The following is a 72089-nucleotide window of genomic DNA, read 5'->3' as shown; positions in this document are numbered from 1 at the left end:
TAGCTGTGTGACCTGGACAAGTCACTTAACCCCAATTGCCTCGGGGGGTGGGGTGAGGGTTTCCTGACATTGAGACTGAGTTTATTATCTCTGCACTATTTACTGATTTTGTCCTGGCACATAGTAGGCATATATACACACATATATGTTCACATACATATATGTACACTCACATAGCATATCCACATGCACACATACACAATATGTATGTTTTTATATGCACGCATGTGTGTGTATATATAGGTAAATACATACATGTACACATGTGGAATTGATTCAAATATGTGAGAATAAGAGCCATTCCCTGGTAGATAAATAGTATATGAACAAACAGTTTTTAAAGGAAGAAATCCAAGCTATTAATATTCATATGAAAAAACTTTTGAATCAGTGATAATTGGAGAAGTGAAAATTAAATCAGCTCTGAGTTATCAGCAAATAACTTATCTTTCTTCCTCCTCAATACCCTTCAGATGAGGATCATATACACATATGTCTTCTCTAAGAGAAAACATGCTGAGTTCTTTGAATTTGTCCTCAGATGCCACAAACTTGAGATCCTTAATCATCCTAGGCAAGTGGGTAGTGAAGTGGATAAAGGGTAGGATTTGGGAGGTAGAAGAATATGGACTCAAATCTTATTCATTAGCTGTGTGACCTTGGCAAAATCACATAATCTTTTAGCTTCCGGTTTCTTCATCTGTAAAATGACAATAATGAAAACACCTATTTCATAAGGTTGTTTTGAGAATCAAATGAGATAATAGTTAATGGGCTTTGCAAATCTTAAAGTACTATATAAATGCAAATTATAAATATAATTATTATCCTGTTGGCCATTTCTCCTTTTTTGGTTATCTTTGTCAATCTGATGGATGTGAGGTGGTAACTCAGAGTTGGTTTAATTTGCATTTAATCATCACTGATTTGGAACTTTTTTTCCATATGATTATTAATAACTTTGATTTCTTCCTTTAAAGCTGCTTGTTCATATTCTTAGACTATTGATCTATTGGAGAACGGCTCTTGTTCTGAATCAACTCACACCCACACCCATACATACATATGTATGTATGTATATATGGAGAGAGAGAGAGACTTATTGGAGAAACTTGATGCACTTTATTGGAGAAACTTGATGCAATGATTCAAATCCCTTTCACCCATTATCTATTTCCCTTTTGAATTTTATATGATCATAACTGTCCATTTTATCTTCTGTGATTCTCTCTCTCCCTTGTTTATCAAGAAGGCTTCCTCCTTCCATAATTGTGAAAGACATTTTTCTTCCTTGGTTTCCTAATTTGTTTATAATGTGACTTTCTATATTGAAATCCTTATCCACTTGGAACTTTTTTTAAAAAATAATAGCTTCACCACTCCCCCCATCCCCTAATACATGCAAAGATAGTTTTCAACATTCATCCTTGCAAAACTTTTTGAAATTTTCTACCCCCCTTTTCCCCACCCCCTTCCCTACAGCAAGTAATCCAATACATATTAAACATGTGCAATTCTTCTATACATATTCATTTAGAATTTATCTTGATACATGGTGTGAGATGTTGGTCTATAGCTAGTTTCTGACATTGCTTTCCAATGTGCTCAACTGTTTTTGTTGAATAATGAGCCCATATTTTGGAGCTGAAGTCCTTGGACTTATCAAACACCATGGTATTACTATCTATGTTTATTTGTTTCTCTCTGCTGTGTGCCTAATCTCTTCTACTTTTTGAACTCTCTCTATTTTAACAAGTGATTGTAAGGATTGCCGCTTTGTAGCATAGGTTGAGATCTGGTACTATTACATCCCCTTCCTTCCCATTTTTTTGACTCATTATTTTTCTTTGAGATCTTTGACCTTTTGTTCTTCCCGATGAATTTCATTATTATTGTTTCCAGCTCTATAAATATATTTTAATAATATATTAAATTTTTCCATCTCCACATATAAATTCTTTGGCAGTTTGATTGATTTAACACTAAGTGAATAAATTAATTTACTTAAGATTATCATTTTTATTACACTGGCACAGTTTATGAACATTAATAGTTTTAATTACTTGTCTGTTTTCATTTTTTATGTAGTGTTTTTGTAGTTATATTCATAGAGTTCCTGTGTGTCTGACTCCCAAATATTTTTATATATTCTATAATTATTTTGAATGGAATCTTTCTTCCAGATCTGCTGGAATTAAAAAAAAAAAAAAAACCATAATGCAGAAATGCTGGTAGATTTACTTTCTATGCTACAATTTTGTTGGCCATTATTTCAATTAATTTTTAATTGACTAGTTTGAATTCTCTAGATGGACCATTATATTATCTGCTAAAAGTAAGTTTTGTTCTCTATTTGTCTATGCTTGTTTCCTCAGTTCCTTTCTTTCTTTTTTGGTCATATTGCTATCCCTAGCATTTCTAGAATTATATCAGAAAACATAGTTGTAAGAATGGAAGTTTTGCCCCAATGTAGGATACTTAGAAGGAGGTACCTAAAGGGCACAGCAGGCTGTTTAAAGAGGAAAGCTGCATAGATTAGTGGAAGAAGTCCCCAAATGATGGTTGAAAACTTAAATTCAAGTCCCAATTCCTTCATAATATATCAATTCATTCAGTAAACATTTATGAAGTGCCTACTATTTGCTAAGCGCTGTGCTAAATGTTGAGGATACAAAGAGAGGCAAAAGACAATATCTGCCTTTAAGGAACTTACAAGCTAATATATAAAGTCAATCAAATCTCATAACTTCATTGGGCCTTTATAAAATGGGGGTGTGGGAAAGGGTCAAATTAGGTGGTATCTGAAGTAATAGCTAGGCAGTGCAGTAGATAGAGCATTGGGCTTGAAGTATAGGAGACTGGATTTGAATCCTGCCTCAGACAGATTGAGAAAATCACCTCTCTGTGCATGTAGGCATTTAACAAATTCTAGATTTACAGGTGAGCTTACATTCTAATTGGGGAGATAACATGTAAATATCTATGTACAGCCAAAGTACATACAGAATAAATAATAAATATTATATAATATAAATATTATAATACCATATGACATAATATTATATACTATATAAACATTATAATATCATATAATATTATACAACATGAGTATTATATCATATAACATATATTATAAAATATTAACATTATATTATATAATATATTATATCACATGTTATATATTATATAACTATTATATCATCTATCACCTAATATAATATATATAGTATAATATTCTGTAATATATAATGATTATATAACATATTACAATAAATAAATAAATGTATATATGTATGTGTATGTGTGTATATATATATATATATATATAAAACAAATAATAAAATATATGTAAATGGAAGATGAGCTAGACCTTCCTCAGAGAGATGAGACTAGCTTTTGAAGCAATTAGGAAAAACTTTCTGTAATTGGAATTGAACCATGAAAGAAGACTGAGAATCCAGCAAGTGAGACAAGGGGGATAGCCTGGGCAAAGGTATGGAGTTGAGAGATAGGGTGTTGTATGTGAAGAGAAGCAAAAAAAAGCCATTATAGTTTAATTGTACACTGGAAGCGGGATCAAGGGGAATAAGACCAGAAAAGTAAAAAGAGTCTTTAAGGAGTTTTAAATGACTAAAAAAGAAGTTTGCATGTTATTGCTTATTAACATTATGTCTTTAAAAAAAATCATTTGACCCAGATTGAGCAAGTTTCAGATAACCAGCAAGATTCAGAAGAAAGAACCAGTATATTTGAGATGACTTTTCTTTTTCAAATGACATTAGAAGGAGAGAAGGGTTTGATTTGGAAAGGAGACAAGATCAATGGACAATCTGATAATGGTTGATGTGGCTAAGGCCAAACAAAGTACCCAAGCAGGTTTCCTTCTGTCATCATAGACAGTATATTGGTGGGTCATCAGGCATGGGACCTCCTTCTCCCATGAGGATCACAGTTGTTGAAACTAAGCATCTCGTTAGACAACATAGCACTCCTGCCACCAGCCTGGCGGCCGGCCGCTGTTTGCCTCCCTCAGAACAAATATTGTGAGGCCGGAGCTCCAAATGAATGAACATGGAGCCAATTCACAATCTGAAGAAAATGTGATGGGCCTGGGGCCAGAAAATATTCTTAGCCTGGATATTTGTGTCGGGCCTAAATTTAACCTGCTGGAACTCTTTCAAAAGTACCAGACTAGGGAAATTTTTGCAATGAAGAGTTGGCCATTCAATGAGATTTCTGTCATTGAGTTAGAATGTTATGTCCTTGGACATGTCTCTTAAGAAACAGATATTTTGACCCTGTATAGACACAAAGTGCAAAGAATACAAAATGTAATGAATGAATAGGAGGCATATTTACATATGGCCCAATAATCATCATCCTCATCCTCATCATTGCTAATGCTTCTATGATGCTTTGTGGTACAAAATTATTTTATTGGTGTTTAACTATAATCCTGTGTGAGAGCTAGATACTCAATCATCCCATTTTTATAGGGGTAACACTCTCCCTCATTAGATTGTAAGCTCCTGGAAGAGCTAGAGTAGTCTCTTTACCAAAAACAAAACCAAACAAAAACAAACAAAAAACCAAATCAAGTAGGATTATAAAGACTCAAACGTGACTTGAAATGATTGAACAGCATGTATCAGGCACTGTGCTCAGCAATTTTCCAAATATCTCATTTGAGTCTCACAACAACTTTGGGAGTCAGGTACTATTATTATCAGTACAACTGAGGAACTTGAAGGAAAGTTAATGACTTGCCCAGGATCACACAGCTAGTGTCTGAGACTGGATGTAAAGTCAAACCTTCGTAATTACAGGCTAGTCCTCTGCATTATCCGCCACCTCAGATCAAATCAATGGATCTGAGTAAAATGGAAGAAACGACACTTGGATTGTGAAGAATGGGCTTTCTGGACCATAGCATGGTCTCAAAAGGTAAGATATTTGTGTTATGTGACTTACAGTGTGGAAAAAAATTGGGAAAAGCTATGGAATTGGGCATCAGGAACACTCCACTTTCACTTTGGGTGGACTTCCATTTTCTCATGTGTAAAATGAAGAATTTGGACCACACAGTCTCTGAGGTCCCCTCCATTTCTAGAGCTGTGGGCTTTCCTGGGCCTCAGTTTCCTTCTCTGTTAAATTAGGAGGTTGAACTAAATGGACTCTGATGTCCTTCTGGAGTCATCATTAAATTGTTATTAAATTGCTTTTTATGTGCCAGGTATTATATTAAGTACTGAGGATACGCAGAAAAGCAAAAGGCAATCCCTGATCCCATGGAGTCCATGGTGTAAAGGGAACACAGTAGGGAAACAACTATGTATGAGCAAGCTACATACAAGATAAATTGGGGATATTTTCAGAAAGATGTTCCTGGCATGAAGGGGAATCAGGAAAGGCTTCCTACAGAGCTTAAGATTCAGATGGAAGCCCAGACTCAGAGATCCTATAATTATATGTATGCTAGCTATTACTAGTAATAAAGGACAGAAGACACAACCCAATATATTACAAGAAATTGAAGTATTTGTGGGTTATTTAGAGCTAGGAGCCTGTGATCCTAAACCATACTTTCAGTAAGTTTCATAATATTTGGACTTCAGAACTACATTTTCTGATCCCAATTCTGTTACCCAGACTACTCTCTCAGGTCATCTCTGAGCAAGGACACAAGCGTCTCTTCTAAGCTGCCTTTGGAACAATCTTGGGACTAAGCGAACAGAACAGGTTCAGGATGGACCAAACCCAACCAGCAACAGGGTGAACAGGATTATCCATGATGCAGTAATGGAAAACCACAGCTCAACACCTCAAATATTGATGCAAAGCCCACATTGCACAATTGGCAACGTGCAGGCTCCCTCCATGAAACGTGATTTGCAGAAACCGAAGCGTGCCTGGTTTCCACTCATAAGAAAGCTTTAATAAACAAAGGAAGCTCTGGGGAACTCCACATGTAATTCCAGGTGTTGAAGACAATCTATGAAATGTTACTCTGAGATGGGGGCGAATTGAAGTCACTCCCTTCTACGGGCCAGGAGTCAGACAGGGACACTGGCTTGGAAGAAGATGGAAAAGGTTTGGCAATGTCTAAGAAAGCTTGAAATGAAAAATAAGATAGGAGACGCCTGCTTTAACTATCTGGCTGACTATGAAAGATTTCAAGCATCCCAGACTCTAGAGAGGTTCTGGCTTCTGTGTTTATCTGATTCATAAATGGAATCCTATTGGGTTACCTGAGGAAGAGGTGTTTGTTTTTTTTTTTTTTTTTTTTTTTAATTCATCAGCTAGCATTTCTTGAGGGTCTATTAAGGGATAAGTTCTGGGTTTGGTGCTTTAGGGGCATAAAGGCATTTCTGATCTCAAATGAATTTATAACAAGTTTTGATGACTTGGATGATATCTTACTGATTGTATCACCAGTTGCTTTGCACCCAGTGGGAGCTTAATAAATGCTTATTAAGTTGAATTTGTTGAAGTGGGAAGGTATAATTTATATATATGAAATGAGATTGAAAAGATATTTTTTAACACTGCAAAAGATTGGTAATTTAATCAGTGTGGATATGGCTTGTACTATTGTAGACCACAATTTCTTCATGCCAGAGAGGATGGTCTTCCCAAATTTCTGTGGTCAGTATAATTTAAACCAAACCCATCCCACCTCATCCAAGCCGATCCAATCCAACCTAAACAAATCCTACTTCATCCCATCTCAGTCAATTCCATCAGAGACAAGCTCGTTTCAGCCAACCCAATCCAATCTAAAATAATCCTACTTCAGACCAGCCCAGTCCAGCCAGTTAAATCTCAGCCAAACTAATTCAATCCAACTGGATTCATCCTTATCCCATTCCATCTTATTCCTATCCCACTGTAACTCGACTCTAACATAGTGGTATTATTTTGGTCCTCTTTGAAAATGAGGAACAACAACCAACCCATGCTATCCCATTCAAACCAATCCAATTCAGCCCCACCCAATCCCATCTAAAGCAACCTGATCCAATTTAGTACAACAAAAACATTAAGTATTTCAACCTTCTTCTTATCTTTTTTTTTCTGCCTGCTGTTACACTCTTTGGACCGCTAGATCTTAGCTCTCCACTGCCTATCCTTGGACCTGGGCTTTCTTAATTTTTTTTTTAATTTTTATTTAATAATTACTTTATGTTGACACTCGTTTCTGTTCCAATTTTTTTTCCCTCCCTCCCTCCACCCCCTCCCCTAGATGGCAAGCAGTCCTTTATATGTTGGATATGTTGCAGTATATCCTAGATACAATATATGTTTGCAGAACCGAACAGTTCTCTTGTTGCATAGGGAGAATTGGATTCAGAAGGTAGAAATAACCCGGGAAGAAAAACAAAAATGCAGATAGTTCACATTCGTTTCCCAGTGTTCTTTCTTTGGGTGTAGCTGCTTTTGTCCGTCATTTATCAATTGAAACTCAGGTCTCTTTGTCAAAGAAATCCACTTCCATCAAAATATGTCCTCAATACAATATCGTTGTTGAAGTGTATAATGATCTCCTAGTTCTGCTCATTTCACTTAGCATCAGTTCATGTAAGTCTCTCCAATCCTCTCTGTATTCATCCTGCTGGTCATTTCTTACAGAACAATAATATTCCATAACATTCATATACCACAATTTACCCAGCCATTCTCCAATTGATGGGCATCCATTCATTTTCCAGTTTCTAGCCACTACAAACAGGGCTGCTACAAACATTTTGACACATACAGGTCCCTTTCCCTTCTTTAGTATTTCTTTGGGATATAAGCCCAATAGAAACACTGCTGGATCAAAGGGTATGCACAATTTGATAATTTTTTGGGCATAATTCCAGATTGCTCTCCAGAATGGTTGGATTCGTTCACAACTCCACCAACAATGCATCAGTGTCCCAGTTTTCCCGCATCCCCTCCAACATTCATCATTATTTTTTCCTGTCATCTTAGCCAATCTGACAGGTGTGTAGTGGTATCTCAGAGTTGTCTTAATTTGCATTTCTCTGATCAATAATGATTTGGAACACTCTTTCATATGAGTGGTAATAGTTTCAATCTCATCCTCTGAAAATTGTCTGTTCATATCCTTTGACCATTTATCAATTGGAGAATGGCTTGATTTCTTATAAATTTGAGTCAGTTCTCTATATATTTTGGAAATGAGGCCTTTATCAGAACCTTTAACTGTGAAAATGTTTTCCCAGTTTGTTGCTTCCCTTCTAATCTTGTTTGCATTAGTTTTATTTGTACAAAGGCTTTTTAATTTGATGTAATCGAAATTTTCTATTTTGTGATCAGTAATGGTCTCTAGTTCATCTTTGGTCACAAATTTCTTTCTCCTCCACAAGTCTGAGAGATAAACTATTCTATGTTCCTCTAATTTATTTATAATCTCGTTCTTTATGCCTAGGTCATAGACCCATTTTGATCTTATCTTGGTATATGGTGTTAAGTGTGGGTCCATCTAGGCTTTCTTAATTGATGAGGGTGGCCCATGATCTACTATATCTAGCCAGACCCAGCCATGCTTCAAGTATACTCTGGTCACCTTCTGGATCTATTCTGTCTTCTAGCCCTGCCTTCTCCGAACTCTGTTTTCCAGCTCTGCAACTATAATCAAATCAGTACTATGTTTGCTACCAGAAAATTCATATCAGTCAACTTTCCCACTTAACACCCTTGTGAATTCTCAAATCAAAACACCCCTCCCTAGGTATCACGTCTTTATACATGTTATTTAGAATATAAGCTTCTTAAGAATGGACCTTCGTATTTTGTAACTTTATCCCTTACATAAAATTCCTGGTACATAATAAACACAATGTTTTCTTATGTATTCATTCACCTGCTATAAGCAAGACATTGGGCTAGGTATGAAGTTATAAAGGGGGAAAGAGGAAGTCGCTACCCTCAGGGAATCATAGAAGCACAGATTTAGAGTTGAGAAGGAGAATTGGAAGCTACAAAGACCAACTTCCCATTTAACAGATGGGGAAATTGAGACAGAAAGTGGTTAAGTTGACTTGCCCAAAGTCACACAATAAGTTTATGAAGTATCTGAACCCATTCCTTCTCGCTTTCAAACCAGGGCTCACTTCAATTATAGCATTCTGCTTCTCAATAGTAATAATGCCTGCCATTTCTATAACTATTTAGTATTAAGCTTTTCACATATTCTTTCCTTTGATCTTTATAACAATCCTGTATTGTTGGTGCTATTATCCCAGTTTTTTACAGTTAAGAGAATGAAGCCCAGAGAGTCAAATCAAGTCAATAAGCATATATTAAGTACCTAATGATGAGTGACTTGTCTAGGTTTTGGACTGTGAGGGACAGGAGTCTTTACTCTGAGTCCAGCACTCTATTTTCTATAAATTATACTGGAGGTAGGATGGAGATGGTACCATCTCTAAATAGGTAAGTGAATACATTATAGTATAAGGGGTAGATGGCACTGACAATTACCTAAATTTATCAGCTGGTGACCAGGTTTCAGATGAAAAGCCCATTCCAACATTAACCAGGTAGGTCCTTGGGTGATGGGTTCAACTGAACCCAACTGAAAACTTTCCATTGGCTGGCTTATGGAATTTAACCTCTACTAGTACAGGACTACCTCCATACCATGATGGGGACTTGGAGAAAGACTTTCATATTCTATAGTAGGACAAGAGACAACCAGGTGGAAAATGTACTAGCCAGAGGAAATAAAGCTCTTGGAAAAAAAATTAAAGACTTCAGATAAAAAGTAAAAATTCTGAAGTGGACCTTAAACATGCTCTAGTCAACAATGACTCAAATAAAAAGCACCAATTAAACACCTACTATGTGCCAAACACTGACATAAGACAAAAATGTAACAGTCCCTATCTTCAAAGAGTATTTTGGTAGGGCAGAGATTCCTTGCCCGAGAGGTCTATTAACTTATTTTCTTTTAAAATGTGATCACTTTATTTCCAATAGACTTGTCATGGAAAGTGCCATCCACATCCAGAAAGAGAACTATGGAGACTGAATGTGGATCAAAGCATAGTATTTTCACTTTTGTTGTTGGTGGTGGTTTGTTTGTTTACTGGCTTTTTCTTTCTCATGATTTTCTCCTTTTTGGTCTGATTTTTCTTGCACAACATGACAACTATGGAAATATGTTTAAAAGGATTGTACATATTTAATCTATATTAGATTGTATGTTGTCTTGGGGATGGGAGAGTAAGGGAGAGAGATAGAAAAATGTGGAACACAAAGTTTTACAAAAATCAATGTACAAAAAACAACCTTTACATATATTTGGAAAAATAAGATACTATTATGAAAAAAATAAATTATGATCAATATAACTGATCTCCTTTGTAATCTACCATAATTTATTTTATGCATTTAACAACATGACTCTAAAAAGATTTAAGCTTCAGGAGCCTGGTGAAAGAGGTTATGTTTTTCTCCTGAGCTGTGGGGCAAGGACAGATCCAAAGATAAGTAAATACACAAGAAATTCAAAGTAATTTCAGGAAGGAGTGGGAGGCAATCGAGCAGCGAGGGGAAAGCAAAAGAGTGTGCCTCTTCAAGGACAAGCACGATATTGTTTTTGAAATTTTAATTTATTTTAATAGTTTTTATTTTTCCAAATACATGCAAAGATAGTTTTCAACATTCACCTTTGCAAAAGCTTGTGTTCCATTTGTTCATCCTTGAAAAAGAAAAATGATTAAGAAGAACTGGGCTGAAGGCACAGTAAGCAAAGGCAGGGAGAGAAAGTTAAATGGTTAGACTCTAAGTTGAATGAGTTGGTAAGGGAAGAAGATGATGGGAGGCAGCTGGGTGGTGCAGTGGATAGAAGCTTGACCTGGAGTCAGGAAGTAGTGAGTTCAAATTCAACCTCAGATACAAAACACTTAACCTGTCTGGATCTAAGTTTCCTCATTTAGGAAAAAAATGAGATGGTTGAGCTCAGTGATTGAATCTATGATCCTTTACCATTTTCCCAGGGACCATGATGTCACTGATCTGTTTACTTTCTCCACTGCTGAGTATTACAACCCTTGTATGCCTTAGCAGATGGCCTTTTAGGGGTTGCTATGGATAACAAAAATTCATCACCTTGAAGATAATTTGGTCATGTGGCTACATATACCAATCAGTCCACCAGTGCCTATCCATCCATTATGAGTAGTGGTTTCAGCCTCAGTTATTCCTTGCTCACTTCCTGCTTTTGGACCCACCATAGCCCCACCTGAGTTTCCTCCTCTCGTCTTGCCCTTAAATATTTGCTATTCTGAACTAGAGCCAGAACTCAGAGGAAGTTAATAGGTTTTGCTCAAGGGGATAGCAATTTAGAGGATGCTGACAGCTTAGGCATCCCTTCAACAGGTAGAAACAGCTCAGGTCATCACCTAGTTAGCAAGAATTATTAGTTAGTACATGAAGCTATGGTATGCTTTTTTCCCTTCAGGTAGATCCTAAGTTAAGTTCCTCGTGACCCTGGCCCAGCTCTGCCCCCTTTCCTGTTGGCGGCTTCCCAGTGACCCAGGGCAGGAATGCCAGAATCTCTGTCTCCTCGTGTTCTAAACTTTCTTTGGGGAAGTGTGCTGAGGTATCTCTCCTTTCAGGACCCTGTTTTTCTGAGGTTTAAGCTCCCCTCAGCCCTCATATAAATTTGTTTTATTGTTTCTAGTGCCAGAATAACGACTTGGAGCTTTTCAAAGGACCATTTTTGGCTTGATATAGAATGGGTTTTGTTTAGTTTCTCAGGTGTCAACTCAGACCAAACCCTCTTCTCTCTTTTTGAATCATCCCTTACTATGGTCCTTAACTGTCAATATATATATGCTTACCTTCCCTTCTTCCTAAAGCATCTGACACCTGAGATTTATGATGGACTCTTTTCTCTAACTTTCCCACCCTTTCTGTTAGCCAACTCAAATATTTTTTCCATTAGCAGTTTCCTCATTCCTTTTCTTCTCTTCAGTCTTCTAGGTTCCCCATTATCCTGGTTATTAGAAAGACTCATGATTGAACATCTGCATTTAAAGGTCATCTTTGTCATTTAGAATTCATTTTCCCAGGTTCACAGTCAAAGTGTCATCCTTGATTCCACCCTTTCCTTCATCTCCTGGTCCTCCTCACTGATCTAGAAGTAGAGGGGGTGACCTAGAAGTAGGACTGTAATCCAGTCTTCTCATTTTATATAATTCATCATCTCCTACCTCTATATCTTTGTACTTGCTGACCACCAGGCCTGGAATGCCCTCTTTTTTTATTTTACAGGTTGGGGGGCAGGAGGGGTGTTATGGGAATCTAATCCCCTCTCATAAATTCAACATTTCTTGTTACATTGCCTCTGTGAAAGCTGATTAACTGTCACAATACATATGTAACGTTTTATTCATTATTAAAATTTGTAATAATAAATATATAAATGTCTATGTTAGTACATGTACATACACACATGTGTGTGTGGGAGCTAGGTGGCTCAGTGGATAAAGTGCTAAACAGAGAGTTAGGAAGGCCTGAGTTCAAATTCAGCCTGATATTTACTAGTTGTGTGACTGTGAACAAGTCACTTAATCCTGTTTGCCTCTGTTTTCTTTTTTAGGAAAGGTGTCTTTAGGGGAAACCAAAGTCAAGTTCTCTTTCAGGGGGAAGGAACATATCTAGGGACATGGTAAGAAATAGCATTCACAGAATATTTTACCCATATATCATGAACATTTTATTCATTTAAAAAGTTAGAAGATTATATAAAGGGCACACATAAATAATATTGCCTTAACAGAAAAGAAATAATTTATCATTACCGTGGAAGTCATCATATCCAATCAAATGCAAAAAATATCACAAAGGTCAAAAATTAACAATAAATTGGAAGGAATTAGAAGGAAGATTCTAAAAGAAAAATATGTAAAGATATTATATACATTTAAAATTGTTCTAACCCACCCTAATCAATCAAGTTGTGAATTCTAAGAAATGGGAAACTGATAAGAATAAAGATCTTGATTCGATCGTCTCTGTTTCTTATAGAATCAATGTAAAGCAGTTGCGACAATAAGAAGGCAAGGGAGAGCCCATATATTCCTTCAGTTCAAAAACGTTGTTTTTATAAAACATTTTAAGATTTACATCTTATTTTCTCATTTTACCTTCACAACAATCTTGGGAGATAGATGTTATTAATATCACTATTTTTTCAGGTGAGGAAACCGAGGTGAGCCACTCAGACAGTAGTGCCTGAGTCAGATTTTGGATTCAAATGTTCCTGACTTTGGGTCCAGTATTTTAGTCATTATGCACCTAGCTACTAACATAAGGATGTTACATGGGACCATGGCAGAAAATAGTCATGTGACATAGTAGAAGTCCACTGGCCTTGGAGCCTCAAAAGACCTGAGTTCAGATACTGGCTCCAAACTTAATAGTTGTATGGTTTCAGGCAAGCTCTGACCTCTCTAGGATATAACAGGTTAAAAGAATTAGATTATCTGTTTCCTAATTTGTGAAATGGGCAGAGTAATACTTATAATCCCTGGTTCATAGGGGTATGGGAGGAGAATTAGTCTAAAGATGGGGCAAAAGCATGGCTTCTTATTTTTATCGTTCAGTTATTTCAGTCCACATCTCTCCCTTGATTCTCCTCTCTCTCATTCCTACTCTTCATCCCCTACAAGCACTACAGGCATTCTGTGTAATACTCTATAGAATTATTTGACAACATTGTCATAACCTCCTAATAAATCTTCCTGTCGTGTTTCTGATGAAGGTCTCTTTTCTAAAATTATAGAGAACTGAGTCAAATTTATAAGAATATAAGCCATTCTCTAATTGATAAATGATCAAAGGACATGGACAGGAAGTTTACAGGTGAAAAAATTAAAACTATAGTCTCATGAACAATTTCTCTAAATCACTATTGATTAGAGAAAGGAAGATTAAAACAACTTTAAGAAATTACTTCAAAACTCTGAGATTGACTAATATGATAGAAAAGGAAAATGATAAATTTTGGAGAGGATATGGGAAATTTGGAACACTAATACATTACTGGTGGAATTGTGAATTTATCCACCCATTTTCTGGAAAGTTGATTGGGAAATATGCCCAAAGGGTTATAAAACTGTGAATACCCTTGGATCCAGCAATACTACTCCTAAGTCTGTATACCAAAGTGACCATAAAAAGGGAAAAGGACCCACATGTACAAAAATGTTTATGGCAGCTCTCTTTTTGTGGTGGCAAAAGTTGGAAATTGAGAGGTTGCCAATCAATTGGGGAATGGTTGAACAATGTATATTGTATATGATATACGATGTAATGGAACGCTATTGTTCTATAGAAAATGATGAGCAGAAGGATTTCAGAAAAACCTGGAAAGACCTATATGAACTGATGCTGAGGGAAATGAGCAGAACCATGAGAACATTGTATACAATAAGGGCAAAATTATGTGACTGTCCAATATGATAGATTTAGCTCTTCTTAGCAATACAATGATCTAAGACAGTCCAAAAGATTCATGATGGAAAATGTTATCCACATGCAGAGAAAGAACTATGGAATCTGAATGCAGATCAAAGCATATTATTTTCACTCTTTTTCTTTCTTGTGGTTTTTCCTCTTTGTTCTTATTCTTCTTTCTCAACATGACTAATGTGGAACTGTATTTAATGTGATTGCACATCTATAACCCATATAAGATTCCTTGCCATCTTAGGGAGAGAGGAAGAAGGGAGAAAAAACTGGAAATCAAAATCTTATCAAAGTAAATGTTGAAGACTATTTTTACATGTACTTGGAAAAATAAGTAGATAAGTGAGGGGGGGAAATAATTCTCCCTGCTCTCCACATCTTTCCTCTTCAATCCTTCCTCGACATAAGTGCCAAATAGATATTCTTAAGGCTTGGGTCTGATCAAATCACTCCCCAGCTCAGGAAGCTTCAGTGGCTCCCTCTCACCACTTTCATTAAAGACAAATTCTCTGTTTAGTATTTGAAGCCCCTTCCCAACCTTTGTGTAATGATGCATTACTTCCCCTAACACACTCTATCTTGGTTTATTTGCTGTCACCTATATGTCCTATACCCCTGCTTCTCAAACTGTTCTTTGCAATCCCATATGGGGTCTCATAACTGAATGTGAGGATCATGAAATTATGATGTATTACCAGTAAATGCTTGATTTATATGCCTATTTTATATATAATATAAATATAAATATATTTTACATAATTAGGGTCACATAAAAATTTCTCAGGAGAAAAGGCATAGTAACTGGAAAACATTTAAGGAGTGCTGTCCTGTTCTCATGAGTAAGCTGATCCTCATGCCTTGAATTTTCTTTCTCTTTGCCTCATAGAAAACCTCACTTCCTTTAAAATACAGCTTGGTTACCACCTCCTACAAAGTTGTTGGTACTTCGTCCTCCAATTATATTTATTTGGTATATAATTCTATATACTTAGCTGTGTAATATCGGATTACCCTGGGAGAACGTAAACCCTCTGAGGGCAGACATAATTTCACATTTTTCTTTTTATCCCAGGCACATAGTAGGTGATTAATAAATACTTCTGGGATTGAATTAAATTTGTGTATCATCCCCTTACTAGACTGTAAGCATCAGGAGGGCAGGGACCTTGTGTTGTTGAAATTTTCTATCGTCTCAATCTTATGTACAAAGTAGCCACTCGATCAAATGTGTTAAATGAACTCAGAAACTTTGACATCAGGCCTATCATTCCTTTTATTACTCTTTGTTTTCTGCTCACTACCCTAGATCTTTCACATGATGTGATTTTTTTTTTTTTTTTTTTACTGCTTCTTAGCTGTCCCTAATAGAGGCTGCCAAATTTTAACCAGGGTAAAGTCATTCTGGAGGTTTATGGAAAGTCATCAATGGCAGATTGTTTTAAACTCCCAGGCAGCAGTAGGAACGCCACCCTGGAAAAGCATTTAAGCCGTGGAGGCTCTAAGTCTCCTTCCAGACTTGGCAGGCCCTGCTTGCCAGCCTCAGAGTGCTTAAAGGCACAAGGGAGAAGGGTTCTATCCTTGGCATGGAGGCTTTTATGCCCCAAATTTTCCAACTGTGAAACGTTCAGAACTTCTCATTCAAGACTATAGGATTCTAGCTCTAGAGTTGGAAATGAACTTATCTGCTCAATATTTTCATTTTACAGATGAAGAAACTGAGACCCAGAGCGATTAAGTAATTTGCCTAAGAGTAGTTTAATATCAGGAACAAGATTTTTAACTGGGATCCTCTAACACCAAAAAATTACTCCTTCCCTCTTATAAGAGGGGACATAGGTTGTAAACTTGGTAATTTGGAGAGGAGGGAGGTAGCACTAATGAGGGATACCATTAGTATAGGTTTGTTGACTGACAGACATCAGGAAAGGATGTTCACATATTGTTGTCCATCCTTCATCCTCGAAGAGGACCAATGACATCAGGAAGGTGATGTCTTGACTTGCAAGTGAATTGGATTTAAGTATGGCAGAGTTGTATAAACACTCATTCTCTTCTCCAGAGTTACCATGTCCAATGGCAAGACATAGGTAAGAGCAACTGGTGATGATCTCAGAAGCAATGAGAGACTTTGGCCTTTTTAAGCTAAAGTCTTTACCAGGACTCAGTTTATCTGAGGCAACACCCACTCAGTAGTTAAAAGCCAAATAAAAGTGGCTCATAGGTGGAGCCTTGAAAAAAATAAAGAACTCAAAGAAGCAGAGATGGGGGTAAGGATGGGATAAAGCATTCTAGGTATGTGCAAAAGTGGGACGGGGGAGATTAAAGTGTGAGAAACAGCCTGTATGGCTATTTTGGCTGTAATATAGAGTATGTGAGGGGGAGTAATATAAAATCAGGTTGGAAAGATTGGGAAGGGCTTTAAATGACAAACAGAGGAATTTATATTTTATTATCAGAGGAAGAGGAAGACCTGAAAGTTTTTTGAGCAGGGGAGTGACTCGATTCACTCAATAGAATGTTGTGCTTGGAATGAGGAAGATTTGAATTCAAATACAGCCTCAGACACTTACTAGTTATGTGACCCTGGGCATTTCACTTCATTCTGTGTTTGCCTCAGTTTCTACATCTGAAAAACGAGCTGGAGAAGGAAATGGCAAAACACTCCAATATCTTTGCCAAGAAAACTTCAAATAATGCCATCAACAATTGGACATGACTGAACAACTAAATAACCACAAAAAGCTATTCTTGGAAAGAATGAATCATTATTTGCCCTGTGATTCCACTTGCTGACCATTTAATTTCTCTATTGAAACCATTCCTTCCTGTCTAAGACTTCCTTATATCTACTTTCCCTCATTAGAATATAAGACTCCATGGAGCAGAGGGGAGGGAGATGATTTGGAATTTAAAATTTTTATTTAAAAATTAATGTCAAAAAATAGCAAATAATAAATTCATTTAAAAAGAAGGTAAGCTTTTCCTATTTTCAGTGGGGGGAAAGAAGGAAAAAAAAAGGATTAGCAATAATGATACCTTAAACACAAAGGCCATTGGGAAAAAAAACATTTAGATATGTAGTAGAGAACAGAAAAAAATTTAGAAAATTTTAAAAGTGATTTTTAGAATTGATTTTGCACTTTAAAAACTAGATTTCACAATTTCACATACAATCTTTTTTGTTCTGTGACATGTGAATGGAAATGCTCTTTTTTCATATTTAAGTTCAGAATAAAAACATTTTTTCCAGAATAAAAAATTTTAAAAGAATGTAAGCTCCTTGCAAGTGGGAATGTCTTGTTCTCTTATGCTTCCTATAGAACCTAGCATACAGTAAGCATTTAATAAATGCTTTTTCATTCATTCACCACCAAAAGTTAGTTCTGGTTGGGATTTTGGAGATCATCTAATTCAATCTTCCCCTTCTATGGTTGAAGGACTGAGGCCCATAGAGCAGAAAAGATTTACCCATGAAGTAAGGGGAAGAACTGAAATTTAGTCCAGAATCAAGTTTGATGCTTAATGGCAATGAACAAATAATGAACATTAACAAAGTTAGAGATGGATATCTTTAGTTCATCTATTCCAACCTACTTCTGTGGCAGGACTTTTCCTCTCTGTAGTTTTCCTAACAAGTGCTCATAAAGCCTTTTCTTGAATATTTTCATTCTCAAAGACCTCACTATTACTGAGACAATACATTTCATCCATCCCTTTTTAATTCACATTTAATTCACATCCCTTTTTTTCTGTTTTTCTTTTTTATTAGTTAACTATTCCCTTTATCAAAGAATTTCATTAAAAATTAGGAAAAACATTTTAGTAGAATCCATATTGTAGGAAATTTCCTCCCATCATAATCCTCCTCTGCAAAGAGGGGAAAGAGGTACATTTTCTCATCTCTCTAGTGGCCAAACTTGGTGCTTATTGTTATATAGACTTCAGTTCCCCTTCTCCCCTGCTCCCCCGCTTCCCACCCCTCCCTATTTAGAGCATTGTATTTAATGTTTTCTCAGTTCTGCTTACTTCACTCTGCATCAGTTCATGCAAGTCTTCTGATGCTTCTCTGAATTTTTTATGTTCATCATTTCTTAAAACACATCACTTCTATTTAGGCATCACGATTTGTGCAGCCTTCCCCAATCAACGAGCATTTACTTTGTTTTTTGTTCTTTGCTTCTACCAAAGTATAACTATTTTGTGCCATCAATTCTTGGACAATTCTAATTATGAAGGAATCCTTCCTGGGTCAGGGATACATGGGCCAGTTGTCCTGGGAGAGAGAGAAAGTGAGAATTCACACCTTACTGTAGACCTTGTGGAACCCAGCTGCCATCCTCATCCTCAGCTCCATTCTTTCAACCGATTAATCAACCACTAAGCATATATTAAGTGTCTTCTGTATACCAGGCACTGTTTTGGGCACCAGAGATGGAGAGAAAAAAGTGAGACAGCTCTTGAAATATGTGATAAGGATGAGAAAGCAGATTGGGGCCAGGTCCCAAAGAGCTCTAAATACCATACATATTTATTCCAAAGGCTTGGCTGGCTCGGGTAGTCTTTAAAAGACTGGGGTTGGGGGTTTCCGGATCTGAGATTCTACAAAATCACAGCCTCCTCCTCAGGCCCTAGGATTAGGCTAAATTGGTTTCCAGCCAACCTGCTCCTTTACAGTTTTTCAGGTTTGGGAGGTGGAGGTGGAGTTGGAGACCATAATAGCTACCAGATGGTTTACTTAAAACGGAGCCCACTTAATGTCATGTGGATTTAAATGGGGTGAGCTTTTAAGTAGGCCAATCTGCCGAGTAAAACCCCAAGCAGCAGGATATGGGTTTGGATGGGGGGGGGCTTGCTCCAGGATCACCGGGGTCGAGTCCAGGTTCTAGAAGGAGCCAGGTTTTCTGTTGCCTCTCACTGTGCTCTTTGCCACACTCCCTGGATTATTAAAAAGTACATTCCTAGGACAACTGCTCCCCGTGTCAAATAGTAATCCTGGGGTTGCTTAGTAAATGGTGACCCTGATACCTGTAAAGCAACATCTCCATCTCTTTCCCTCTACCTTTCTCTTCCCTTGTCTCTGTAGCTGTCTGTCTCAGTCCCTCCTGCTCTCTGTCCATCTTCCTGTCCATTCTCTTTATCTCTGTTTTGTTTTATCTCTTTATCTCTGTCTTCATCTCTCAGTCCCTGTCTCTCTGTGTCTTTTTGTATCCCTGTTCATTTATGTTTCTTCCCTCTCTCTTTGTCTGTATCCTTTCTCTTTATCTCTGTCTCTCTGTTCCTATCTCTTTAACGCCTTCCTTCTGTCTGTCTCTATATTTATCTCTGGCTTTTCTCTCCAAGTTCCTGTTTCTCTCTGACTGTTTTCCTGTGTGTGTGTTTTTTTTTTTTATCTCTTTTTGATCTATCTCAATTCCTCCATTTGTCTATTTCTCTGTCTCCTCTCTCCCTTCTCCCTCTGTCTCTATCTGTTGGTCTCTGTATGTTTCTGTCTCTCTGTGTCTCTGTCTGTCTCTGTATGTATGTGTGTATTTCTATCTGTCACTGTCTGTCTCTGTCTCCTCTCTCCCTTTTCCCTATTTCTGTCTGTTTCATATTTGCCTATTTGCCTGTCTCTCTGTCTCATCCATCTCTCTGTTCATCTCTCTATCTCCTCTCTCCTTCTCCTTTTCCCTCACCCTCCCTCTGTCCCTATCTTTCTTTCTCTGTGTCTGTCTCTCTCTGTCTCACTGTTTCACTGTCTTTTCCTTCCTTCCTTCCTTCCTTCCTTCCTTCCTTCCTTCCTTCCTTCCTTCCTTCCTTCCTTCCTTCCTTCCTTCCTTCCTTCCTTCCTTCCTCTCTCTCTTTTTCTTTCTTTCTTTTTCTCTCTCTTTCTCTCTTTTTGTCTTTATCTATCTCTTCTTTCTCTGTCTATCTTTGCCTCTATTCTCTTTTCAAGCAGGGTTTTTCAGATCCCAAAAGGCAACAAGGGTTTACTAATTATATTACCTTTCCTTTTCCTGAAAAAAGAAAGAACACACTTTCAAAAATCCAACTCAGAATTCCCCCCCTTCCCTCCCAGACTTCCTGTTCCTTAACTGAAGCCATCTCCCTAAAATTAGCAAAATGTTCTTTTTTTTTTTTTTTCCTCTGCAAAACAACAGTCCCTCTGAAAATGTCTATTTCCCTTTTGGACCAAGATTCGTGTAAGAGTATCAGGCAGAGGGGAAATTGACGGGTTCCAACTTCAGCCACTGATTATCCCTGGGTCCAATCTCTGCATGTTATCCAGCTTCTTCCTGACTAGCTGACACTTCAGTATGGACCATCAGATGTTGGGGATGGCAGAAACCAGACTCCCTGAAATTCAGGCCTGAAGAAAGGGCTCCTGGAAAGAATTGGCCAGAGATCTTGAGCTTTGGCAACTGTTTCCTTCAGTGGGGAAGGAGAAACTGTTTCTTCAAGATTTAATTTACAAGGGGGATGGAGGAGGGAGTTGTTGGCACAGGTGGTTTGGGCTTCAACTTTTGGCTCAGGAGAATGCTGTTCCATCCCATCTTCTCTCTAAGGGCAGTTCACCTTTCCATCATACTTGAAAGTTTCCCAAGCATTTTCCTCATAATTCTGTGGGGTTGGATAGTGTCAGTCAGTCAGCAAACATTTATTAAGTGTCTACTATCCATCAAGCATTGGGCTAGATTTAAGTGATTATCGTCTCCGGTTTTTTTTGTGTAGCCCAAAGTTCAGGATTTATATGATCATATAAGCCTGGATTCCATATTTGTATTTCTTTGGTCTACTCCCCCACATTCCCCAACCCTAATCCAGAATTTCTTCTGGGCACCTTAAGTACGCCACAGATTGTGGATAAAAAAAACCCCCCAAAACTTCAGTTCCCATGAAAGCACTCAAGGGAACAATGTATATCAGACACGGGATAGATTTTATTTTCCCCTCTCCCCCCAAAATCTCAATTGCACATACATAAAAACTAAATTACATAAATACATATACTCAGTAGCATATCAAAGCAGAAGATATAGTTATATGATCTTTCTCATGAGTCCCAACTTCCCCAGGGACTTGTAGAGTCCTTCAGGCTCATAATCCTAGTCTAGGCTTTGGAATCCTTCCGAACCATTCCTGCTCCACTGGATCTGCTGTCTATCTAAACTGGCCGCTAACTTTATAGTACTATTCTAGGAATTTGGATTGCCTTTTTAAGACAAATGCACTTGAGGTTGCTAGAAAGACAGCCAGCCCTCTTTTCAATAAAGTTACATTGTGTACATAACCCAGATCCCAGGGCCAATTTCAGGTTTTTGTTTTTCATTTTCTCTGCATTGTAGTTTTGTACCTTGGCGCTCCACCAGATCTGAGATGACATGCAGAGTTCTTGGTCTACTCTCTCTCCCATGCCCTCTCTCCCTTTCCTTCTCTCTCTCTCTTTCTCCCTGTCTTGCCCTTTCTCCCACCCCCTCTCCCTCGCTCCCTTTCCTTCTCGCTCCCTCTTTCCTCCTGTCTTTCCCCTTCTTATCCTCTCTCTCTCTTCCCTTCTCCCCCTTTTCCCCTCTCTCCCTTTCTCCCTCTTGTTCGTTCCCACTCTCTCACTCTCCCTTCCTTCTCTTTCTCCCTTTCCCTCTCTCCCTTTCCTTCTCTGTCCCTCTTTCTCCCTCTATTCTCCATTCCTTTTCTCTCCCTCCCCCTTTTCCTTTCATCCTTTCCCCCTTTCCCACTCTCCCCTTCTCTCTGTCTCTCCCTCTCCCCCTCTCTCTTTCCTTCTCTGTCCTTCTTTCTCCCTCTATTCTCCATTCCCTTTCTCCCCCTCCCCCTTTTCCTTTCATCCTTTCCCCCTTTCCCACTCTCCCCTTCTCTCTCTCTCCCTCTCCCTCTCTTTCCTCTGTCTCCTGGCTGAGGCACTCCTCGCTGCCTCCAAAATCAAGATCAGGAACTTGGGGGCTCAGAATTTCTCACCACTCCTGTCAAGCACTCGAGGTAACCATGTCTATCTCATAAAGAACAGTCTTTTTTACATCACAGAAAATACAAAATGATCTAGAGGACTGTCTCTGGTTGCTATTACTTCTTGTGCTTAAGAGGCTTTGGTGTTGCCTCTCTGAAGCAGTCTTCTAGGAGACTAAGGAAGTATAGTTGAGTTCCAATTGTTTAGTGGTGAAGAGAGCCATCTACAACCAGAGAGAAGACTGTGGGAACTGAGTGTGGACTACTTTTTTTCACTTTTTATTGCTATTTGCTTGCATTTTGTTTTGTTTCTCTTTTTTTTTTTTTTCCTGGTTTGATTAGATTTTTCTTGTGCAGCAAGATAATTGTATAAAGATGTATGCATATATTGGATTTAACATATATTTCTACCATGTTTAACATTAAAAAACATAGCAAGTTTCTCTGATCAATGTCTTAATTCTCAATTATATAAAGAACTAAGTCAAATTTATAAGAATATGAGTCGTTCACAAATTCGAAAAATCAAGGGATATAATCAAGTAGTTTTCAGAAGAAGAAATCAAAGTTATCTATAGTCATTTGAAAAAAAGTATTCTAAATCACTATTGATTAGAGAAATACACTTAAAACAACTCTGAGGTTCCACATCATACCTAACAGACCGGTTAATATGACAGATAAAGAAAAGATAGATGGTGGATAGAATATGGAAAAGTTGAGCTACTAATATACTGTTAATAGGACTGTGAAGTGATTCAACATTCTAGGCAGCAATTTGGAAGTATGTTCAAAGAGCTATAAAAACTGTGAATATACTTTAACCTGAGAATACTACTTTGAGGTCTGTATTTTGAAATATCAAATAAAAACAATATACATATACACACACACATATATGTGTATGTGTGTGTGTATATATATATATATAAAAGAAATATGAGTTGGTTTGGGTGAGGGTGGGCATCTGTGATGATACACTAGCTTCACCTCCAGTGATTTTTCCCAGGTCTCTGTTTTCTGTCTCATGCTTCTGCATTTGTATTGTATTTTATAGAGAATCTCTGAAATTCTGAGCAGGTTTTTTCTATGGGAACTGTGTATTAGGAACATTAATCTGGCAGTGGTAGCCATACATCTGTTAGTCTCCCATAATGAAGTCAAGGAAAGCATATTTTCCTCCTTCGATGAACACTTATGAAATAAAAGACACAGATGCTTCTTCAGATGGCTTTCCTGTCAAATGCCAGCCATAATTTATGCAAATAAAACCCAAACTCCATTAGGGCCATTTCTCATATTGTTTAATTCGGTCCAGTTTAGCACTAGGCAAAGCCCATAGTGCTGATTGAGCCCTCCCCTGCTTGAGGGGTCAGGAAAAGGATAAGAGAAAAGGGAAATCCCTTCAGTGGCAGAAATCAGGGACTGCCCTTACCCAGCCAGTATCAAGAATCAACCAGACAAATCAACCTGGGCAAAAGACCAAAAATGAGAGTGTGTTCAAACTAGAAATTCCCAGTGAGGTCCAAGGTGGACTCTCCCTTCCCTTTCCAGGTAAGGTCCAATATTCAGACTAAAAAGTTTTGGTCTAGGCTAACTGGGGGGGTTCATGGATGAATTGAATGATAAGCAGAGTCATGAAATGACAGAATTAGAGCTTCTTTTATGGAAGCTGTCTCAGAGGTAATCTAGTCTAACAGAGGAGGAAGCCTGAAAATGTTAATTGTCTGCTGACCATCATGCAGGCTGAAAGCAGAAGAACTTAAGTTCTAGGTCTTCTAAATCCAGATATAGCCTGATCTCTTCTATCTTTCAGCTGGATCCTATTCCCCGTTCCACCATTAGTTAGCTATAGGATTTGGAGCCAGTCACTTAATTTCTCTAAGTTTCATTTAACTTAATTTAATTTTAACCAATCAAGAAGCTAAACCCTGTGCTCGATGAGTCATGCCTGTCCTTGAGAAGTTTCCATTCTCTCACAAGTGACAAATACATATATAATGTATGTGTATGAAGAAAATAAAGAGACAATGCCAAATATATTATATATAAGAAATTAAACCAGATCCTGGGGATATAAAGACAGAAAAAGATACTGAGTTGCAGACAAATCTAATCTTGCCACCTAATTGGATGGAAAGTCAAGAGCAAAAATCACTAATACAAGGAAAGAAAGATGAGTGTAAAAAACAGGGACAGGTAAAGAGTAATGAGAAATTTGAGCAGGAAGAGATCATTTTCTGGGGAAAAGATGCTTCATGAATTAGTGGCATATGAGTTGGGCATTGAAGGAAGGAAATGATTTTCATTGACAGAGGTGAGTATAGAGAAATATTTTTGGTGATGGGGAAGAGTGTGGGCAAAGAGGAAAAGAGCACAGCATCCCACAGTTATGTGGGTTGGAGAACGCCCAGTTTGGCTGGAATATAATTACCCAAGGGAAGTAACATGCAATAGGGCTGATCAGGTATGGTTTTAGAGGGTCTTGAATGCCAGGATCAGCAATTATTCTTTCATAGAAAATTTTTGATTGAAGAAAGAATCATCATTAGAGCAACACTTAGGAATGAATTGTAGTGGGATTGGACTAGACACAGAATAAGCAGATAAGGTTCTTATAGTCAAGATGAGGGTCTGATTTAGGGAGATTCCAAGAAGAATGAAGAAGATGCGTAGGATACAAGAGATATAGCAGAGGAAGAAATTATAGAATTTGACATTTGTTGATAATATTGATAAAATTACATAATAAATATTATTTTATAATAAATATATAAACAACAAAATAAAATAATAAAATATTATTAATAATAATAGTAGTACTATTTATATAGTATTTTACAATTTGTGAAGTATTTTCTGTGCTATCTTATTTGATCCTCATAATAACCTGATGATTTTGACAGATGAGGAAACTGAGGAAGACAGAAATCAAGTGATCTGCCTAAAGTCATACAGTAAGTGACTGAGCTAGTATTTCAATGTAGGTCTTTCTGACTCAGAATTCAGTCCTGTATTCTCAATGTCCCTGGCTATCTCCCTAATGAATCACAAATTGAAGGCATTGAGGAGAGAGAAGAATCAAAGATAATATTGAAGCTACAAGACTTAGAGACCTGGCTGAAAGACTGACATGAAAAGAAATGGAACTGAGGGGCAGGTTTTTGGGAGAAGGTTATGAGTTTGGGTTTGGTGATATTGAGGCAAATCCAGGTGAAGACTCACAACAGAAAAGTGGAAGGATCATTTCTTCAAAGGATGCCCCTCTAGGCTGTGGGTTTTGGGGTTTATGGTAGCTTCTCCTAAGAAGTATAAGGGTCTGTCTTAACAGATCCCAAAGACCCTTTCCATTGACCTAAAGACTTTTGTTTTGGGTTCTATGCTAATTTAAACTCAATAAACACTTTTTAAGGACCTACTGTGTGCCAGGTCCTGTGGTGACCTGTGCCTACTATGTGCTCCTGTGCTGGGCATACATAACAATAAGGGCAAGATCTATGATTTCATAGGTTTAGGGAATTCCGGGTGGAAACTTCCTCCATCAATGCAAATTGACACTTGCAATTTACCATCTTGGAGATGGACACTGGACACTAGAAAGTAGCCAGGGCTTGAACCCAGATTTTCCTGTTTCCAAAGCCAGCTCTCTCTATATTAAGCCACACCATGCTCTTTTAGACCTGTGATTTTAAAAAAAGACAAAAAAAAAAAAAAAAAAACTTGTCTCCAAATAATTTCCTTTTACTTAAGTGATCTTGGGATGTCAAGCCCCCTTAACTTCTTGGTCACTTGGCATATGCTTGACTTCTTCCCTTTAGTAATGAGAAACAACAAGAAGAATAATACTGGTGTCAAAGGATGGGTCAAATGTGCTCTCTCTCTCTCTCTCTCTTTCTCTCTCTCTCTACTAGATGTGATTTAGAAAAGTCATTCAATATTTCTATCATCTGTAAAATAAGGGGGCTAGCCTAAATGAGGTTATATATGTAGATCAGAGACTTAGAGTTAACAGGGATATCAGAGGTCATGTAATTAAACCACTTTATTTTATAGTTGAGGAAACTGAGGCATAAATGAGAAAAGAGAGATCATAGATCTACAGGTGGAAGAAATTTCAGAGGTCATCTATTTCAACCACCTTTTCCTCCCCCTCCCTCCTTCTGCTAGAGCCTGCTGTACTGATGAAATTATAGATTGTATCAGCAATGACAACAAAAAGACTGACATTTCTTTCATGCTTTATATATGTCGCTTCCCTCCTTCCTTTTCTTTCTTCCTTCTTCCCTCCTTTTCTTTCTTCTTCCCTCCTTCCCTCCTTCCTTCCTTCCTTCTTTCCCTCCCTCCCCCTTTCTCCATTTCTCTCTCTTGTTCTCTTTCTTTCCAAGGCAGAGAAGAGTAAATGACTTGCCTAGGATCACGTATCTGGGACCAGATTTGAACTTAGTCCCGCCTGGGCGTGCGCCAGTTCATTTGAACCTCATAATGCTCTTTGGGCTATCAATGTCATCAAATGTCCTGACAGTTTTATCTAATTTTAGTCATCTAGCAATTCAGCAAAGAAGCCATCTTATCTGTCATTGTGTGATTTGGAGATTGTCATTTAATTTTTCTGGGCTTTAGATTCCCAAGTCATTGATAAAAATGTAGCAAGCATAAAGCCATAGAAATTTCCTTGAGGCTTTCCATTAAAATTAACATCAATGTTTTAGTGATTATTCTTTCTTTGAGTTTGGACATTTTCACAGTCACACAGCTAGTATCACGAATGAGACTTAAACTTAGGTTGTCCTTTAGACACCGAGCACAATACTATACTTTCCCCTTCCTTGACTTCAGCCAATAAAAAGATAATTCAGTCTGATGTCCCAAGCAGCTTACCTTTAAAATTCACTTTTATAAAAACCAACTCCCCATTTCCCCTCCTTTTCCCATACATCAAATGAGGGGCTTAGAGTAAATGATCTTTAGATTCCAAGACTCCTAAGGTCCTTCCAGATCTAAGGCTCTGATGTCTCACTGCCTGGAGTCAGTTCATGGAAGGCTGCCAGGGTCAAACAGAGAATGCCCGTAGGATTAGGAGGCAAGGTCAGAAAATGTCATCCCTTCAATTGAGGCTAAATAAATGCATGAGGATTTCTAGCAGAAGAACTAACCCACCCTAACAGATGGCATGCGAGTGGGCTGCCAGTGAAACTAGGCTATCTTCCACATACAATAAAGAGACCCAAGCATCTCTTAAATTATTAGAACCCCAGGCTTTGTCTCAAATCATTGAGGGAATAGGGTGTCTCTGAAAATCCCCCCCGAGGACACATCAATCTACAACCTAACTAATGTAAGAAAAATTGTGAGCTAATTTATTTTTAAAACACCAAAGCAACAAAACCTCACATTTCTATCATAAGAGAGGAGGATCATGTTGTGAATAGAATATATGAAATAAACATTTATTAAGTGCCTACTATGAGCCGGGAACACTTAGTCTACTTAGTGCCAGAGCATTAAACTCTTTACAAATAATAACTCATGATATTTGATCCTCACAACAACCCTAGATGGTAGGTGCTATTATTATTTCTATTTTGTAGCTGTGGAAACTGAAGCAGAGAGTGAGTTGTACAGGATCACATACCTAGTAAGATAAAAAAATTAATATAATAAACTATTAATTTTATATATTATGTACAATATATACTATTATTATAAAATAAATTTTATTTCTTTAATTAAAAAATTGAACTCTTGTCTTTGTAACTCTAGATCCAACTCTCATCTACAGTATCATCTTGCTGCTTATAAAGCAGGGTTTCTTAAAGTTTTTCCATTCACTACTCCTTTTGTTCAAGAAATTGTTATGCAATCCCAGGCATATAAAATAGGGATACAAATCAAACATCTACCGATAATAAATTATACTTCATAACCCCCGTGTTCAGTTTTGTGATCCCATTTGGGATTTAAAAAGTGAAGCTCTAGACACCCAGTCCTGAATCTGACACATAACTGTCATTTGGATAATTCACATAACTTCTCAGCACTCCAGGCAAGTTTGTAAGATTCTACTAAGTTAAGTAGAATATTTGAGTTTCTCACCTCCAGGAGTTCCCTATGCCAAGAAAATCACAAGTTGTCTAACCCCTCCCCCCCATGCCTTATAATAGTCCCTGTAAATGGGTAACACAAATATAATTATTCTCCATTTAACACATGGAGAAACTGAGAATTGGTGAGTTGGAATGCTTTGGCCATCATCACACAGGTAAAATTCAAAACTAGGTCCCTTTCACCCCAGATTGTATCTCATTGTCTCTGCTAGTTGATGTTATAAGATAAGGGTACCCTTTGGCAGTCTAGTAAAATCTATGTATGGGTCCCTTCTTGGAACAACCATTTTTGGAAAGATATTTAATAGCACTTTATTTTTCTAAATACATGCAAAAATAATTTTCAGCACTCAATTTGCAAAACCTGTATTTCAAACTTTTCTCCCTCTTTCCCTCCCTGCTCCTTCCCCAAGACAGCAAGCAATCAGATTTAGATTAAACACATGCAATTCTTCTAAATATTCATCATGCTGCATAAGAAAAATCAGATCAAAAGAGAAAAAAAAAGGAAATCAAAAACCAAGCACAAAAAGTGAAAACAATATGCTTTAATCCACATTTAGTCTCCATAGTTTCACTCTGGATGCTATCACAAGTCTTGAATCACCTCGTTGCTGAAAAGAGCCAAGGCTATCACAGTTGATCACATAATCTTGTTGTTACTGTATACAGTGCTCTCCTGGTTCTGCTCACTTTACTGAGCATCAGTTCATATAAGTCTTTTGAAATCAGCCTACTCATCATTTCTTATAGAACAATAATATTCTACCACATTCATATACCATATTTTTTTAGTCATCCCCCAACAGATGGGCATCCACTCAAGAAGAACAACATTTTTATTGACATCCCTAAAACTAAAAAGGAAATTAATTATATTGAAATGCAATTATCAACATTTAAAAAGAAGTTCGTGGACACCAAGGATAAGAAAACTTATCATAAGAGAGTCTAGAGAGAAAGCCAAAGACCAGGATGCATCAGAGTCTCCTACATTTTCCCTGGGCAGGTACTGGAGTCTGGAAGACCCCAAATATCATCTTTATATTTACCAACTATGGGACCATAAACAACTCACTTAATTTCTCTGATCAGACAAAAAAAATTCTGTTTGACTTAATAAATCAATGCCTGTGGAGTAGATGTACATGTCATGCATGAACATAATCATATGCTTTCCAAAATGTGATACTCACAACTGAACATGGTATCACAGTTGCAATGTAACAATGCTAGGATATAGTATGTCTTCCTTCATTCTTGAGACTATCTATAGTTCATTTAATGAAGCCTCAGATCCTGTTATTTTTTAATTGTGCCATACTATTGACATGTTTAGCTTACTGTCAACTAAAACCTACAGACGCAATTTTATACAAACTGTTTTCTCATCATACCTTACCTTATGACATTAATTATTTGAACCCGGTTAAGATTTTACATTTATCTTCATTAAATTTTGTCATATTAAGTTAAACTTTTGTCCACTATTTCCTAGATTTTTTTTGGATCCTGACATTTTTATCTAATTTTAGTCATCTAGCAATTTGACAAAGAAGCCATCTTATCCATCATTGTGTGATTTGGAGATTGTCATTTAATTTTTCTGGGCTTTAGATTCCCAAGTCATTGATAAAAATATTGAGCAGCAAGCATAAAGCCATGGAAATTTCCTTGAGGCATTCCATTAAAATTAACACCAATTTATTAATGATTATTCTTTCTCTGAGTTTGGACATTTGATCAATTCTATATCCATTGCACTGTGTATGTCTTACTATATGTCCATAAGGATAGGATGAAAGATATAGTCAAATTGAATCATATGACTATTTATTTGTAGCTGGAAGTGATACTTTGTTGAAAGTCAAATATGCAACAAATGTATGGTTTTTATGATTTTTTTTAGTTTATTTATTTTTAATACATTGTTTTATGAATTGTGTTGGGAGAGAAAAATCAGAGCAAAAAAGAAAAACCATGGGAGAGAGGAAAAAACACACCAGAAAAAAGAAGTGAACATAGCATGTGTTGATTTACATTCAGTCTCCCTAGTTCTTTTTTAGGATGTAGACGACATTTTCTGTCCAGAGTCTATAGGAATTGCTTTGGATCACCGAACTACTGCAAGTTTTTCATAGTTGATCATCACACATTCTTGCTGTTACTGTATACAATGTATTCCTGGTTCTGCTTGTTTCACTCAGCATCAGTTCATGTAAATCTTTCCAGGCCTTTCTATAATCAGCTTATTCATCATTTTTTATAGAACAATAATATTCCATTACCTTCATGTACCACAACTTATTTAGCCATTCCCCAATTGTTGGGCATCTACTCCTTTTCCAACATTTTTGCACACGTGGGTCCTGTTCCTTCATTTGTGATTTTCTTGGGATACAGACCCAGTAATGACACTGTTGGGTCAAAGGGCATGCACATTTGATAGCCCTTTGGGCATATTCCAGATTGCTCTCTAGAATGGTTGAATCATTTCACAACTCCACCAACAATACATTAGTGTCCCAGTTTTCCCACATCTCCTCCAACATTCATCATTATTTTTTCCTGTCGTTTTCGCCAATCTGAAAAGTGGGAAGTATACTTCAGAGTTGTTTTAATTTGCATTTCTCAAGTATATGGTTTTGTGACTCTTTGAGTTACCTTACTAAAGTAAATGTCTAGTTACTGTAAAAAAAATAAAAATATTTCTTGAATAATAACTGTCATAAAAGAAAATAAAGTAGTCTTACAAGGTGAATTCATATTGAATTTTAATAATCACTGCTTTATTTTCTAAATGCTAGCAAACCAACCCTTTAATCATATTTTTTTGAAGTTTGCCAAGAATCAATGTCAAGGATACATAGACATAGATCAGTTGCTGAGCAGAGATTACAGTTGAATAGTTGAGTATATGTCAAATATAGTAAAATGTCAAATCCCTGAGGGTAGTGTTTTTGCTTTTTATTTATATTGAAGAACCTGGTACATGCCCGGCACATGGGGTAGTTAGGTGATACCATAGTACATAGAGTGCCAGACTTGGAGTCAGGAAGACTCATTTTCCTCTGAGTTCAAATATGGCCCCAACACTTACTTAGCTGTGTGACTCTGGGCAAGTCACTTAACCCTGTTTGCCTGTTTCCTCATCATTAAAACAAACTGAAGAAGGAAACTGCTCCCGTATCTCTGCCAAGAAAACTCCAAATGGGATCATGGAGAGTCACACATAACTAAAAATGACTGTACAATAACAATAACCTGGAACATAGAAATGTGTGTTGATTGATTGATGTCTGGATCTCAGCTCCTCTAATCCCTTATTCATTTCCAACTAGTAGTTAATACTCTATACCAGGATCACTCACTCAGCTCACACAGTCTCCTCCTTTTTCTACTTCTCCTCCCATCTCCCATCCCAGCCCCAAACACTTAAGAGTCAAAGAACAGACTTGCCTTCTGCATCTTCAAGGCAAGGTGCCATTTCCTTTCCTGAAGTCTTGTACATGTAACTGATAAATTTTATCTCCTGCTGACCCACTGAAGAGGCAGTTCAAGTACTTGGCCAGGTTTCTGCGAAGGCTGGCTGTCATCAGCTGATATGTTAGTCCCATGCCCAGAAGACACACTCTGAGAAAGAAGCAAAGAGCTTAGATCAGATATCTAGATCTGATGAAAGATGGTTCTGCACAACTGGGTCTATTAAAATTCCAGTCTCAAAAGGAAGGAACCTGCCTCTCTCTCCACTGGTTCCCTCTGATCTGGCCTGTTACCTCCCCATCATTCTGTCCCATAAACTGTTATCACCTCTGTGTTAATGGAAGTTGCCGAGTTCCCTGTGGTTTTCACAGAAATCCTAGGGCCAAGTAAACAGAGCTGGAGGAAGGTGGGGAATTTGAAACCAACATCTGAAAGAATTAAAGAAGAATTAAAAAAGGAAAAAAATGCATATCTTTTCCTCACTCTGTTGAATAGAGGAAAAAAATACTCAATTATCAGAAAAAGTTTTGGATTATAAGGCCTGATTCTGAATTTGTGCTGTAGATGGGTTGTTCTGAGGTGAAGAATCCCAACTATCCTCTCCTTTCTCTTATAAATAAAGGCTAACAAGTCTTTTAAAGGGAAAGAACCAACTTTCATCAAGATATATACAAGGCGGTTGGTTGTCTTTCCTTCCTGAAGGGGACCATGACATCAGGAAGTTGAAGCCATGACTTGCAAGTGAATTAGATTTAAATGAGAGTGGGATTTTCAAAGTAAAGTCTGGGAAAAGGTTTGGCCGAAATGCTCTTGGCTCTACTAACTATAGTCTGAACTATAAAATCATAGAAGATTATGATTAGATAATTTTATTCAGCCTGCTTATTTTATTGGGTAGAGGTAGGAAAGGAGCTTAGAGATATAAAATGACCAGCCCTAAGGTCAAGCAACCCTATAGAGGCTATCCCCAAATATCTGAACTCCTCGTTTAGTGCTTCCTCCAAGAAAGCAGTATTTACCCACCCAAACTGCTATAGATAAAGTATCCATTGGTGACATGGGGACAAACACCAGGAATCACAGAGATTGAAGAGAAATTGAGTCCAGTCCAGGGAGAATTCATATCACATAATCAAAGATTTAGATATGGAAGGACACTTCGAAGGCCATTTTTATAGTTGGAAAAAAAAAAAAAACCTCAATGCTATTTAAAAATTGTTTATTAAGTATCTAGGGACACAAGGAAAATGAATAGTCTCTGCCCTCAAGGAGATTATATTGTAGTGAATGAATGCAATATGAATAAGCATAGGAGGAAAAGAAGGAAGGTATCATTTCCCCCCAAGTTTGCAAGTTTTTTTTTTTTAAAGCAAGACTTTTGATTTGAATAAATGAATGTAAAAGCATTTATTAAGTACATAATATGTGCCAAGCACTGTGCTGAGTCCTGAGGATATAACTTGGGAAAAAAAAAAAAAAAAGACAGTCCTTGTACTTAAAGAGGTCATTTTAGGAGATTTTCCTTTATTTTTATTTTTTAGAAAATTTATTTAGTATTTTTCCCCAATTACATATAAAAATACTATTAATGTACTTTTTTTTTTAGTATTTCATTTTCCCAATTGCACATCAAAACAATTTTTTAACTTTCTTTTTTTAAGTTCCAAATTCTCTCCCTTCTTATCTCTCCACTACCCTCATTGAGAAAACAAACAATTCAATATAGGTTATACATGTGTAGTCAAGCAAAATGTATTTCCACACACAGTAGTCATGTGGAAAAGAATAGCCCAAAATCACCCTCAAGAAAAATAAAATTTAGAAAGTATGGTCCAATCTGTATTCAGACACTGTTAGTTCTTTTTCTGGGGATGGATAGAGTTCTTCATCATAAGTCCTTCAGAGTTATTTTGGATCACTGTATTGCTGAGAATAGCCAAGTCATTCACAGCTGATCATCCCACAGTATTGCTGTTACTTTGTACATAATACATTTCATTTTGCATCACTTCATGGAAGTCTTGCCAGGTTTTTCTATTTATCATTTCTTATATAGTACAATATAGTTTTCCATCACAACCACATTTAGCCGTTCTTCAATTGATGAGCATCTCCTCAATTTCCAATTTCCTGCCACCAGAAAAGAGTTACTATAAATATTTCTGTGTATACACACACACACACACACACACACACAAGTCCTTTTCCCCTTTGTTTTTTTTTTTTTTTTCTTTTTGGATCAGACCTAGTAGTGGCCTTGTAAAGTTGCAAATTGCTCTAAAGAATAGCTATATCAGTTCATAATTCACAAGAGTGGTTAAATCAGTTCACAATTCCACCAAAGTACGTTAATGTTTCCCATATCTCCACCAACATTTGTCATTCTTCTTTTCTGTCCTATTAATCAATGTGATAGATATGAGGTATACTTCAGAATTGTTTCAATTTGCCTTTCTCCAGTCACTTTCTCATATAGCTATAGATAGCTTTGATTATTTCACCTGAAAACTGTTCCTATCTCTAGATCATTTATCAGTTGGGGAATGGTTCCTATTTTTATACATTTGACTTAGTTCTCCATATATTTGAAAAATGAGGCTTTTATCAGAGAAACTTGCTTTAATTTTTTTTCCCCACTTAAGATGGCTAAATGTATTTCCCTATGTCCTATTCCCACTTCACCCCCATTTATTTTTCTCTCTTTTCACCCTGTCTCTCCTCAAAAGTGTTTTGCTTCTGACTACTTCCAGTCTGCCCTCTCTTCTATTACCCTCCCCTCTTCTCTATCCCCCTCTCCGCCTAGTTTTCTGTAGAGTAAGATAGATTTCTTTTCCCAAATAAGCGTGTATGTTATTTGCTCTTTGAGCCAATTCTAATGAGAGTAAGATTCTTTCCTCCCTCCCCCCACCTCCCCCCCATCTCCCCCTCCATTGTAAAAGTTTTTTCTTTTTTTCTCTTCTTTTATGTGAGATAATTTACGCCATTGTACCCCTCCCTTTTCCTTTCTCCCAGTGCATTGGAGGTCATGTTCTGACTGAGGTGCAGGGCAGTTGGCAAGGTCCGGGAGTCCTTAGGACCTTTGGTAATTAAAGTTTTGTGGGTCTGGAAACATCTGTTGAGGACTGATGTCATTCTCTGAATGGATGGCTGGAGAATGCCGTGATTCTTTCTGCTGCCTTTTTGACATCCAACCATTCATTCTCAGCCAATTGACAATGAGAGTAGAGCAAAAGACTGGGGAAATCATCTCACTCATTCAACACCAAACCAACTGTGAATTCTGTATTATTTAACTTTCAAATGAACTCTTATACTCTAGGTAATTTAATGTGGATTTGGGATCTGAAATATTCAGCAACTGAATCATGTAAAATCAATTCAATAAAGATATATTTTCAAGCACCAAAGCCAGCCAGGCAGTAGGAGACATTGTAGAATAATGTTAAAAGGATTGGTATTGGAATCAGGAAGATCAAGGTTCAAAGCCCCCACTGGATCCTGGCTATTTGATCCTGGAAAAGTCACTTGTCAATGTTCCAGGCAATTGATATATTTGACAGAAGGTGTCAGCCTATGTTGATAAAGAGTTTCTTCATCTGGAAGTTTTCTATCTCAAAGAAATTACAGGTTATGCTCACATCAATCCCAAATGTGACAAGCAAAGAAATATATGAACAAAAATATAAAAGAATTCTTCTAGGAGGTCATATTCCCAAGAACACATACACTAGTGTCACAGACCAAGAGCTAGACAGAACTTTAAAAATTATCTAGTACAATTCTCTTATCTTACACGAGACAACCAAACCCCAGGGAGGTTAAGAGATTTGCCAGTGATTATACAGGTAGAGCTGGGATTGGAACTCAGGACTTGGGGCTCCAAATTCATAATTTTCCCCACTGTCCCATATAAGAAAATGTAAATTATTTATAATATTTACATAATTATAAGAAGGAGAGAAGACAACAACTGGAGGTGAGGATTAGGAAAGACTTCATGGAAAAGGTAGCATCTGCCACTGTATTGATGGAAACCAGAAATTCTAAAAGGCAGACACGAGAAGGGCTTGGATAGGGACAACAGTGAAAAGTCAAGGATGCCCCCTCCAACTCTTAATCTTTTCTGTCACCCAGGTCATTATTCACTGTCTGCCTAACAAAATGGATCTTTAACTCTCCTGAGGAGCTAAACATTCGTTAAACAGATGAGTGAGCGAATGGAAATCGGATAGTGGTCATCGGATGAGGGTTATTTGTGAATCTCAGTGTTAGCATCACAGCCATGTTCTGGCTCATAGCTCAGGAAATGGAGCTGAGCAGTTAGGTTTCCATTGTAAGGGGGTCCCCTCCTTTCAAGAGTTCATTTCCCCCCTCCTGGGACACAGAGGTATTGGGCTGAGTCTACAGGTCACTGGGCACAGATGTTCCCCGGCCTTTGAAGCCCTGAATGCTTTTAGGGTTGAAAGGATGGGCATCCTACTAGGCAACAGGTCAGTGAAAAGTTCATATTGCTGACCACTTGAGAACTCCCCACTCCTGTGCTCCCATGTGAAAAAAGATTAGACTCAGTTCAGCTCTAGCCATGCTTCAGAATTGTGATTCATAGCTTGCCTTCCCCAAATGATGGATAGCGTCAATGGGCCCATTATAGGAAGGGATGGGAGGACAAAGCAAGATAGAACTTCAAAAGCTCTTAGAAGGCTTGACTGGACAAGAGTAACCAGCAGGCTCTGTAGCTGCTAAAATTCTCACCTTCAATTTATTTTTGTAAATTATCATTTTACAATTACAATGTGATTACAATGACATTAGAATCTAGATATTAAATGAGATTCCTCACTCTCTTCCCAAATACCTTAAGACCTCCTGATGGTAAGTATCCTACCCATAGTGCCCAAAGGCAAGGAGATAAAAAGAATAAGACCTCCTTTCAGGAATATCAGTTCTTGATTTCTATTTCTGGATTCAAACTCTGCACTGGAGAGGGGATTATGTTTCTGGATTCTAATAATTGATTTTATGGGGGTATAGTTCCTCTAATTAAGTTTCTGTCACTAACACTTATAATACAAACCACTTAACTGCCTCAGGTTTTTTCAGCTATAAAATGAGAAAATTAGAAGAGATAGTCTCTGAGATGCCATCTAACTCTCCATCTAAGAGTTATTCTTTTTTATATTAATAAGGCAACTGGCCAATAAAGACCCGGTCTTTAGATCACATGGAAGCTTGATGAGCTTGTTTCTGGGATTGTGTGATGGATAGAGGGACCTCTTCCATCTCTGCTTTGGAGCAGATGTAGGTTATTTGCTGACTAATTCTTATTTGCTTACTATGTGGTAACAAAAAGTTTTCAATTGATTGTTGAGTAAGAACTGAATGTGAATGAATACAAAAGATTTTAACAGAAAACTGAGGCAAGCATTGCTCTAAGTCTAGTGGGAGACAGAGGTAACAGCAGGGGAAGAGCTAGCAGCCTATTGCTAGGCTACCTCATCTCCTCACTCAGCCACCACATGGCTATGAATGCATGGTGCTGATTCTTTTCATGTATCTTTTATCTTAGATGAATGAGTATCAGAGAGGGGACAGACCATGTTATGATAATATGAATTTCAAAAGAGCCATTAGAAGATGAGCAAATATAGTCTGTAAAAAAAAAAAAATCTAGCAAAAGTAACAGGAAATTGAAGTCCAGATAGACTAAGTTACTTGGGTTAACTGAGGAGTTAAATCTGAGCATCTAGCTCAATAGTTAACTGATACAATATCAAATACATGGTGTCCAGAGAAAGAATGGAAAAGGAAGAAGAGGAGGAAGAGGGGGAGATATAGATATAGAAATATATATGTATATATATATCTATCTTTATGTGTGGGGAGAGAGAGAGAAAGGGAAGTGAGATGATCTCCATGTAAATATGTCAATCTACAAAGGAAGAGCGATGAAGTAATTGTTGCATGCTTCTAAAACCTGGATAGTATACCAGTAATATGCCAGGAAATGGAATTGCTTCCATCTGCATTGTCTAAGGAAGATTCTGAAGATCACATGGCAGGATAGATCTCAGACACTGAGGTCCTTTCTTGAACTAAACTGCCAAGTATTCCAACTCTACTGCAGAGAGCATATCTCCACTGGGCTGGTTACATTGATCAAATGCCAAATGTACTCTTGTTAAAAAGATTATTTCATGGAGAACTCACATAGGGCAAGTGCTCACAAGGTGGGCAGAAAAAGCAATACAGGGACACTATCAAGTTTTCTCTTAAGAACTTGAGAATAGGTTGTATGACATGGGAGACATTGCCACATGATTACTCAGCATGGCGTGCCCTCATCAGAGAAGGTACCATGCTCTAGGAGCAAAGCAGAATTGAATTAGCTTTGAAGATGCAAAGTAAGAGAATCTACCCCAAATGCTGATAGGGACAATTTGTGTCCGATCTGTGGCAGAGCACTCCGAGCTCATATTGGTCTGATCAGCCACAGTTGGACACCCTGCAACTTGACTACCATAATCATATCATTTTTGTCTTCTTTGAGAACAAAGAACAACAATCAACCAGTGTTGAAGGGAGGAGCCTGAGAGGGAAGGTTTTTAACTACCATTTAAATGGTGGTTTGAATATATTTGAATGTCTGATATAATTCATTTGGATCATTTAAATCTATTCTTTACAGGGACAGAGATATTTTAAAAAAAAGTATGCTCCCAGTTTGGGACATTGTTGTCTTTAGTCATTAAAATACGTTCTCCTTTTGTAAGAATAGGACTAGGTTCCAAACCAATCCAATAATGTTTGGACAGAAAATGCCATCTGCATCCAGAAAAAAAACTAAGGAGAATGAATGTAAATCAACACATGCTATATTCACTTCTTTTTTCTATTTTTCCCCTACCCCATGGTTTTTCCCTTTTGCTCTTATCTTTCTCTCCCAACATGATTTATAAAGCAATGTGTATTAAAAATAAATAAATTTACTAGGAAAAAAAAGAAATAATCAGATTAAAGTTAGGTAAGATTTGAGGCTGGAGGAGAAAGTGAGGCAGATGATTTTGCACAGCCCATCCTCAGTTAAATTCAACTCACTTTCAGTTCATAGTCTACTTTGTGAATGGACTAACAATTTATTTATTTATTTATTGGAAAGAACATATGTTTCTCCTGGAAATGTATTTTCTTTTTTTCTCTCTCTCTTTTTTTAAAATTATAGCTTTTTATTTATAAGATATATGCATGGGTGATTTTTCAGCATTGACAGTTGCAAAACCTTTTGTTCCAATTTTTCCCCTCCTTCTCCCCATCCCCTTCCCCAGATGGCAGGTAGACATACATACAAACAATATTTTTTAAAGAGCTAATTAATATTAATTGATTAATAATATTAGGGAATGTATTAGCTAGTCAAATGATCCTATGAGTCATCTCTAAACTTTAGTGAGCTAGTTAATCTAAAGCTCCTCCCAGCTCTGAGTCCTGTGAGAGTTTTTAATGACATTTATGTAGGGTTGTCACTAAAGGAAATGAGATTTGTTCAGAACTAAACATCCAGTCTTTTCCTGTTTATTCTTCAAGGGTTTTCTTTGCCTGCTGCTGCAGAAGCTCATGGCTTCTACTGGGCTTCTGAGACAAATTCTGCTTGGAGTCTCAGCTTCCTTCCCTTTGGTGGAGGTGCTAACAAATGGTCAAAGTGGCTGGGCAGGAAGGGGTGATGGGGTGGGAGTGGGGGATGCATGCTCTATTCTTCCAAAGATAAGTTTAGGGATGCTTTTTTTGCGTTTGTTTTTTGGACACCTTATCTCCTGTCCTGGAACACAGAACCTTTCCTGGTATAAAACAAAAACCCCACAATTAAAGAAAATAAACTGTCACTCTGACACTGCAGGCAATATCCCTCACCTGTATCTCACCACCTCTCTCCTAAGGGGATTGTAGAATCATAGCTTTAGATCTAAAAGGGACCTTAAAAGTCATTTTATCCATTTTATAGATGAGGATACTAAAGGCAAGAGAGATGAATTGACTTACCCAGAGCCACACAGCTAGGAAGAATGAGGCATAATTTGAGCTCAGGGGTTTGATCAATTCCTACCTTTAAAGAGTTTCTTTCCTACTTAGGGAAATAAGATATAAGGCAATATGATGGTGGAGATAATAGAACTGGACTGGATAACTTCTTAAGTCCTTTACAGATCTAAATATATGACATATAAAAGTCACATTAAAGCATATTATAAGCTTTATAGGACTATCCAAAAGCTGGCTATTAGTTTTATCATAGTAGGATCTGACTTGTATTGATAAGTTGTGTATACCAATGAAATCCTAGGTCCTTTTGCATCTAATTCTCTATTTGTCCATCTACCTATTCATCCACTCCTCTCTTTTTCTAACAATCATCTCTCTTCTCTCTTTCCATCCATTCATCCATCTTTCTATCTATCCATCTACATCTCATTTCACAGGGTACAAAATGCTTTTCTTATATGTGCCTTCAGGGCATTGTTATTGTTATTTTTATTATCATTAGAGGAGATCATTATTTATTATCATTATTATCATTGTTGCCTAGAACAATGGTGTCAAACTTCAATAGAAATGGGGGCTGTTTACCTGTACATAAGGATCCCTGTAAGCACTGACATAGAAAACCACATGATAACATTATCTATATTCTTTTGCATTTTTATTTATTTATTTACCAATATTTATCAATTACATTTTAATCTGGTTTGGATTGCATTTGAGGATGCTGCCATGTGTTTGACACCACTAGTATTGGGAGGAAATCAACCTATTAAAGTACTTTGAAATCCTTAAAGCACTATATAAATACTACTGTTGCTGTTCTTGCTACTATTGCAGATTTCAATTAGTTTTGTCCCTTAGAGTCTTAGGGAGTTGCCTGGGGTTACTGAGATAGGCTTTTTCTTTTTTACAGATGAGGAAACTGAGACTCAGATTGCTGTGGACCTTCACACACCCAGAGGATGGCATCAGTGGGTGACATCTGCCTAGACCAAATTCAGTACTCTTTCCGTGATACCAGAACTGATTTTTTGCTTTTAGGAGCCAACCTTGTACTTTTCCAGGGAATTTCATTTCCAAAAAGGACAGAAAAGAATCATCAGGTGGTCTTGGTTTTAACTAAGCATTTGGTTTTAGCTACAGGAATAAAGATGGGCAAGTAATGGAACAAAGCGTTCTTGGACCAACATATCTTTCTAGTTTTCTCTACTCCTCTCCCCCCAACTCTTGACGTAGTTGCTAATTACAGCTGCACACAGGAAATGCAAATCAGTCACTGAGTTCCATGGAAACACCCAAATCTGTTTCCTTCCTCAGCAGCACACATGTGCCTGCTGGGTCCCAGGCTAATCCAGCCCATCCCAATGGCTGACTGGTCTACTGATAGAGAATCCTGAGCTACTGGGTCCATTGTAATGGACATTCTAAATTCAAAGTCAGACTGACAGCTGTCCCCACTGGTCTTAAATTAGAGGGGAAGGCAACGGTACAAGCTGCTCGGTCTCCCAGCCTCCCCTCAGGCTTTGCTTGAAGTTCTGGGTCACTCCTCAGGGTGCCAGAAGCTTTAACTGTGAAAGCAGCATCTGTCTACTAGCTGGGGAGAGGCAGGCTGGGGGGATATTTTTATAGTCTGCAATGTGGCCCCTGAGACTGGAGCTTGAAACTAGCTTAAGGTCTTACATGAAATGAATTTGCAGGTCTCAGCTGAAAGCTAGGGGCAGGGGCCAGGTGATTGAACATCTGGACTGCTGAAATTCCAGCAACCTGGGCTTTTTTTTTTTTTTAAATAAAGCACGTCTTTATTTGATGGGGAGGAAGATTTCTACCCCCATGACTGATTTGTTCTGCTAACACCTGAATATACTTCAGAGAATCATGGATTTGGAATGAGAAGGGACAAAGGCCATATAGTCCAGCTCTACATTTTACAATTGAGGAAACACCAGTAAAGTTATTTGTCCAAAGTCACGATAGGAGAAAGTAGAAGACTCAGAATTTGAACCCAGATCCCTTAACTACAAAGTCAACATTCTTGCCTCTATATCTTTAAAGACCACAGCACAAATAAAGGCAAAACCATTGTTACTTAATATTATAAACAATTGATTTGTCATTTTATGTGCAAAAATTTGAATTTGTGATGGGGATTATAGGTAAGGGAATTTGGTACAGGAGTAATGAATGACTGCTTCCTTATCATGGAATTGCCTCAACTGGAGTATCTGTGGAGGGACTGATGCCAGGTTGCTTCTTTCAAGGTCCTAAAGTCAGCTCAAACACAACCTGATTGTTAAATTTTCAACGTGGGCACTTACACCTCAGATGTTACACCAAATACTAAAACCAAGGGATTTTATTGTTTTGTTGGTTACCTAGACTCAACAAAGTGTTAATGGTACGAATCAAATTTCAAAGTGTGTCCTGTGTGTGTGTTGTATGTTGTACAACATTCTTTTTATTTGTCAAAAAAAAAAAAAAAAAGAGAGAGAGATTATTCCACCATCGACATCACAAATCCAATCCCTATCCCTATTGTTCCAGCAGACATAGGGCATATTTTTGCAATATTCACATTTTAGATAAAGTTACATCCAATTTCCATCATTTGGCATTTGGTAGAACAACAGCTACTTTCTTTGCCATATTTTCCTTTGCTCACTCTCCTAAATATTACGGGACTTCTCTTTTTTATTCCATTTTTCAGAGCTAATCTGAAATCAGTGGCGCCAGGGTGATGGGAGTTTTGAACCTGAGGCCAGGGTATCTCTCCTGGTTTGTATCATGATGGAAACATAAATACAGTTTGTAGGAGGGGGGGAAACCCAGGCTTTAAAAAAATATACAAGTAAGTGACAAATGGCATTCATGGATCATTATCATACTGGTAGCTGACATTTGTATAGAATTTTAGGGTTTACATACCATTTTATGATCTCATTTGAGTCCCATGACAGCTTTGGGGAGGGGAGGTGGAGATTTGGAGATTCTATGGGGATTATTGACTCTTTTATATATGAGAGGAAGAGAGAGAGGGAGAGATTTTTTTTTTTTAAAGGAAGGAATGGAGGGAGAGAGAAAGCAAAAGCAATCAAGGGAAAGAAAAAAGGAGAGAGGGAAAAAGACAGACAAAAAAAGAAAGTGTGAGAGCTAGAGAGAGTGACAGAGAATAATTTGCTTAGAGTCACATAGTTAAAAACAGTATTTGAATTCAGTTCTTTCTGACTTCAAACCTAGAACTCTTTCCACTATAAATGGACCTTCAGATCATCTAGTATAGGAGTTCATAATTTAGGATTTATGAATTAATTATTTTTTTTTTAGAATTTTGGTCATCATATCCCATTATAATGGGTTGTCTTTGTAATCTTTGTATTTTATTTTATATGTTTTAACAACATGATTCAAAGAAGGGATATAGAGGCTTCACCATGCTGTCAAAGAAGTCTCTGACAAAGAAAAGAAACAAGACTTGATCTAGTCAAATCCCCTCACGAAATTTTTTTTAGGGGAATGGGATAGGGTTGAGTCCAAGATCTTCCTCAAAGTGCTGTCTACTGCATCAGAATTCCTGTCTCTACATCCAGCTCTCTTTCCCCTGCTTCATGGTACAATGGAAAGATTGACAAATTTGGAGTCATAGAACCCACCTTCAATTATCATGTTAGAATTTTCCAATTTTTTTTTTTTGTGACCTTGGACAGAAGACCATTATGACTGAGCTTCTCTGGGAGCACCTCTGGTTGTATCCAACAATCCAAGAAACATTTATAAAGCACCTACTATATGCTAGACATTGTGCTAATCACTGGGGACACAATTAATAAAAAGAAAGACAGTCCTTGTCCTCTAGGAGCATAGGCGATGATAACATGCAAAACAAGGGAGGAAAGATAGACTTGGGGGGGTTACCTGGAAAAAGAAGAGGAGACTTGTTCCATGGAGCTGAAAAGAAGACTAATTGAGTCCCACTTCCACCCTTTATAAAGGAAGGCAGTGGGAGGAGTTTGGTACTCCACCCAATCAGAGGAGAGAGAAGGCTGAGGCAGGTGATGTCAATCAAGGCTTGACTTTGAGGCAGGTGATGAGATTACACGTGATGAGCTTTTTCCTGAAGACCATCTTGATTTCCACTAGAGCACCAAATCCACATAATCACACTAGTAATAATGATAACAATTGGCATTTGCTTATTATTTTGTTGTTATAAATTGTTTTTACTACGTTATCTCAGTCTGGTAAGAATCTTGCTAGGAAATTAGTTGAAACCAGTAAGACTTGCTCAAGGTCTATCAATTGATTCTATTAGGATTTGGGCTTCAGTTTACCAATTATAAGTGTGATATACTTTGAAGGAAAATTCTGATATCTTTTGCTTTTAGATCATTTCCATTTCCAAACATACAGCTTCCCTCTCACCTACTCACTGTATCATCTCTTTTCACAAAGAATAAAAAAGAAAGGCAACTCTCACAATTCAGCAAAATCAACTAACATAGTAACCACATCTGACAAAGCATGCAATGTTCCATTCTCATAGTTTCCCAATCTGCAAAAAGGGAACATGGATATATATTTATTTTCTCAACTCTTCTCTTGTACCAAGCTTGGTCAATGTAATCACACAGGATTCTTTCTTTGTTCTTTCCACTTTCCATATGTCATTGTGTTTTTCTAGTTTTGCTTATTCACGCTGTACTTCATATAAATCTTCCCATGATCCTCCAAATTATTCAACTACCCATTCATATTTGATATGAATTTTGGGGTGTTTTTTTTTGAGAGCCAGTTGGGGTTAAGTGACTTGCACAGGATCATACAACTAGGAAATGTTAAGTATCTGAGGCCAGATTTGAACTCTTGATTTCAGTTCCTCTTGACTCCAAGGCTGGTACTCTATTTTCTGTACCATCTAGCTGTCCTCACATTTGACATTTCTTGGAGCAAAACATTACATTCATATATGACAATTTGTTTAGCCATTCCATAATCAATGGATATCACTCGGTTTCTAATTCTTTCTTGCCACAAAATGGCTACTATGAATATTTTGATGAGTATGTGTCCTTTCTTTTTTTCATTTACCTCCTTGGGGTATTCCTGGTGGGGGCTTAGATGCTGAAGACTATGAATCTTTTCAGAAGGTTAAATCCAATCATAGCTTTACCAACAATGTATTAGTGTATCTCCTTCAACAGTCCTTTCTCTTTTACTTGATATCAACCAACGAGTAAGTCCTGAAGATAAAATTTGAAACTTATATCTTTCTAATTCCAAGTCTAAAAGATTATGAATTATGCTTCCTAAGAATCTTGAAAATAAGAACTGTTTCTGAGATTTCACCTCACATTCAATAAATTGGTAAAAATGACAAAAGATAGATTTTCTATTTTTGAAGAAGATACACTTTACCAAGGTGATTTATTTTCAGAATGGACAGCCTCTCAGTTCCCTCATTTGCAAAATATCAATTTTCCAGGGCTATTTCAAGGATTAAAGGAGATTTTTTTCACTTTCAAAGCTTTAAAACTCTATATGTATATTTACTGTTATTATTGGTCCCAAGATTGACCACAGATTTGGATTCTTATAAATCCACTCCTTCATTTTGCAACACTTTCTCTTCTTGGGGATGGTGGTGTTGAAGAAGTAAGAAAGTAGGGATAAATATTTTCTTTTATGAGATCTCTACAGATAGGCAGTAGTCACAGGGCTCTCTAGCAAATCGATCCTCTCCTCCTGCTTTTATGTTTTGCCCCTAAAGAATGCCTTACTAATCGAAAAGTTGGAAATCAACCCCTTGTTTCTCCAAAGAGGAAACGATGGCGCCGACATTCAGGAAAGTTTCTATCTTCTCAGCGTCTTGTTCGCACTTAGAACAAGTCTGGTAGGTTGGCACTTTTTTCTGGATGAAAGAAAAACCATACTACATGTACCCAAGTGAATGCCATCAACCCAGACCAACCACTCCCTGGTCCTGGAGGCATGTTAATCAAATGCAGCACACACCAAATGAGGGGCATGTCCCGTTACTCCAACCAAAGCTGATAATGAGTTGTGTAAGTTTGACAACCCAGGGAAAAGTGTTTGGCAAAGGACTGTGTGGTTTTAAATCTAGATGGAAAAATCCTAGCCCGGGATGGAGAAGTGGAAGATGAGGAGTAGGAATGGGGAGTTCTTTTCTGGTGGAGATATGTCAGTACTTTACGAGCAATGTGAGCTCAGTTTCTCTGGAACTCTGTGGCCTGCACCACCAATTCTCCAGTGGAGGACAGATGGAACTTCTTAGCATAGCAGCCCCTTCCTCACCCCAGGAATGAAAGATGGCTGAACTCAGTATCTTGTGCATTGGTGGATGTGGTCTAGAAATCCCAGGGTCCAAGAGACATCTCCATTGTAACAATAATCTCTTACATCTGCAAAAACTCTTTTAACTGCCTCCCCCCCAAAAAAAACTTTTCCAGCTTAATAGATTTCATCCTTTTTTTCTAGCTGTTCTTCCTTTTATTCTCTTAATCTTGTGCTATGATGGAGGTCATACAAATGCCTGTTACATTATGATTAATAGATTTTACAGATGAGGAAATTGAGATCCAGAGAGTCAATCACTTACCAAGCTGAGTCAAGTCAGCTAGCACATACTAATTAGTGGGCCAGGTATAGTGCTAACCATGGAAGAGCTTCAAGATACAGATAGATCAGCTTCTTAGTCCATGACCATCTTCTTAGTGTCTGAGGCAAGATTTAAACTCAGGCCTTTTTTGACTGGAAGTCCAGTGTGTTTTCCACTGTGCTACGCCACTATCCTATAGTTAGGACTTAAATAAAATCTTAACTCCAACGCAGATCTTCTATTCACTATTCAAGCTTTCTGTCAAAAATGAAAGACTTTAAAAGATTCTGTAATTTCCTGAATATATGCATTATCTCTCTTGAAAGTGCTTCTCAAGTTCTTTTTCCTTAGTAGACAACCATAAGTTGTGGTGGTCAAAAAAAAGTCACCATCTGAGAGAGGAGCAATCTGGTGATGAGTCCACCCAAGCTAGCTTAGCTGATCTATCTGTGTCTTGAAGCTCTTCCATGGTTAGCACTATACCTGGCCCACTAATTAGTATGTGCTAGCTGACTTGACTCAGCTTGGTAAGCACATGGGCTCATAGATCTCGAGCTCATAGAGACTTCATGTCCTTTATTTGATCTATGCTGGGTTTAATTACTATGCTTCCAGGATCAGGAGTAGTCAATCTGGGCTATAGATATTTACTTGGGACATGTAGTGAATGGGGCTTTTCTTTCACCCATTAAAAAATACCAATCTACAAGTCTCTAACTCTGAGCAAAGTGATGGGAATATAGAAACATTCCGAGAAGTCAGCTCCATCATTTCCTCTTTGGAGGAGACGTAGGGGCCAGATAGTCTTTGTGGATATGTTACGATTGTGCTTAGTCAAGATAATTCTCAAGAACTCTCATAATATGGCGTCAAGGTGGGAAACGACAGTGCAAACAAACAGCTTTCTTCAAACTGTAATAGCAGTTGTAGTGGAAAAACATTGTCATTGAATTCAAATTTTGGCTCTTATGCTTTCTAGTTATATGAGTATGGGCAAGTAATTTCACTTCTGAGCCATGGTTTCTTTATCTCCAAAATGAGGATCATCATAGAATCTACCCCACAGAATTGTGAGGGAGACACTTTGAAAAATCCTTAAATTAGTATACAAGTATAAGAGATTATTGTTATGACAGTTGAGTGTGTGGCAAAACTGTGGCCTCCTTGAGTTTAATCCATATGCTAAGAGCACTTGACATCTCAGCCTCTGTATTGTTGATCAGAGGAGGAAAGTCTTGGAGAAAGCAGAAAAAAGTCAAGTGAAGGGCATTTAGTCAATAATCTTAGCTTGCTCCTGAGATTGGCTTTTTATGAGTAAATATTCATGATGAAGAAGAAGAAGGAGGAGGAAAAGGAGAAGGAGAAGAAGGAGGAAGAGGAAGAGGAGGAGGAGGAAGAAGAGGAGGAGGAGGAGGAAAAAGAGAAGAAATAGTAATGATAGTAACAGTAGTAGTAGTAGTAGTGGGAGTAGAAGAAGTAGTAGTAGTAGTGGTAGTAACAGTAATAATAGTAGTAGTAATAGTAGTAGTAGTAGAAGAAGAAGTAGTAGTAGTTATGGTAGTAACAGTAGTAGTAGTAGCAGTAGTAGTAGTAGTAGTAGTAGTAGTAGTAGTAGTAGTAGAAGAAGAAGAAGAAGAAGAAGAAGAAGAAGAAGAAGAAGAAGAAATAGAGAAGAAAATAAAGAAGTAATAGCATAATGGGAAGGAGAAAGTTGAAAAGGAGAAAAAGAGAAAGAAAAAGCAGAGGAAAAGGAGGAAGGAAGAGAAAGGTTAGGAGAGAAGAAGAAAAAGGAGAAAAAGGAAAGGAAGTATTAGAGGATGAGAAAAAGAAGAAAAGAGAAAATTGGAAAGAATTTTGAAGAGAAAGAAGAAAAAAGGAGGAGGAGAAAGATGAAGAGAAAGGGAATGAGGAAAAGAAGAATGAGGGAAAGAAGGGAAGTGAAAGGGAAGAGAAAAGGAGAAAGAATGGGGAAAAGAGGCAGAGGAGATAGAAAAAGAATGGAAAGGAGAGAAAGGAAAGGATGAAAAGAAAGAGAGAAGGGGAAAGAATTTATGTGCCATCATACTGACAGTTTTGGTGAGCCTTCTCATCTCAGATAGTTTTTGAGTCCCTACCATGTATTCTCAGCAGAAGATTCATAGAAACATGCATAAGAGTTTTATAAGATGGACAAGCATGGATGCATTGGGATATGCGTCAGTGGAGGCAATGTATACAACATTTATATCACATTTTAAGATTTATCAAATGTGTTACTTATATCATCTCTTTAGAAATTCATTGCAACAAAGTAGAGTACAGTAGATTAAATACTGGAGCCATTGTTACTCATATCAAAGCTGAAGAAAGCTGAGGCACAGAGTGCTTAAGTGACTCATACACAATCAGTCATCTTGTAAATGTTGGCAGTGGGATCCAAAGGCAAATCTCTTTATACTTTGAATTCTGTACTCCATGGCCCTATACTGTCTCTCTTATCTTTTGCTTGCACAGGGATGCAGTTGAATTGGGTCCAACAGAGATTAAACAAAAATATACATTTAATTCACGTACCTTGCTGCCTTCAACAAGTTTGCAATCTAGTCAGTCTGCTGATAAACATTCACCAAGCACTTATTAAATGCTTATGGTGGCGATTCAAAGAAAGGTAAATTTTAGGCAGGAGAGAGAAAGGAGCCAGGTATCAGCAAGCACGGGCATGTCCCCTCTGTTCAGGGAAGTGTAACTAGTCCAGTCCGAATGACAGCAAAGATTTAAGCAAGGGAACAATAAGAGGGGGGTTTTAGGATCGTAAATTGGGGCTAGATTGTTTTTTTTTCTCTAAAAATTGCAAATTTCTCCTCTTTTTTTTTTCTCCTCTAATTAAATGTTTTTGGTGTTTCTGTGCTTTTGGTTATCTAGTTTTTTGTTGGGATGGTGATAGGTAATTACTGACATGAAGGTTTATGAATTTGTTCTAGAATGGGGACCTGAGCAATGTGAGGTAAATTTAGCAGAAAATCCCCCCTTCCTACCAACATAAACCCATATCTATCAAGCTCACAAATGATAAGGAAATAGATTGGGTTTTGTGGCATAAAATGGGTTATATGAAGAAGGGTGGCAGACCAAAAGAACAGTTACGAGATTATTTCAGAAACCCAGGTAATAAGAACTTGACAGAGAGAAGAACACAGAATGGATAAGGAAAAGGGAAATAATGAGATGTTGTGTAGATTCTGGGAGTGTGGTCAGGGAGGAGAAAAACAAATAGGAAGACTGCTGCTGGGAAAAGAATGTTCCACATTCAGACTCGCAGAGACAGATTAGAGACTGTATCACAACATGAGGATTTTGCTTAGGCCGAGAGAGGAATATTGCTAGCCTGGGTAAATGATAAATTTTATATATCGTATATACCTGAGGTTGTGTAAAAATTTCTCACGAGAAAAGGGGTCACAAAAAAGTTTAAGAAGCTCTGATGTAGATCAGCTTTCTTTGACTTTATATATTCTTTATTCTCTCTCTTTTTTCTTCTTTCACTTTCTTTTCTTCTTTCTCTCTCTTCCTTCCTTCCTTCCTTCCTTCCTTCCTTCTCTTTTTCTTTCTCTCTTTCTCTCTCTTTCTTCCTTTCGTTCTCTCTTTCTTTTTTCTTTCTTTCTTCTATCCTCCTTTCCCTTTTTCTTCCCTTCTTCCTTCCTTCCTTCCTTCCTTTCTTCCTTCCTTCCTTCCTTCCGTCCTTCCTTCCTTCTCTTCCTTCCTTTTTCTCTCTCTCTCTTCCTTTCATTCTCTTTCTTTTTTCTTTCTTTTTTCTTTCTTCTATCCTTCCCTCCCTTCTTCTTTCTTTCCTTCCTTCCTTCCTTCCTCTTTCTCTTTCTCTCTTCCTTTCATTCTCTTTCTTTTTTCTTTTTTCTTTCTTTTTTCTTTCTTCTGTTCTTCCCTCCTTCCTTCCTTCCTTGCTTTCTCTTTTTCTTTCTCTCTTTCTCTCTCTTCCTTTCATTCTTTTTTATTCCTTCCTTCCTTCCTTACTTCCTCTCTCTTTCTTTCTTCCTTTCTTTCTCTCTTTTTTCTTTATTTTTCTTTCTTCTGTCCTTCCCTCCTTCCCTCCCACCCTCCCACCTTCCCTTCTTCCTGCCTTTCTTCAGCTTGTCTAGTGGTGAGAGTAATAAACTATTCACTGAAGGCAGATTATAATCTCCTTGAGGGCAGGGGCTGTTTTGGTTAGCTTTTGTATCCCTAGTATCCCTTCACAGAGTAAATCCTAAACATTTGTTGAATTTTGGAATTGAAATTGAGTAAAAGCTCATTCTGACTAATTACTTTCACCAGTCTTCGTTACTCTAATAACACAGACTATTTATATGTCTTCCAACTGATTGCTCCATATGGAAAAATAGACAATTGGGCAATCCCTTACCCCTAATAAGGAGCTTTTTATGGGTGGATGTGTTCTGTGTGTGGGTGTGGATGACATTACTGTCATTTTCTCGGGTTTAGTTTGCAAGTCCAGCACTTGGGAAGGGGCTTGTTTCTTCTTGGTGGCTTAGTTTTTATAGCTTCATGGTCCAATCAGCCAGGATTCCTGTGGGTATGGCTAACCGGTAGACACTGGCATGTTTTTCCACTCAATTAGTCTTAAAAATAATAATAGAAAAGCAGCTTCTTATTATAGCAGCTAAATATAAAAAAGGTGACTCAAATGGCCCTAAAAATGATCCTAAAAGACAAAAAAACAAGGAGAAAGCGTAATTAAGAAAACATTACCATAATTTAGTACTTTTCTCATCAATCGCTAATTTTAACAATTGCTATCAAGCCTAACCTTGCTTTTTATCCTCAGGCTTGATTAAAACTCATAGCATGAATTTTTTTAAACTTAGAATCCAAAGTCCTGTTCATGAAACATACGCAGCTATGAGGCTTCAGGCCAGCTCACCTAAAAGGCCTTTGCAACTCCTTCACATGTGTAGTTATTAGGTATGTTAGTTTACAGAAATCATTCTCATGATTCCCCCCTGCCCCATGATCTAATGATAAAATCATATCTCAAGGAGTCTCAGAGTTCTTTACTTATAATTTAGATTAGAAAAAGTGGGGAGTATATGAAAAAAAAGATTCATTTGCTTGCAATTTGAGTTTATCTAGAAAAGAAGGAAATGAACATTTTAAAAAAATACTTACTATGTGCCGGGCATTATGCTAAGGGCTTTACAAACATTATCTTATGTAATCCTCACGAGAATTCTGGGAGATATAATTGTTTGAGTCATTTTTCAGTTGTGTCCAAATCTTCATGACCCCATTTCTTTTCCAGCTCATTTTACAGATGAGGAAACTGAGGGAAATAGGATTAAGTCACACAGAAAGTAAGTGTCTGAGGCTGAATTTGAACTCAGGAAGAGGAGACTTCCTGAATCCAGGCTTGGTACTTGATCCACTGTGCTACCTACTAAAGTGATATTATTATTCCCATTTTACAAATGAAGAATTTGAGGCAGACAGTCCTTAAATAATTTGTCCAGGGTCCCACAGTTAACAAGGGTCTGAGATCAAAATTGAATTCAGATTTTCCTGTCTCCAATTCTCAGTCTCTATCCACTATGACATTTATCTGTCTCATCCCTTAGAGTGGTGAAATTTGAAATGCATAGAAACCTTACCCTAACATTGCAAAGAACCTTCACAAATATTATCTCATTTGATCTTCACAGTTCTGCAGAGCAATGAGAGGCTAGATGGTAAAGGGGATTCAAGAAGTCAAAAAGACTCATGTTCCTGAGTTAATCAACTCTGACTTCAGGCACTTCCTAACTGTATGATCCTAGACAAATCCCATCCCTTATTTACCTCAGTTTCTTCATCTGTAAAATAAACTGAAGAAGGAAATGGCAAACCACTCCAGTGTTTCTGCCAAGAAATCTCAAATGGAGCCACAAAGAATCAGAATGAAAAAATGATTAACATCCTAAGTCCTGGGACTCTATATGGAAAGCCACCTAAATGTCCAAGGAAAACTCTCCACCTCTCTCTCTTCGACTTTTCTCCATGAAGAAAATCCAAAACAGGTCAACCTCTTCTCTGTAACTTTAGAGAAAGAAATGGTGTCAATCTCAAATAGAACAGGGGCCACTAAACCTTACATAAACTTCCCTTCAAGCCACATATTGGCTTAGTTTTAAAATGTATTATTATCGCTGTCTTATCATATTTTTAGCCATTCTGTTAAATATTTCCTGATTACCTTTTAATCTGATTTGAGCCGTATTTGGGAGTGTTATTGGCCATATGTTCGACACCTCTGATTCAGAGTACTGGGGGCTTCCATCACATCCCTATAATCATATATAGCTAGTATGTGACAAAGGTAGACTCAGTCACTTGGGTTGGCTCTCCATTCACTATATCATGAAAACCTTAAAACACTATAAACACATTAGCCTTATTGTGACCATTCTTGTTGTTATAGGCACAATGTTAAGTGGGTAAACATTTAATGAAAGAAATTGAGATGATCTGAGACTGGAAACAGTAACTCCATGACTATTGCTTTTTTTTTTTTTTTTTTTTAAGGAAACCAACAGTATTTGGATTATGCAAATAGATACAGTAAGACCTTTGTCGGCCATTTCACTTTCAATTTCCTGTGGTCCACACATCATCAGCACAGTGTCCAGGCATCTGAACCAGGTGTGACACTTCATTCCCTGCATGTGTTAAGTGAAAGGAGATTCCAAAGAGTCAATCTCCAAGCCCTGAAAACAATCCCTCCGTTGAACACATGCTGCTGCTGGTTTTCAATTTAAAGGAGGCTGGAAGCTCATTTTCCTCCAGAGGACTCATTATTTACCCACGGGATCCTCTGTATTGGGCAAGAAAAGCTTTTTTAGAAGTCAGGGCAGTTCTGGACATCTTGTTCAGATCTCATTCAAGATAAATGGTATTAGGATTTAAGGGGTTTAAAAGAATCAGGAGGAAACATGGGGTCTCCACACTTCCCAAAAGGATAAGGATAAAGGTGACCTGTAATTTCACTGGTATAGAGAATTCCTAGATGGGGAAAAATTCAACCAGTGAAGGTCTTCCCTCTCAAAACTTAGAATTTCAGACAATTGTCTAGAGACTTGATTGGTTTAGTGATTTGCTCAGGGTTATGTGAGGAAGTTGGGGCTTAAACCCAAGTCCTCATGTTTTCAAAGCCAGATCTCTATTTACTATATGATATAGTAAATATCATTTTTGCCTTATATGCTTCTCAAATGGTTACCTATTTTATTTAATTTTTTTCTAATAAAGCTTTTTATTTTCAAAACATATGCATGGATAATTTTTCAACATTGACCCTTGCAAAATTTTGTATTCTAAATTCCTCCCCTCCCATTCCCCCAATGCCTCCCCTAGATGGCAAATATCCGATACATGTTAAACCTGTGCAATCTTCTATACATATTTCTACAATTATAGTGCTGCACAAGAAAAATTAGATCAAAAAAATGAGAAAAAAAAATACAAGCTAACAACAACAAAAAGAGTGAGATCCACACTTGGTTCCCACACTCTCTCTCTGGGTGTAGATGGCTCTCTTCATCACAAGATCACTGGGACTGGCCAGAATCATCTCATTGTTAAAAAGAGCCATGTCCATCAGAATTGATCATTGTATAATTTTGTTGTTGCCGTGATTACCTAATTGAAAAAAAAATGTGTATTTTCTAGCATAAAACCATAAGACCATTTTACAATGTAGTCCATAATGACTTGATCAGTTATTTCTCAAATCAGATGATGGATAAATTTGCCTTAAAAACTTCTCTTTCATCTTTGATCAAACTACAATAAAAAAAGGTCATTTGCTAAAAACTTTCCTTTTTTTTCCTCTTTTCACCTGAATTCAAATTTGGTCTCAGATATTCATGGCTATGTGACCCTGGACACTTAACCCTGCTTGATGTAGTTCCTGATCTATAAAATGAACTGGAGGAGGAAATGGCCAACCACTCTAGTATCATTGCCAAGAAAATCCCAAATGGTGTCACGGAGAATTTGGACATAACTGAAATGACTTAACAACAATAAAATTTCTATGAGAATGATCTATACTCATATATTCATGGTGGCCTTGATGAAAGTAACAGATAGCTTTTTCTGGAGGGATGCCTCTTTCCCTTCTTTTTTTCTTCCTTCCCTCCTTCCCTTTCCCTCCTCTCTCTCTCTCTCTCTCTGTCCCCCCTCCCCTTCCATCTCTTTCTCCTTCTCCTAATCCATACTGTTTATTTATGCAGATAACTAAGTCCAAATGAAATCGGGCTAAGTCAATAAGAAAAGCCCAGAAATACTCAGGGGAAAGGATTGAATTGTCATCAAGAGTTCAGAGGAAGTTTTATGCAGGAGGCTACTTTCTTCTGGGCCTTGGAGAAGATGCAGAATGTCAAAAGGCAGAGACAGGGGTGTGGAAGGGGGATATATTGGGGAAGGAAGTCCAGGTACCAGTTGTTTGAGCAAAGGCGCATAAATAGGAAGTTTCCACCTGTCTTTTAGGGAGGGCAAATAATCAAATTTGGTTGCAGCTTGGAGGAGGTGAGGGGGACGTCTTGCAAGATAAATGTGGGAAGGTAGATTAGAGTCAGACCATGAGTCTGGGCAATGAAGTAAGAGCTTTCTGTTAGTCAGTCAGCTTTTATCGGCACCTGAAAAAATTCAGCGGGAAAGTCAGATGCTAAAAGCCCCTCACTTCATCACTCTCCTGACTTCTTCCTATCTCCAGTGGGTCTAGACTTGAGGAATAACATTGGCGTTATTAAATCTGCTTCACCATATTCCGATTGGTTTAACACTTCTCTGGCCATCCCAGGAGATTTCTCACTTCTGCTAATGACCAGCCCAAGCGTGGATCCCTCTGGCTCTGGAGTACACCGAGTCCAGCGAGTAACTCACAGGCTGCGATTGAATTATTGGCCGAGAGTCGATTTGCTGTTGGGTTTTGGAAGTGGTGACAACCTGCTCCCTCACATCCCCGGACGGCGGCATTTCTTTTCTGAGGTCTCGCCTTTGAAAACAGGAGGAATTCCAGAGACGTGAAGAGTTTAGTCTCCAGTTGTGGGTAAGCTCATGCCATTGAGCCAACAGATTCCATCTGAGCAGGGGGTTGTGGGTAGTCAGGAAGCTGATGGTCATGACTCTCCAGGCAAGCTGGGGCCAGGATAAAAGCAACGTCTCCCCTATCAGAGTCTGACTTCAGAAACTCATGAACCACTCCCCCTGGAGGAAGCATGGCTCTTAGGGCCAACAGGATGTGGGGCCAGAAAGATATTGGAGTGGATCCAGGACTAAAAGAAGCCAGTCCAAATAATTCCACCCTCCCACAGTCCTCCAATCGGATTTTGCCTGGACTACCTGTCTAGACAGCCTTGATTTAGGATCACATCTTTAGAGCTAGAAGAGACCTAGTTCAAATCTCTTATTCTAAAGATGTGGAAGTGGAAGCTCAGAGAGGTTAATTGTCTTCTCCAAGGTCACACAGATAGTAGGTGATAAGGATGGGGATCATAGGATCACGCATCTGGGAGAGGCTTCATAGGTCATCCACTTCACTTCTCTCATTTTACAGATGGGAAAACCGAGGCACAAGGAGGGAGAGGGTCTCATCCAAGATCACACAAGTAGTAGTAAGTGGTAGAACCCTCAGGCCCTCTTATTAGAAATCTATTACCTGTATGTCACAAGAACCTAACACTGGCTTCTGTTAGATGGTAGATAAAATGGTATTTGACTTTTTAAAATACTGGATTTATAACCAGTAGGGACCTCTAAGATCATCTAATACAACTCTGACATTTGAGACAAGAAAACTGAAATCTAAAGAAATTAAGATTGTCCCTCTCATCCCCACCAATTCATCCCAGTTGTTACTATTCTCATTCTCTCTCTTTCTCTCTCTCTATTTCTCTCTCTCTCTCCTCTCTCTGTCTCTCTGTCTCTCTGTCTCTCTCTCTCTCTGTATGTCTTCCTCTCTGTCTCTCTGTCTTTTTCCTCTCTCTCTCTCTCTGTCTCTGTCTCTCTCTCTCTCTGTCTCTCTTCCTCTCTCTCTCTTCCTCTAATACATATATTTATACCCACATATGTATATGTACATATTCACATACACAAGAGTTGTTACTATTCCCTCCACATATATACATACACACACATGCATGTATATATGTGCCTCTACATGTGTCTATTTATGTATACATATACATAGTGATTAATACTCTGTCTACACGTATGTATATGGGTATGCATGTGTATATATGTATATATACATATATATCCACACGTATCTATGTATTATGCAAAAATGCATATATATGTATATACATATATGTTTATAGGTATATGTATATGTATATATGCATATATGTCTGTATGCATGATATATGTATATAAATATACATGTATATATGGATATGTGTTTTTGTATATACAAACATATGTAACTATAAAAACAAAACATATATAGATGAATATAAAAATGTATATATAAACATATCTAGATCTAGATGCATATTTATATATTCAATCCATGTTTATATAGCTATATATAAATATATCTTTTAATCTATAAATTTCTATCTATCTATCTGTCTGTCTATCTATCCTGTCTGTTTGATTGTCTGCCTTTCTTTCTCTCTATCTCTCTAGAGCTCCTTGGGACAGGAATGGAGATCAGGAGAGAGTCTGGGGCTGGATATATTGATCAGGAAGTCATCTACCTAGAGAAGATTACAAAAAAAAAAAAAAAAAGGAATTATGAAATCATTAAGCAAAAGAGCCTACTTGGCGAAGAGGACCTAAGACAGTGCTTTGGGAAGTGTCTCTAATTAGTGTCTAATTAGACAGACACAGTGGATGGAGAGGTAAGCTAGAGTCAGGAAAACCTGAGTTCAAATCCAGCCTCATTCCCTTACTAGCGATGTGACTCTGGGCAAGTCACTTTGCCTATTTGCCTTAGTTTCCTTACATGTAAAATGATCTGGAAAGGGACATGGCAAACTACTCCGGTATCTTTGCCAAGAAAACCCCAAATTGTGTCAGAAAATGACTTACAATAACAACAAAAATAATATAAAGATGCTAGTGATGAAAAAACAACTTATGTTACTGCCACAAAAATGACTAGATGACCACGTTTTCCACATCTAATCCTATAATTGGGCAGCTCATTTCATTTCCTTAGATCTTAGACTTAACAGATTGGGGTTCTTTGTGGGGAGGAGTATTATCAAACTGCCCTCCTCCTCTAAAGAGCCAAAGATTGAGTCACCATCCTCTGTCATCATCATTATCCATTAATCATTTTCATCCATGGCATGCTTGTTAAACAATAGCAGCTCTTTTGGATATTACACTGGACATAAGGAAAGAAGGGGTTAAGTCAGTCCAGGGAGTAGAGAGAGTGTTCTAGCTACTCCCCACCTCTCTTCCCCACCCCTTGCCCTTTAAATCTTATTTCTTCCCAACAATATTTCCTAATCTTTCCTTGAAGTTCAGGCTGCAGCCCGCTGAGCCCCAGACAGCCACTCTGGGGAAAACAACAACAAACCCGGAGCCGTCAGAGGATAGCTGTCAGGGGCATTTCATGCTTCCTCCCTACTGAACTCAGCCCTAATTCTAACCTCGGGAACACAAAACCAATGGAAACTATGCACGGCCCATATTTTGATTCAATTCTCCACTGATTTATTCTGATTTATTGGTTTAGACCTTGCCAGTGCAATCTCTCCCTGTCTCTCTCTTCTGTCTCTCTGTCTCTGTCTCTCTTTCTGTCTCTCTTAGTCTCTCCTTTCTCTGTGTCTCTTTATCTCTGACTCCTTCTGTGTATCTCTCTGTTTCTACCTCTGTCTCTCTTTGTCTTTCTTACTCTCCTTTTTCTCTTTCTGTCTCCCTCTCTCTGTATCTATTTCTCTGTTAGTTTATATCTCTCTGTCTTTGTCTCTCTGTATGTCTGCCTCTCTGTCTGTCTCTCTGTCTTTGTCTCTCTGTGTCTGTCTGCCTCTTTTTCTTTGTCTCTCTTTGTCTCTATCTCCATCTCTCTCCTTTCTCTCTGTCTCTTTCTCTTTATCTCTGTCTCCTTCTGTGTGTCTCGCTCTCAATTTCTCTCTCTCTCTGTCTCTCTTCTTTCTCTGTCTTTCTGTCTGTCTGTGTGTGTGTGATTCTGTCTCTCTGTCTTTGTCTCTCTGTATCTGCCTCTCTCTCTCTCTCTCTCTTCTCTCTCTCTCTCTCTCTCTCTCTCTCTCAATTTCTCTCTCAATTTCTCTCTCTCTCTCTCTCCTCTCTCTCTCTCTCTCTCTCTCTCTCTCTCTCTCTCTCTCTCTCTCTTTCTCTCCTCCCCCCCTCTTTTTCTCTTCAGATTTTAATCTCAACTGGCATTTTCTCTTCTTTTGTAATTTTTACAATTTTGGTATGCATGTAATTTTGAGCCTCTTAAAAGGATGGAAATAACGACCATTCAGAGTTAGTGAATCCTCTGAGGGAGGGAGCAATTTCATGTTTCCATGAAGACACGTTGCTGCAGGTCTCCCAGTTATGATATGATCTCATCGCTCACAAACACAAGTCTCCCGTATTAATTTTTTCATGAGATGTCAAACCAGGGACTGGAGTCTTAGGCCCATAATACAACATATATTATAATGAATTTCAGGTCAAGGAGAGGAAGCCATAATGATATAATCACCTGCGGGAAAGCCGCCCCCTTGGAGAAATGCTATCGTGCTTTTTTCCTCTTCCATTTTGGTAAATGGAATTCATTATGAGAAGGAATATCTACATGGAATCCCATCCTCATGTCTCAGAGAATCCTGTCTGGGCAGGACCTTTGGGACCTGAGCAACTCCAGAACTAGAGAAGGGGGCCACAGACATATGGAGATGTCACACAATGGAACTCTACCTAATGGGCAGCTAAATTAAATTGAATATAAGATTTGAACCCCCCGACTTTTAATTTCATTGCTCTCTCTCTTATGCTGCATAATAGGAGTGTATGGGATGCTCAAGGAGGACACCCTCGATGTGAGGGCTTGCTGAGCCATTTTCAAGGCAGCTCACATCCACCTGACTCCCAACTTTCACCTGTGGCTCCAAGAAGCACATGCAGCAGCCACATCCCAGTAAACCATCATGGCAGATTGATAGTAACTGATAGGTGCTAAACCTGTCGTTGAGTTAGGGAACGTCTGCTCCAAGAAATGAAGACTTCCCTGGTGGGCAGAAGAGAATAATTTGTTTCAATGACCATTAAGACAGGAAAAGTAGGCTCTGAGGAGTGCTGAGGAGTGTTGGCAAACTTGCCACCATCATCCACTTCATCCTGCTATCACCAGGCTTTTGTTTTGCCACTGGGTTTTAATGACTCTGGAAGAAAGAGAGAATGAGGGTGATGACTTTGTACAGCTCTGTCTCATTTAAATAGAAAATAAATAAGTGTTAATACAATATAAATAGCTATAGAATGGAATATAAAATAAAACATAAAAGGATATTGGAGGCAGAAAGCAACAAGGAAAGGAAATCAGGGAAAGCTTCCACTAGAAGCAGCCCCTACTATGCCAAGATGTTGGATTGAGGAGGTTGGGCATTCCAGGCTTTGGGGGATGAGGCTGTTCAGAGACACGGAGGTTGGAGATGAAACGGTTTATAGAAGGAACAACACGAAATGGGCCAGACTGACTGGAATGTTGTGTGAGTGAAGGAGTATAATGTGCATTAAACCCAGAAGAGAAAACTGGAGCCAGAGTGTGAAGGGCTTTAAATGCCAAACAGAGGATTTTATAATCATCAATCAACAAACATTTTAAATCACATTTTTTTAATTGTGACTTTAAAAAAAAATCAACAACTGATCTACAAAGAAAAACAAAAAGTGGACTGTATATGGAAACCTGAATCTGTTACATACAGTTGGTTTTTAAAAATTTAAACTTAGCACGATCATACCGACACTGTCTTGCTTTCGATAAACATTTATTAAGTGCCTACTGTGTTCCAGTCACGTGAAGCCTCTGGAGAGCAGCCATTGTTTCATTTTTTTCTTCCTATCTCAATCGTTTGCTATAGACTAGGTGCAGAATAAATGCATGTTGAGGGATCGATTTATTTTAGAGGCAATCAGGAGCCCTTGAAGCTTCTTTAGCATTTAGCACAGTGCCTACCACATGAGTGAATGTTTATTGATTGAGTAATTATAATCACTCCTATTTCCTAATTCAGAAAGGAATCATCAGCAAATCTCAGAGTTGCCAAGTACCTCACAAGACACAGAGCACATCCCTTAGCACAGATATTAGCTATAGGAATGTTTGGATGGCTGATTTTAACCCCTCGTTGAAATGATACATATACAATATGGACAAAGGTTTGAAAGAGGAAATGACCTGGCAATTTGGATGGATTTTTCCAGAGTTTGTTACATCCTATACTCGAGTTGATCATAAAAGTCTCCCAGAGGGGCCTTCCTAAGCTGTTCCATTTTTAAGATGCAAATGGAACTCCCCCAGTGGCCCAGCATGAATTCTTTCATTGCACTCAAATGCTTCTTTTGGCTGGGGCTGGGGAGGGGGAATTCCTGCTCCCTTCCCCCCGCCTGTCTTTCTTCATATTGCTCCTTCTCTCTGAAACAGCTTCCCATCTCCGAGGCAGAGACAATCAGCTAACTTCTTTAAGCACCTTTAATCCCCCAAGATTCACTTTCGGGAGCTTTTAATTACCCTAGTAGGACTTGTCAATGTACGTTTGCACAGCTGGCTGAGTGTACTTGAGCCTTGAAGTAGTTAAAGCAATCAGTGTGAGCTGCCCTGTCTCCTTGGAGTGGATTGAGTGCTACAGTGGACTCTAACCATCAGGGCAAGTCACTTCATCTCTTAGATCTCAGTCTCCTTTTTTGTTAAAATGGACTACCTCCAGATCCACGATCTTAGATTCTACAGTCCTTCCATTTCCGTGGGTCTCAATTTCCTGCCTTGTAAAATCAGTAGATTGGACCCTTCCAGCTCTCGGTGTGGGCAAATCGTGCCATATGCATAGAACACTGGGTTTGGAATCAGGAAGACTCATTTTCGTGAGTTCAAATTTAGGGTCAGACACTCACTAGCCGTGTAATCCTGAACAAGACACTTAATCTTGTGTGCCTCAGTTTCCTCATCTGTAAAATGAGTTGGAGAAGGAAATGGCAAACCACTCCAATATCTTTGCCAAGAAGACCCCAAATGGGGTTGTAAAATATTTTTTTCCCTAAAGTAATTTGAATTAAGTGACTTGCCCTTGGTCACACAGCTAGGAAGTGTTAAGTGTCTGAGGCCAGATTTGAACTCAGGTTCTCCTGACTTCAGGGAGGGTGATCTAAGTACTGCACCATCTAGCTGCCCCAAGGTCATAAAATATTAAGCATAATTGAAATGATCCAAAGCTCTAGGTCTATAAACTTGCCAGATAAGTTCAACTTCCTGGGCCTCAGTTTCCTCCCATTCAAATGAGAAGGTTGGACTAGATAGCCTCTGGGATCCTTTTTAGCTCTCATTCTACACTCTGTGACATTTGTATAACGCAGACCCTCCTCTCTATCCCAGTCATGCAAGATTCTGCTGCAAGCAACGTGTATCATTTTCTTTTGGGCTCAGCAGTAAGTGTGGGCCCGATTCTTGTTGCTGAATGCCAAGCGGGGGTCAAGTCTTTATCTGAGAACAACCCCAAATCCGACGCCGTCTTTCTCAGCAGCATTTCTGTATGGTCTCATTTTTTCCATCTGTCCCCACCTCGAAGGCACTTGTTCACACTCTGTTTATTTTCTGCCTGGATGACTGCCACCTCCTACAGTCTGGCCGTCCTCTCTTCCCCTCTTTCCCCTGCTTCAGTTCTGGCCCAGCCTCCTGATCTCCTGATCTCTTTCCTGGCTTCAGAGCCCTTTAGCCCCCTTCCCCACTTAGGTTTTCCTAGATAGGAAAATCACACGTTGGATTTTCCTTAAATCCACATAAAACACAATATAATATGTCGGACAGGGTGTGAGGAATGAAGTCAAATTCTGCCTCTGAGACCTTCTGGACTCACTCTGGGTATCTTTCAGTCTCAGTTTCCTCAGACTGATACCTGTTTCAAAAAGGAGTTGCGAGGATCAAAGGAGATCATTTAGGCAAAGGGATACACCATCCTTACAGCCTTACATAAATGTGAACTCATTGACAATGCTGCTGTTATAATCATGGCATGTCTTGGAAAAAGAGTCAAATTTGGACTCTGAGCACATGAGAATGAATCCAGGATCTGCCACCTACTATTTGTATGATCTTTCTCTTTCCTTGTCTGTAAAACAAGAGGGTTGGACTAACCGGCAATTCAGATACTCTCAGATCTCACCCTAAGATTTTATTGTTCAGTTTGTTTGTTTTTTTCAGTAACGTATGATTGTCTGATTCTTCACTTGGGGTTTTCTTGGCAGAGATACTACAGTGATTTGTCATTTCTTCTCCAGCTCATTTTACAGATGAGGAAACTGAGGTAGATAGAGCTAAGTGACTTAACCAGGATCATGCAGCTAGGAAGTGTCTGAGGTTGGATTTGAACTCAAGGAGATGAAATTTCTTGGCTCCAGGCTTAGTATTCTATCCACTGTGCCACTGGCAAGATTTTGTTATCATCCCCATTTTACAAATGAGGAAACTGAGGCAGACAGGACTAAGTGACTTGTGCCTCTAGAAAGGTTCTATTATTATTTCTATTATTTTTGCAGGTGAGAAATTCAAGGCAGAGCTTAAGTGACTTGTAAGGTCCTATTATTGTCCCTATTTTACAAAGGAGGAAACAAAGCCAGACAGAGCTTAAGTGACTTGGACCACTGGTAAAATTCTACTATTATCCCCATTTTACAGAGGAGGAAACTGAAGTAGACAGAGTTTAAATGACTTATGCCACTGGAAAGGTTAGATTATTATCCTCATTTAATAGAGGAGAAAACTGAGGCAGAAAGAGCTTAAGTGACTTGTGCTACTAGTTAAGTTCTACTATCCCCATTTTACAGATGAAGAAACTGAAATAGAGCTTAAGTGGCTTGTGCCACTGGTAAAGTTCTATTATTATCCCCATTTTATGGATGAAGAGACTATGGCAAACAGAGCTTAAATGACTTGCCCAGGTCACCCAGACCCAAATTTATCTGAGGCCAGATTTGAACGCAGGAGAATGAGTCCTTCTGACCTCCGATCCAGTACTATACTCCCTAGCTGCCCTAATCTAAGATATTAACAGTGTGATTAAAAAATCAGTTAACCTCTCCAAGCCTCAGTTTCCTCCTTTGTAAAAGAGGACATTGGACTGGATGTCCTCTAAGGCCCCTTTCAGTTCTCCATGATCCTCTGCCCTTTAATGCTTCCTTCTTTATGTTGTTTTTTGTTTGTTTGTTTGCCTCATTCATCCGTTCCCATTCTGACTGCTACACCCCCCTCCAAGAGGAGTCTACTCAATTCTGTTTGTTTAAAAGCAGAAGGCTCTCTCCTCTCCCCAGAAACCCACACCCACAGAGAGCTGAAAGCCTAGCCCAGCGAGAGGGACTGGGAATTTCACCCGCCAGCCTGGGGAAATGGATGCAGAATAGACCTCATGCCTTGGAAATGGATGCTCAGGGAACCCCAGCATCCAGCATGGCTCCGGTGCTGTTTGTTTTGATCTCCTTGAAGAAAAGTATGCAGGAGCTTGGCTCCCAGCTCCCCTCCTCCTAAAGTCAGGCTGACATTCCATTCTCCCTGACCATCTGGTCTCCTCATTTCCCTGGGCCAAGCACAGCTTGGCTCCCCTCCTCCACCACCGCGGACCAAAGGAGAAAAGGAGTCCCCAGTGCTGCTATAACGCAGTCTCAGATTTCCATTCAGTGCTACTTGAGGTGAAACTAACCAACCGAGGGATGGATTTCTAATATTTTGCTAAGGAAGTGAGATTTGGAAGGGGGTAGGGAGGGGAAAAAAGAACTCTTCATTCATAAATGAGACAGAAAAGAAATGGTTTCAGGATGAATAGTTGGCCCTGTTTGGAATACATCTGGAGTCTGGTGTTCAGTTTGGGGTGCCGTAGTTTTAAAAAGGGCACCCTAACTTGGGAGAATGTTAAGAGAAGAGTGTTTAGGAAAATGAAGTCTCTTGAAATCAAGCCTTAGGAGGAAACTGGGGATATTTGGCATGGAGAACTGGGAACCCAGAAGAGGTTGTCTTGTTATATTTGAAGAGCTGTCCTTGGAAGAATGATGAGTTTTATTAAACTTTGTAGAAGAAATTTGTAGAAATCACAGAAAAGGAAAATTTAGGTTTCACGGAAAGGAAATTTTCCAAACAATTATGGCTGTCCAAAATGCATACCCATAGAAAGAGAATGATAGAGGTAGACCAAGAGACAGGAATGGAGAGAGACAGAAAGACTCGTGGAGCCTGCCTCAGTTTTCTCCTTTGTAAAATGAGAATAATAATAATAATAATCTGATGTACAGAAAAAAACAGACATTCAGAGAAATAGAAACAAACGAAGAAATTAGTAGAGAAATAGAAACACAAGCATAGAGAGAAATAGATAGAAATGGAGACAAATTTGTAATCAATAGAAAGTAAAGAGATAAATAGCATGAGTGAATAGATGGAGCATTTATTAGTGCTTGCTATATACAAACAAAATACATATATTCTGTATAGACAGAATTGTCAGACAGTTCCTGCTTTCAGAGAGCTCACATTCTAATTCAAGAGATAATACAGATAGAAGGTTTCAGCCTCAAGTCCAGTGGAAAGGTCTCAGAAATAGATACAGAGAAAGAATACAGAGAAACACAGAGGAACAGACACAAAGACATGGACCTACAGAGAAATTACTAGATGGATACAGAGAGAAATACGGACAAAGAAATAAACACAGAAATAGACACACGCATAGAAATAGACATAAAGAAATACCTACGAAGAAATAAACAAATGCAGATACAGAAAGACATGCAAAGAAATAGAAATACACACGAAGGAATAAATACAAAAAAACCCACAAAGAAATAGACCCCAAAATGAATAGATACACAAAGACACAAAGAGATAGGCACAGAGAGAAATGCACATGAAAGATATAGACACAAATACCTACAAAGAAATAAAGAGATATAGAAAGACTAGTAAAGAAATAAACACAAAGAAAAGGACACAGAGAAATGCACACAAAGAAACAGACGCGGAGAAATAAATGCAAAGAAATAAACACAGAAATAGACACACGCATAGAAATAGACATAGAGAAATACCTACAAAGAAATAAACAAATGCAGATACAGAAAGACATGCAAAGAAATAGAAATACACACAAAGGAATAAATACAAAAAACCACAAAGAAATAGACCCCAAAATGAATAGATACACAAAGACACAAAGAGATAGGCACAGAGAGAAATGCACATGAAAGATGTAGACACAAATACCTACAAAGAAATAAAGAGATATAGAAAGAACTAATAAAGAAATAAACACAAAGAAAAGGACACAGAAATGCATACAAAGAAACAGACGTGGAGAAATAAATGCAAAGAAATAAACACAGAAATAGACACACGCATAGAAATAGACATAGAGAAATACCTACAAAGAAATAAACAAATGCAGATACAGAAAGACATGCAAAGAAATAGAAATACACACGAAGGAATAAATACAAAAAACCCACAAAGAAATAGACCCCAAAATGAATAGATACACAAAGACACAAAGAGATAGGCACAGAGAGAAATGCACATGAAAGATGTAGACACAAATACCTACAAAGAAATAAAGAAATATAGAAAGAACTAATAAAGAAATAAACACAAAGAAAAGGACACAGAAATGCACACAAAGAAACAGACGCGGAGAAATAAATGCAAAGAAATAAACACAGAAATAGACACACGCATAGAAATAGACATAGAGAAATACCTACAAAGAAATAAACAAATGCAGATACAGAGAGACATGCAAAGAAATAGAAATACACACAAAGGAATAAATACAAAAAACCACAAAGAAATAGACCCCAAAATGAATAGATACACAAAGAGATAGGCACAGCGAGAAATGCACATGAAAGATATAGACACAAATACCTACAAAGAAATAAAGAGATATAGAAAGAACTAATAAAGAAATAAACACAAAGAAAAGGACACAGAGAAATGCACACAAAGAAACAGACGCGGAGAAATAAATAAACACAGAAATAGAAATAAACCCACAAAAAAGAGATAAAGAGAAATTGCTAGATAGTTACACAGAGATATAAACAAATGGGGCAGGGGGAGAGATGGTGTCTAGGTAATGCTCGAATTGTAACTGAGATAGACTGTGTGCTTTTGCCACTCGGATTCTAGGTTTAGAATGGCCTGAACTTTTGTGTTTCTTGGGAATCCTAGAAACTACACAGCTTAGAATACTTGACAGAAGAGTTAATTAAGATAAGAAAGCTGCAAGGTAATGGGCTGTTGAGTTCCTCCCTTGCCTTGAATGTTCTTTTGCTCCTTGATATATGTGTTCTTTGTGGAATTAGCATTTCGTAGGAAGGGAAGTCAAGCCTTAGATATGTTTTGGGACACTCCTTTCCTGGAAAAGACAGCAATCAGAAGTGCATCCTGAACTAAAAAATCATTTCCCCTAAACTGACAATATTGAAGGGGAGAGACAGATAAAATTCTAAGCTGATACTCTCTTTTTGAGGAGAGCAGAGGAGTCAGCCTCTGGAGCCAAATTCCTGCTTCTATCCTTGTAGGAAGCAAGGTCTCCCTTGGAGAAGGGTAGGTAGAGTAGACTAGAGCTATCTACTCATGTTCCTTTTCAAGCTACGTATAAACAGACCTATGCAGACATACATAGACTACATGGGCAACACGCATACATTCTCTGCAAAATTATAATAGCTAAAATGGTAGTTATTGTAATTATTATATTTATGTTTTTACTGCCTGACTGTCCCACCTACTCACAGAGAAGAAAAAAACCTGGTTCTTGAGAACTTATTGTTGGCCTTTTGAAGAATAATGACAACAGGTATTCAGAACTGCATGGTTTCGAGTGTAAGAAATAAAAAGCTCCCCAATGTCCTTGAAAGATATCTATCTAACTATTAGATAGTCCCTACAGGCTGGAAAGGAATAGCCCCAGACTTCAGTCTTAGACTGCCTTTCCAAGAACCTTAATGAGAATGCTAGTCGTTGGTCTCCATCCAATATAAAAATGTTCCCTTGTAAAAAGGCCCTGGGGACCCAGTGGATACAATGCAGGTACAATTACTTAGGCATTGCTCATTCTTGTATCAAGAGCTCTATCTTCTGCCCTTGACTTTTCATGATCGCTCCCTGTTTATTTAACCCTGGCTTTCAGAAAGAAAGCCAGCAGGGGTCAGGAATAGGCCCGGAATTCATCGCTCTAGAAGGCACTGTGCTTCTTGGGGGTCCTAGGGCTGAAAAAGACTGCATGCTGATGGGCCTAGAAGATTTAGGAGATACAACTTGTTCTGTTATATGTGGGATTTGTAGGAAGGTACTGGTATAAAGTGATAATAGCAACACATATTTCTTTATGCTTGAAAATTTTCAATCTTTAATATATTGTCTCAGTGAAGGTTTGCGATAAACTGATGAGTTAAATGAGTTAATATGGAAAGTATTTGGAAGTTAATGTGGGAAGTGCTTTGTAAATCTTAAAAGCACTATGTCAATGCTAATTATTATTGTTGCTACTGCTCCTCCCGCTCCTCCTCTTCCTCCTCCTACTTTTACTACTACTAGTACCACCACCACTACTCTTACTACTACTGCGGCTACTATTACTATCCCTATTCCTCCTCCTCCTCCTCCTTTTACTACTATCCCACTACTATTAATCCTCCTCCTTCTTCTTCTATTTCTACTACCCTTATTACTACTACTACTACTACTACTATTACTCTTATCACTTTTACTCCTATTACTCTTAGTATTAATACTATTACTCTAACCTACTACTCTTACTACTATTGCTATTACTATTCTCCTCCTCTTCTTACTATTACTGTATTATTATTGTTACTACTATTTCCCCTACTATTTCTACTACTACCACTATTACTTCTCCTCCTATTACTACTACTATTATTATTACTCTTAGTACTACCACCACTATTGCTAGTGTTCTTACTACTATTACTACTCCTACTCTAACTGTTCCTACTATTCTTCCTCTCCTCTTACTACTACTACTACCAAATTACTACTACTCTTACTACTACTAGCACTATTATTACCATTCCAGCTACTCTAACTACTGCTACTACTACTCTTTTAAAAAAATTATTATAACTTTTTATTGACAGAACATATGCCTGAGTAATTTTTTACAACATTATCCCTTGCACTCACTTCTGTTCCGACTTTTCCCTTCCCTCCCTCCACCTCCTCCCCTAGATGGTAAGCAATCTTATACATGTTAAATATGTTATAGTATATCCTAGATACAGTATATGTGTGCAGAACCAAACAGTTCTCTTGTTGCACAGGGAGAAATGGATTCAGAAGGTAAAAATAATCTGGGAAGAAAAACAAAGATGCAAATAGTTTACATTCATTTCCCAGTGTTCCTTCTCTGGATTGCTATTACTTCTCTTCCTACTACTCTTATTACTATTATCACGATTATTTCTCCTCTTCCTCCTCCCACTATAACTACTACTCTCACTATTACCACTACTACTGCTGCCACTATTACTACTACTCTTACTACTACCCCACTCTACTACTCTTACTCTTACTACCATTATTACTACTCCTATTACTCTAATTATTCTTACTACTACTACTATTCCTCCTCCTCCTTCTACCACTATTACTATTACTACTATCTGCCACTATTTATCCTCCTCTTCCTCCTACTACTATCAATATTATTTGTCCTCCTCTTCCTACTATGCTACTATTACTATTGCTCTTACTATTCCTCCTACTAATCTTACTCCTATTATTCCTACTGCTCTTATTCCTATTCCTATTCTTACTCCTCCTTCTCCTCCTCCCACCACTCTTACTACCACTCTTACTCCCTCTCTTCTCCTCTCCTTTCCTTTCCTTTCTTCTCCTCTCTTCCCTTCTCCTCCCCTCTCTTATGCTCCTTTTCCCTCTCTTTTTCTCCCCTCCTCTTCCCCTCCCCTACTCCCCTTTCTTTTTCCTCCCTTCCCTTCTTCGCCCCTCCCCTCTCTTCCTTTCCTCTTCTCTCCCCTCCTTTCTTTTCTTCTCCCCTCCCCTCCTCTTCTTTCCTTTCTTCTCCCATCATTTCATCATCTTTCTTATCCCCTCCCCTTCTTCTCCCCTCTTTTCCTCTGTCCTCCTGTCCCCTCTCCTACATCTCTTCTCTTCTCTTCTTTTTTGTCTTTTCTTCTCCTCTAACTTCCCAATTCATGTTACTTGGTGTATGTATGGGGAGGTGTTTGTCAATTGCTCTCTACTAAAGTAGAGAGAGATCTCTCCTAGGTCTCTTTCAATTGGAGAGATGACTGCTACCCTTTTGTAGTATTTCTATGTATATAAGAATATAAGGAGGGGGCTTTGTGATCAGCAATGAGGGGAGCCAGATAAAGAAGATGGAGGAAGACCTAGGGAAGAAGAGAGAGCACAGTAAAACCAACGTAGAAATTCTACTTTGTCACTAATTTGCTGTGTGACTTTCAGCAAGAATTTGATGTCACTGGAACAAGAGGTACCTACCTCACTTGTGAAATTAAGGGCCCATCATCAACTTTTCAAACATCCAAGGCTGACCCACTGCATGTAGGACATTGTGTAGATATTTATGGATTTTCAGATTAGTAGAAAGGATACAAAAATAACCCGGTCTAAAGGTCTAGAGGGAGAAGCATTGACAGTAGTAACTAAAGTGAAAAAATTATAGAGAATTTCCTAGAAGAATTAACATTTGAGCTAAGTTTTAAAGATTAAATGGGATTTTAACAGCCCAGGGTGGAGAAAAGGCATTCTAGCTATAGGGTACAGCATGATCGAAGGGATAAAAGCAAGACAACATGGAAAGTATTTCAATAACAGTGAATCATCCTGTTTGGTTGGAACATACCAAAAACAGAGAAAAAATAGTATGAGATCCAGCTGCTTGTGGAGGGCCTTGAGTATCAAGCTGAGAAGTTTTTTCATTTATAAAATGAAATTCTAAGATTAAATGATTTCACTGATCACCAGGTCCTAAAGGGTCCTTAATGACTCTGAAGATTGATGCTTTTTGGTAAGGGAAGCAACAGAAGGTGCTGAAGAGCTTTGAGCAGAAGAGTAAGATCTTTCCTTTTCAGAGTAACCTCCATGGAATGTGCCTTCTTTTATTCCCTAGGGAAGCCAGAATTTTAAGAGATGAGAAAGAAATGCATATTGTAAACTAACTTGATATGGGGAGAAGAGGAATGAAAATACAAATTTCATGGATTGAACAGGAAAAATATTTATGACTTTTGAAGGTTACACTGAGGTCTTATTTTACTACAAACCACTGACACATGATTCAATAACCAGTATTACATGTCCAGTTTCCTTCATCTGGGCAAATTTGCCAGAAAGGAAAATTTCTTCTGAGTAGGTTTGGGGAGAATGCCCTAGAAAAAAAAAAAAGCATTTATCTTTCTGTTTGGTTCAAATGGTTTCATACCATGGATCCCTCTTTGAAATACTTCCTATTACTGATCTACCAATACCTGTCCCTTGGTTTCCTTGTAGAAAATGGTCACATGCACATGTATACACACACACACACACACATACACACACACACACACACACACACTCTAACCACTGCTGGGTTGAGAACATTTTTTCCACCTGAAACAATAGATCAGACCTAGGTTTGGGCAAAGCACAACTGGATGTTTTTAGAGCCAAGCCTTGGGGAAGCTGGTCCACATTCCCATTGGCTAGGAAATCCCAAACCCAAGAAAGGTAATTTGTGAAAACGCCCATTATGGTTTCCTTTTGAAATTTCCCATATAGCTGTGGTCAGGGTTCTCCTAGTATACATGGTATGATGAGTCATAGAAGAAAGTTGATCATTCACTATCCTACAAGAGCTTTCATAGATGGTGAGTATATAAACCCTTTCTTATTATAAGGTAGTAATAGACATATAAGCATAGATTTGAGAGCTAAAAAGGACCTCTCTAGTTGATTCCTCTAATTAGATAGGTGAGAAAACTGAGGTCTAGGGATGTTAAGCAAGTTGCCCAAGTTCAGACGGGCATTAAGCATGATAGTCCAATATAGGATTCAATATAGGCCATGTAGGGTCCAAATCCTTAGCTGTTAACTCCAGAAATAGTACGCTTTCCATTGTACCACTCTGCCTTCCATAACTAGATTACTGGTTGAATGCCACGGGGCACTCCCTGCAACTCACAGGCCAGACTGCCTGGAG

The sequence above is a fragment of the Antechinus flavipes genome, chromosome 5 (assembly GCF_016432865.1).
Source record: "Antechinus flavipes isolate AdamAnt ecotype Samford, QLD, Australia chromosome 5, AdamAnt_v2, whole genome shotgun sequence".
NCBI classification, from domain to species: domain Eukaryota; kingdom Metazoa; phylum Chordata; class Mammalia; order Dasyuromorphia; family Dasyuridae; genus Antechinus; species Antechinus flavipes.
The sequence above is the reverse complement of the archived record's forward strand: the minus strand, read 5'-3'. Positions refer to the sequence as shown.